Raw genomic sequence first — 72089 nt, 5'->3', positions numbered from 1 at the left:
TACCACTATGATCTCCCAAATACCAATTTCTAGATTCTTCCCTCCCTCCATTATTCCATTCAATCCAACTAACAGACTCACAATACCACTGCTCAAAGTAACTAATATGTCCCTATACTAATCCACCACTAATCCCTTTTGGGCTCCAGAGTAGTGTGCTACTTGTTGTAAAGTGCTTTGACACCTTGTCAGGGGTAGTAAGCACTACATAAATGCAATTACAATTAGTTATGATTGAGAATTTTAGAACTCTGAGTTTATTTAACGTTTGACAGGTGCAGGGCATCTGCAAATGCATCTGGTGACCAGTCTGTGGAACTCATGGTTTGACCGGTCCACTTAGAGTTAGGCACACCAGGTTTTCACCAACAGAGGCTCAGCTATCTCTGCTGGTGGAAACCTGTGGCCAATGTCAGGTCTGCCACAAGTCTTCCGGTCAACGTACATCAAAAGATCTGCTCTGTACTTTCAGATGTGCATATTTCCTGCTCAGGACTACTAGGGAAAGGTGTGAGGTCATAAACAGGAAACAGCAAAGATGACCCACACACAGTACTGAGAGAAAAGTCCTAGCAAGTTACAGCCATTGGTCTTTTTTGTTTTGCAAAACAAATCGCCTGCTTTGGAGAGGGCTGTTCCTGTAAAACAATAACTGTCTATCCTACACTGTCTAAGTGAGACCCCTAGTGCTACTGAGATCTCCTGTGGGTTTCCTCACTGCTCACCATCGTCACCATGACACTTTCACATATAGTGATTCATCTAAATGATGTACTTGCAATGTCCTGACCGTCCAGTCTTAGAAAATAATTATCCATTCTTCGCGAACATTTACCAATATCTTAAATAGTTCCTGAACAAAGGACTTCAAACTATGAAAAGGCACTCAGTTGAGGTAAGTACTATCTGCCCAAAAACCTTAGCTCCTTATGTTGCTCCTGTTTTATAGCTCTTCATGCAGGAGTTTGTTAATGACAAATCCCATGTTATTTGCAAAAGAGACTGGATTTGGGCACCCACCCCCATTACAATTTTGGCTCCCTTTCACCAATTTCCACCAGATTTGGATCCCTAATATCAACTCAAAGGCCATTACCCTAACGTGTAGTTTAAACTTGGCAAGTGGGGCTAAAGTTAATATTTGTGAAAATAGGAATTACCTTCAGTGAACTGTCAAACGTTTGGGCAGAGGTGGCTGAATTGTGCAGTAGAATTGATATAACATCTCATACAACCTGTAAGGCCACAGAATAGTGCAAGTCTCCTGGGGTTCATTGGCGTCCTTTTCAGTGTGTATGTATTGACCTGTGTTGTATTTTTCTGTTTTCCTGTCTGGGAGGTTTTGACTAAGGCGTAAGAGAATCAAAGGTGATATAGTGTGATGTGCATAAGCTTGAGGTGTTGCAAAAAAGTGCAACAACATACATGTGGCCGTGCACCCCAATCCCCACCCCTTTTTAAGTCTGTTTCATAAATATTACATGGAAGAGTCACCTTTTTAGTGTCCTCTGGATTTTATGGGGATTGTCAATTATTCTAATTTTCAGATGACATGGGGAGGTGGAATGTAATTTATGGATGCACAATCCAGATGATGGGACAGCCTCAGTAACTGTGATTATGTTAGGAGAAACATTCGGTTTTATGTGGTCAGGCTTGTCAAACTATGTGTCTAGGTTTCCTAGTATGTAGAGATTAGGGTGCATTAGGTACCCTCAGAATTAAGCCCAGGAATGGTTCAGCAAATGCGGAGCTGAAAAGTGCAGGTCTGTAATTCAGGCGAAATACATTTGTGCAGGTTGTGGATCGAAAATGTTAGAAAAATAGTGATTTCAACACACTTGGCATTCAGTGAAAGTTGGGCTTAAAGTTATCAAGGCTCTTATCATTGAGACAAGTCTGTAATGTTTCTTAATCTTGGCAACTAACAAGATCTGTCTTGGTTGGGTTAAGCCTCAGGCAGGCAGTGGACATCCAGATCTGGATGACGTGCAGACAGTGGATATCTGAAGCAGAGGATACTTTCAAGTAGACTTGTGTAGCATCAGGACATTGGGGAGTGTTCATGCTGTTATCCGTGAGAGGACCACCAAGCAACTCCAGGTAAACGTTGAAGATGAGGGACTCCACAGGTGATGGGGATCTTTTGTGATCTGGAGGAGCCCATGGTTGGTGTTGGTCCAAAAGGTAGGAGGAGAACCCATGAGGGACATTCCAGGGAATCCCATTCAAGGATCCTGTATGAGGATGGGGATGGATGGTCGTGTCGAAGACAGATGAGAGGTCATGCAATATCAGGCAGCAGGGGTCATACTCATCTGCAGTCAAGAGGGCATCGTCTACGATGTGTAAGGTAGCCCCCCCCCCTTGCTGGAGCAGGATCTGAAGCCAGACTGGTAGTCATGCAGGAGATGGTTAGCATTGATGGGACCTCCAAGTTGAACATAAACTGCTTTTCAATGACCACTCTGATAATAGCAGGAGAGTGATGGGCCCATAGTTGGCCAGGACGTCAGGTTCTTGTGTGGGCTTCTTTAGGAGTGGGTGCCTGGGTCCATTCAGCCTCAGTGATGGTTCTTTATTAACTCGTGTCCTTTAGACTCTAAAAGAGGGATAGTTAGGTGACCCTACCACACCGCCTTAAATATAGGTCTCTGCCTTGCAGCTGGTCTGTTGTGCTTTCTTTGGAGGACCTGATATCCAGCAGGGGTTCTTGTTTGTAAAATGCTTGGCACATCCTCATATGACCAGGTTTTGCCAGGAATAGCAGATCTGGGCTGGATTCTGATATAAGATTGTGGCTGTTTAATTGATTCCTGATCTTGGGCCTGGCATTAAGGGGTGTGGAGTAGTGGACGTGAGGGGGCTTCAGGGGTTAAGAGAGTCTACTAGATAGACATGTGGATTCGGCAGGAGGACTGGAAGGAAAGTGAGTTGTGGAGAGACTCTAGAACACCTAGTGATCATTTTACAAGATTGGGGGGTGGAGGGAGGGGACCCAGATAGGGTGGAGTGAGACACAAAGCAGTTGGTTACACATATGCATAGTGGTGAAGAACTGGGCCTGGCTTTGTAATTCATAGTTTAGGAGCTCTGCTGCTACATCTCGGTGTAGAGCACTAGCTCTGTAGGTCCTGGTGCAGGCGCCCTGGCCCAGCCTCTGTATAATGGTGGACAAGAACTAGGCCTGGCACCATATACTGATGCAGGAGCACTGCACCTAGCGCTGTAGCTCCTAGTGTAGCAGCCCTGATCCTGAGTCACTATCTCTTGGTGCAGTAGCAGTTGATAAGTATTCTGGTGTAGAGAGCAGGGCCGGGCTCTGTAGCTCCTGGTGCAGGAGACCTGGGTCTGTATTCTGGTGTAGGGAGCAGGGCCTGGCCCTGTAGCTCACAGTGGAGAAGCTCTGGGCCTGGCTCTGTATTATGATGGAGAACCCAATACATAACTCGGTATGATGGTGTAGAGCCCTGGCTTGACTCTCTCTAACAGTGTAAAGCACCATGCCTGACCAGGTAGAGTGACGTAGAGCACCATGCCTGACTGAGTATGGTGCAGCGCTTCATGCCTGGCTCAGTATATTGGAGTCAATCACAATGTCTGACACTGTATAATGGTGTGGGACTCTGACCTTACTCAGTATAATGGTGAAGAGCTCTATGCCTGACTGTGTTATGGTGAAGATATCTATGCCTGACTGTGAAATGGTGAAGATCTCTATGCCTGACTGTGTAATGGTGAAGAGCTCTAAGCCTGACTGTGTAATGGTGAAGAGCTCTAAGCCTGACTGTGTAATGGTGAAGATCTCTATGCCTGACTGTGTAATGGTGAAGAGCTCTAAGCCTGACTGTGTAATGGTGAAGATCTCTATGTCTGACTGTGTAATGGTGAAGATCTCTATGCCTGACTGTGTAATGGTGAAGATCTCTATGCCTGACTGTGTAATGGTGAAGATCTGTATGCCTCACTGTGTAATGGTGAAGATCTCTATGTCTGACTGTGTTATGGTGAAGAGAACAGCTCTATGCCTGACTCTGTCTAACGGTGAAGAGCTCTATATCTGACTCTGTGTAATAGTGAAGAGCTCTATGCCTGACTCTGTGTAATGGTGAAGAGCTCTCTATCTGACTCTGTGTAATAGTGAAGAGTTATATGCCTGACTGTGTAATGGTGAAGAGCTCTGTGCCTGACTCTGTTTAATGGTGACGAGCTCTATGTCTTACTGTGCAATGGTGAAGAGCTCAATACCTGACTCTCTGTAATGGTGAATACCTCTATGCCTGACTGTGTAATGGTAAAGAGCTCTGTGTTTGACTGTGTAATGGTGTAGAGCTCTATGCCTGGCTCTGTGTAATGCTCTATGCCTGACTGTGTAATGGTATAAAGCTCTATGCCTGACTCTGTATAATGGTGGAGAGTTCCATGCCTGACTCTGTATAATGAGGAGTTCTATGCCTGACTCTGTGTAATGGTGAAGAGCTCTATGCCTGACTCTGTGTAATGGTGGAGAGTTCCATGCCTGACTCTGTATAATGAGGAGTTCTATGCCTGACTCTGTGTAATGGTGAAGAGTCCCATGCCTGACTCTGTATAATGAAGAGCCCTATGCCTGACTCTGTGTAATGGTGAAGATCTCTATGCCTGGCTGTTTAATGGTGAAGATCTCTATGTCTGACTGTGTAATGGTGAAGATCTCTATGCCTGACTCTGTGTAATGGTGGAGAGTCCCATGCCTGACTCTGTATAATGAAGAGCCCTATGCCTGAATCTGTGTAGTGCCGGGCACAGTATTATAGTGCAGATCACTGCCTCTATGGCCCCTGGTACAGGAGCCCTCGCCCCCCAGCTCACCGGGAGAGATGCCAGGCCCGTCTCCTCTCCAGCTGCGCCGGAAGTGTCTGAGGCTCCGGAGACAGGTAAAGTGCTCAGTGACCTGCCAGATGCTATCTCATCCCCCGAGGCACCCCTGTGCACACCTGGCCCCTCCCTGCAGGAACCCAGAGACACTCGGCCTCCATCCTCGGGCCCCGGACCTCCAGGTGAGCGTCTGGGTCACACCCCAGTGCCTGCACAAACAGGGGCAGGACCGGCTCCCTCCGGCTGATCTTATCTGACAGGTGAGCGTCCCTCCCCAGGCCCCAGAGCCCGGCCGTGTGGGGGGGGGGGGGGGGGGGGGGAGGGCAGGTGAGTGAGAGGGTGTGGGTGCACTGCAGGCCCCCAGGCGCGCTGCTGGTCCACAACAAGAAATACCTGCCGCCCCCCACCTCACATCCGGGAACTGAGTGCAGGGGCAGCTCTGAGGGGCTCTGAAGTGCCTAGAAGAGGGATGGAGATGAGAAACCCTAAGAAAGGTGGAGGTGCACAGAAGGCGGCGATTGAGCTCTGATAGCGCTGCGACGCGGGTGCTGAGTTCTGGGAGTGCGTAAAGTTTGGGTGCGTGAGCTCCGGGAGTGTGGACCAAGGGGCTGTGAAAGGATCTGAGGATGCAATGAGTAGGTATGTGAACCCTCAGAGGGCAGAAAGTGTGGTGGGGGCACACGGGGGGTAGTGATGACGTCTCTAAGGCTGCAGAAACTGAGGTATCTGAGATACCGAACTGGAGAGAATGTGGAAGGACCTGGGGGTGTATCAGTTTACGGTTTTTCTTTGGATTTCCCCATGTTGCGGTTTTCATACAGCGCTTTACGTGAGCCCCAGTTACATCCTACAAGGGCACGTCCATGTGTTTAGTAGTCGCGCGGAGATTAAGCGGTTTGCTCAGAATCACAGGCTGTTCAGCCGACGCCGGGACTCGTATTTAGTTCCTCAGTTCCAAAGTTGGCAGAGGTCTGGCCAGAAAGCGACATTCTCGTCCATTCGATGACGTAACGCAGACTAATAGGGCGCCTTCGCGGAATGTGATAAGGGGACGCTGAATGAGCCGTGTCTCACATATATTCATTGGCCTTGGGCTGAAGGAGGGTCACCTGAAGGGGCGGAGGGGGCGCGTGCACGCAGGGAAATGGTGAGGGTTCAGAGAAAGACAGTATGTGACTGAGAATGCAGAGATGGGGGACTCTTTGAGAAGCCCTCCGTCCTGAGAAAGGGAAGGTTTGAGAAACCTTCAGGTGCAGGTAATGGGAATGTCACAGTGCTGTGAGGGCGGGGGCACTAGATCACCCCAGGCTCCCTCCTTCCAGTTCTGCTGGCCATTTTAGCATTTAAGTTGTCCACAGTGAAACCCTGCAGACAAAATAGAATTGCAAAGGCAGGAATAAAGAGAGAAAAATCAACTCTCCCCATGTAGTCCATTCCTAGACCCCACCCACCCCAAAACATGTGTAATGCTCCCTGAGGGCCCTTGCGGGAGGTCCCTGGCTCCTGCGTCAGCGAGCCTCGGTGTTGGCGCCATCCAGCCTTGGGCAAAACATAAGCAGGTGACGGCGATTTGCCAAAATAAGCCAGGCCTCCACCTATCACTGGGCGCCTCCGAGGCCCATAGCGTGATTTACTCCTGCGGGGGTGTCGAAATTGCGAACCCGGCAGGCACGGCATGCCCAACAGGTGATGAGCGGCAGCACCAGTTGCTGGGCCAGCCCTCTTCCCCGATCACAACACCAGAAAGCAACCTGGAAAGCAGCAGCGGAAGAGCACGCCCAACCTCTGTTACCGCGGAGACCAAGGAAACCGTCAACCACAAAATGTCAGAACTGTGCCTGCGGGCTGGGCATGGCCCAGGTAAGCAGGCCTGTCAGCACGCTCAGGCCTCTGTGAAAAGCGAGCATCATGTGAAAAGTATTAAGTCAAGCAGGTGTTCATGTAAAGAGCCCGAGGACAGAACCAGGAGGAAAAAGGCTTGGGGGATGTTCGGGTGGCAGGAGGGTCTAGAAAGAATTTACGCTTGCCAGTCGAATTCATATTACCAGTTACAACCAAGCTTCCAGCCCTCAGCTTTTGTTTCACAACCCATTAAATCTGGTACTTTTGCCCAAATTATTTTTGAGGTGTGGCTTAATAGCACAGCTGTTGCCAGGCCTTATTTGATCAACAGAAAGAGGCAGAATATCTGAGCAGTTTATTATGAAAGTTATGACAAAGGCAGTAATCCTGAATTATTTGTTGTGAAACGCATGTTAAATCCAATAAGCGTTTCTTGTTGAATTTATGTTACACCTTGTCAAGACCTATCGATGAGTATTTTCTAACATACACTTCTATAAATTGATCTGGTAGCCGATGGTTTTTGGTTACCCCTTCTGACAAACTCTGCTTTTTTGTAATTTGAATTTTTTTTGGCCTGGTTTGACAACGCAGCTGTCTGCAGAGTTTATAATATGAACTCTGGAAAAAGAAAGGTAAGAACTGGTGGTAAGACACCGTTTTGTTAGTCTGCCTAAAAAGTAGCCCCTGACAATTTCAGAAAGAAGTTTTCCACTGAACGTCTTGCCAAAAACATGTCAATGTCTTTACATTCCGAACTCTCTGAAAAATACACTGGGAAGGGGATTTTATTTCAACTAATTTCCAAACACCGTAGGCAGAGGCTTTAAATTGTGAACCCTCCTACAAATGCAGTACTAAGGAGGCGTACATGTGACGTCTTTGACAAATGCCAAGGGAAGGAGCTTCACATTTTAAACCCTGACAAATGCAGCAAGAATAGATTTTACATTGTGAACTCGCTGACAAATGCAATAGGAGGTTTATTATAGGGGTCCTTTTTTAGGTCTGGCCACAATAAATTGTTGGTGTCTCAAGAGGAAGTCTTACTGTTCTTATCAATGCTTTTTTTTTTTAACTGTGTAAACTGTTGAGTTTCTCTAGGGAACAATCTATATGGTCGTGTTTATGTTCATGTGAAAGTTGATAGTGTTGTTTACGTTTGACGATGAAAAGCCTTATATTTTCCAGTAAGCCTCTATAGAACATTTACTGTGTATTTACAATTAGAGCCTGCTATGTAGAAATGGTCACATGGTGTCTCACAGAAGCAGACTGCATTTACAGGCTTCCTTGCCCCTGATGATATTTTGTTACGGTTTGTTAATTGCACCTGGTTAATCACCAAAGTTTTGTAGCATAGGGCCAAATTTGCAGCTTCACCAGAAATCTTGTAAATATTTCCATTATAAACATTTCTATTATCGTATTTAATTTTGTGTGCATTAAATAATTTTTCTGAAAAAAAAACCACTTGCCGGACATGGATGTATTGAGGGTTGATGTGTGTTACTGTTTCTTAGTTTCGAACCCACAGCATCGCCTTTAGCTAGCCTTTGACTACTCCACCAACTTACCCTTTGAGAAAGGTGCAAATAAAAAAAATGCATTTGGTTGCCAGTTTGAGGATCTGGGGTCTCGAAGCTCCAGGACACTAGAGGAGTAACAGTCCCATTGACACAATTGTGGCTAGTAACTTCTGACTCCCATGAGACCTCCTGAAATGAATTTCTAAAATACAATAGGAAGGGGGTTGACATTGTGACCTCCCAGCTAAACACCATAGAAATAGAAAAATGCCATAGGAAGGAGTTTTACATTATTAACTCTCTGTCAACACAAATAACACAGAGTTTACATTGCAAACCATCCACCAAATAAAATAGGAACTTTTGCATTTTGAATCAATCATCAACCACTCAGGATTTGTACAGCGCTGCTGATCACCCTTGACGGTATCCAGGCGCTGTGAGCTGTGCTTCTTCGGGGGTTTCAATTGAACAGCCCGATCTTGAGTCCTTTCCTGAATTCCTGAAGAGAGGTTGAGGTCCTGAGACAGATGGGGAGGTTGTTCGAGGCCTTTGTGGCGATGTGGGAGAAGGAGCGTCCTCACTGTTGCTTTTACGGGTGCAGGTGTGTGTGCGAGGGAGGGAGAGGGAGAGTGCAGGAATCCGGACTGTTAGAAGTTCATGTGGTGGTTGATGTAAGATGGTCCTTGAATGTGGAGGGCTTTGTAGGTGTGGATCACCATCTTGAATTGACATCTCTTCTGAATAGGGAGTCAGCAGAGCTTCTTGAGGTGGTGGTGATGTGGGTCTGTCTGGGGAGGTCGATGATGACTCTGGCTGCTGCATTCTGATGGTGAACAGTCTCTTCAGGCCGTGCGTACGTAAAGCTCGTTTCTGTAGTCCAGCCGGCTGGTTATAAGTGCATGTGGGTTTGACGGGGAGTCATCCGAAGACCTTAAGGAGCATGCGAAGTGTTAGGAAGCAGGTTGGGGAAACTACGTTGATTTGTTTGTCCATGGTGAGCTTGTTGTCCAAGATAATGTCCAGGTTGAGGTGAGGTTTGTAGCATTGGACAGTGTCCCAGTTTGAGAGGCCACCATGAGTTGTTTCAATGGGAGGTGTTGTTCCTTAAAATCAGTACTTCTGTTTTGTCGGTGTTAAGTTTTAGACAGTTGTACTTCATCCAGTTGGTGACGCTCCTCATGCACCTGCGAAAGTTGGCCCTTGAGGTGAAAGGATCTTTTGATAGAAAGAGGATGAGATGGACGTTGTTTGCCTAGGATATGATGTCTAGTCCATGAGCTCTAGTGATGTTGGCCAGGGGGGCATGAAGGTGTTGAACAGTGTGGGGCTGAAGGCTCTGTTCATGTGAATGTATACTTTGGGTCTGCCTAAAATGCTTGATGCCTCTCTCCAGACCGAGACCACATGGTCCCATGTATGCTCATGCTAAAGTCAGTAGTCTTGCTATATTTAATTTTAAATGTGGTAACAACAGCGTTAACGCCTCTCATTTTACGTAGTGAAGAACTTGACAAAGTCTGTAGGTTGTTGTATATGTTTCAATGGCCCATATAGGGGCATTACTGTCTTTTAGGGATGGAGCTTTAGCGTGTGTTAGTGTAGCAGGTGTTTCAGTCCGTGCTTTTTCTTCGATGACATTTTTTTTTCCCCATAGATAAACCCTTCTGCCATATCCATAGCGTGTTTGAGTTTGACCCAGTAACGTTCCTATCCTGGATAGGGGTTTAATCCTGTCACTGACAGGAGTAAATCTCCAACCACACATACGGTGGCAATGTGCTGAGTAAAACTTTGTGAATTACCACAGTCTAGAAAGTTTGTGGTTGTTAAGGCTATTGGATAGGCATTCCCACAAAAAAAACCAACAATTTCACTGTGGAGTGAATTGGCTCATTGCCGAGGGCACAGGCTGACCGCAGTGTAATTTACTGCAGGCTGGCAGCCTGTAACCTACCGCAGTCTCACTCACTGGAGACGGCACAGGCTGGCAGCCTGTAACCTACCACAGTCTCACTCACTGGAGACGGCACAGGCTGGCAGCCTGTAACATACTGCAGTCTCACTCACTGGAGATGGCACAGGCTGGCAGCCTGTAACCTACTGCAGTCTCACTCACTAGAAACAGCACAGGTTGGCACCCTGTAACCTACCGCAGTCTCACTCACTGGAGACGGCACAGGTTGGCACCCTGTAACCCACCGCAGTCTCACTCACTGGAGACGGCACAGGCTGGCAGCCTGTAACATACCGCAGTCTCACTCACTGGAGATGGCACAGGTTGGCAGGCTGTAACATACTGCAGCCTCACGGGTCGTGGCACGGCCACAGGTTGGCAGTTATATAACTTAAAGAAGGTTCTCTCACGGGAGGTGCCCAGGCTGGAAACCCTTTGCCTACAGGCTCAGTTGAGATGGCTCACCCTCCCTCCCCGCGGGCTGTGTTTGGCCGGATGTGGCTGGCTGGTGCACTGAATCCCCGGCTTTGGGGCATTCTTCGCACAGCTGTCAATGCCAGGCTCCCCTGCCCTGGTAGCCCTCGCACCTGGGGCGGCAGGGCCTTCCCCCGAGGGTAATATTGCGCAGTTCGAGGTGCGGCTCAAAGCCGCCCTTGCTGTGCGGTAGTTTCAAGGCCTGGCTTTGTTTGGTAGGTTTGGACCCGGCCTAGTCTGGTAGTGCCAACTAACTGGTAGATATATGCATTTCTAGCAACGGATGGTTACACTGCCCATGAGCTCTACCGCGGTTATGCTGGAGCCGGCCTGATGTAGTCCCAGGGCAGTCCTAGGATGGTCGTGGTAGATGGGTAGACCCACCATGTTACTAGGAACTCGGGCCTGAGGTGGTTGTTGATGTGCCCTTGAGCCATGGTTGTAAAACCTGTAAGTATGTAAATACTATGGGGATTATTTACAAGCCCCGTGCGCTGTTGGTGCGTCACTTTTTTTCACGCACCGGCGGGTCAGAGCACAGACCCATATCATGAAGCCACGCAACAACACAGTTGTTGCGTTGCCATACACTGCGTCAGGGGGCCGTTCCATGAGTGATGCGGTGGGTGTTTCCACACAACATCCATGGATTTTGACACATTTCCAGCTTTACAAGGACGTGTAAACCTGGGAATGCGTCAAAACCTTACGCCTCTACAGGGGAGTACTGTGCAGCTGTGCACTGGAAAACGCCTCTATGGATTATTTCTGTGCAAAACAATCCTGCATGCAACACAGGCACCAATGCACCATGGCAGCCTATTGTGCGCCAGCGCAGGGAAAGGTAACGAATGCACTGTATTTGGTAAATACGGTGCAGTTCTGTCCTTTCCCTGCGGGCCGGGCAGTGCAGCAGGTTGTGCAGAGCAGCAAGGTCACTTGCTGTGCTCTCCTGGGCCACTCTGTTGTAAATATGCCCCTACGTCTGTAGGCCCGGCGTGGTGGTAATGCGCCTCTCCATATGTGGTAGCAGGTCCAGCCTGCTGAGTAAGCCCACTGCTGAGGCTTTACGAAGAGCCAGCGACCGGTTGGTAGACCAGGGCCAGTGTGGTAGGAGTCGGCCTTCTTAGTTGCCCCCTGCCCTTGTTTTTTATGTGTGTTAGAAAGACCCCCAAAGCCCTCCAGTCCCACAGGGACAACCTTGTTTTCAGATCTGGTGGTCAGAGAATGCAGCTGCCCTGCTTTGGACCTCAGTGGATTAGTGAATGGAGGAATCTTAGAACGGCCTTCCTTCCACCCAGCCAAGCTTCCCAGGTCCATGCCGGGTGTGCCGCCCCAGTCTGGGTTTTTAGTTTGAATTCTGGGGCTTGTAGTCTTGTTTATTCCATTTTAATACAGGACTACAGGTCCCACAATAAAAATAAAAAAATCTGGACTGAGGCAGCACATCATGCATGAACCTGGGAAACTTGGCAGCTGTGCACATCTGGATTGAACATAATGTGCCGCCCTAAGGCTGTGCTTTACGGGTACAGGCCTCACCGGTGGGATTGCAGGAGAACTCTGCAACAGTAGTGATGCCAGGTTCCCCGATGAATCCATGCTATGAAGGGCACCATATCCCACATCACTGTCCCTTCTATAAACCACTGTGGCCTAGACCATCAATGCATCTGTGCCAATACTTGCTCACCGGGGCTACTACTCCCAGAAGGCATTGGGCTGTTAAGTAAAAGCCTCATGTGGTAGAAAAGGACTATTGTTTAGTAGTTGAAAGAGTATTCTGTAATACTAGTGGTGTGTTTGAGGCCTCCTTGTATAGTAACAGTAAGCATAGCCACCAAGTGCATTGTGTCTTATCCAACACCCCAACCAAGTCCCCACCTTAAAAGAACCACATTTAGAACCTACTAACATTTAAGCTGATTACTATAATGTAGAACATCAAACTGCAAGTCCCAGAATGCAACATGCGCTAGAATAAAAAGTCACGACGTGATTGTAAGGTTGCCACATGACTCAATGTCATGAAAGTTTCTTCTGCAAAGCACTACAATCTAGAGCTGCTTTAGTCCAATTGTTTCGTTCAGCGAACTATGACACTCACTCCCAGAATACACTGAGTTATGAATTGAAAGTCTGGGACTGAAACATGGCATTCAAGCAGTGCTTACTTTGAGCAGGTGTCTTCTGGTGCTCGGCACCAGCACTTCATTATTAACAGTGGTGGTTGTGAGAGTCTGCCACATGGCGGCACTGTCTGCCAACTTTGGGTAGGAGCGCAACAAGGGTTGTTTATTAATTTAATATAAATTAACAATCACTAATATGTGCCATCCAAGCCATTCTTACAGCTTTGTGTTCCTTATATAGTCTGAATTGTCGTAAGAGTGTGATATTTAGGAGTTGTGTTGGTACCTTAAGTGGCAGCGTTGGCAGGGGCAGTGGATGGTGCAAGCCACAGTGTCCTCCTGCCAAGGGCCCTGGCACGTATTGTATTACAAATTAAGCACTGCACTCATGGTGACATGGAGTCCTCTGGTAATCTTGGCCGAAGGCGCCACTCGTGACATTAGCCCTGTGGGCATCTATTTGTGGTTTTAGTAGGCCTGTGGGGGCGCAGTTTTACAAGCACTTTAAATGGAACTATATGAGTCCAGGTACTCAGCTACCTAGAGCACCTGTTTCCTCCAGAAAAGTGCCGGAACTCTCCCTTCCAAATGAAAGAAGCGCGGGCCTCGGTGCCGAGGGTACCCGCCGACTGAGATCACAGGTGCTAGGAGGCACGGGGTCCTGTGACAGTGGTAAGGCCAGGCTGGTTTGGTAGCAGTAGGCCCACCGGTGGTAGTAGCTGGCCCGCTGCAGCGGTGGTATGGGGCACCCTTCCCTTTACCACTACCAGGGCCCGGACTGGATTTATCCCTCCACAGTGCCAGGGTTGGAGGGCGCGTGGGCGGCTGTGGGGAGACCGCACCCTGTGCTTGCGTGTGGAGCAAACACGGGCCAGGTGCTCCGGGGATGGTTCTGTGCAGGCCTGCCCGGCACCCACGAGGGGCCCCACCCCTTTTCCACCCGGGGGCCGGGGGGGGGGGGGGGGGGGGTAGGTGGGTCCCGGCCAGGGTGGCAAGGAGGACGGGCAGCATTTCCGCCACGCCCGACCATGGACCTCAATTCACCAAAATGTTAGGGGGTGGCAGAAGTGCCATCACATGCCCTTTGACCCCCACATTCACTCACACACACTCACAAATTCAGACTTACACTCTCACATAAGCACACTCACCTGCAAGCACGCACTCAGCATTTATTTAAAAGCACTTTAAATCACCGCAGCTGCCATGGCAGGGCATATTTCAGCTGACTGTACTCCATTTTTTTTACACTAATAGTGAATAATATACTTTTACGGCTGCGACCCCTGGTGGCCCCTAAATGTGGAGGGGTATCCTCATGAAGACAGGAGGCGTCCTGTTCAGCGTCGCATCCTTAGACCTCCTTGCACCATGCCAAGTTACATTCTGTGACTTGTAATTTCGATTTTAGGAGTACCTACGGCTTAAAAGACCAGCATGCAAAGCGCCGTTGACTAGAACTCCTGAACTGGCTGGCAGGACCACACATGCCATGGTGCCACTTGGTACCCAGCACTGGTAAGCAGGGCACCAGCTTTTCAGTCCTGAGTTTTCCTTTCACAAGTTGTTGCCCCGTTGATGCAACTGAACTGAACACAATTATTGTGCTCAAAATGCACCTGGGATTGTCAGGTCGCTCCACGGGGCAGTAAGTTTTCTGTACTGGCCTATCGTATTAAAGGTCATTGTGGACAGCAGAGCTATCCCTCGGGATATGCAGATCCTACATTCACATGCCTTTGGTAGATAAGGTACTCGGGATTCGCACAGGACAGCTCAGCCTGCGGACAGCAGAGCTATCCCTCAAGCTGCACAATATTGTGCAGAATCAAGCCTTGGACCCCAGAGCTATTTCTCAGGCTACATGGACAGTGCAGGCTCTGGCCTCAGGCAGCACTTATTCTCAGGCCACTGATGGCGAATGATACAGATTATACAGACTTGAGCCACACACAGCAGAGCTATCCCTCAAACTACACAATATTGTGCTGTATTAGACCTTAGACCCCAGAGCTATTTCTCAGGCTACATGGACAGTGCAGCATCTGGCCTCGGGCAGTTGACCTATGCCTGACACAGCAAGTACTCTTAGGTCACAGATGGCAGACTCAGGTCTCACACAGCAGAGCTACCCCTCGGTCTCAGAATGCAGACAGCATATCCGTCACATGTTACACATATCCTACTGTATCAGTTTACACGTATGTTACAGGCTCAAGCCTCTACCCCATACATTTCACTTAAATTATTCAAATCCCGCAGTACCAGGTTACATAGACATTATAGCCCCAGTCGAAGCAAGCAGAACATTTATAATAAAAATGAATGGAAATTAAAACTGTACAATACAATTATAAAGTTTAGATTTAAAAATACATGACTAAAATTCCTATGACAAATTAAGTTAAAAAGTAAAATAAAAATATGAAATTAGAATAAAACAGTAAGAATAGGAATAAGATAGTAACATAAAATCACAAAAATATATAAAAACAAAAAATTCTAATGAAAACATAAACTAGAATTTAATAAAACTATGAAAAATATGGAAATATATACCAAGTTAACAAAAAGGGAACATTGTTTATAATTCACCAGCTAAATAATAAATACATAAATATATGAAGTACATATCAAACAAACTGCACTAAAATTACAACATAATTAAAACAAAACTTATATTTCAAGCTCTAAATACAAAATATCGAAAAATCCTACAATTAGGAGGAATAAAATGTACTAATCACAATCCAACCTAAGCAACAGTAGGGAAGTGTTGTGCTTTTGAGATTTAAACTTCGTATTTTCACTCTTACGTAAGCAACAGAAGGGAAATTGCTGGATTTTAGAGGGGTAACATTTACACTCTCCTCCAGCTTTAACAACAGTAGTGATAGTTAGGGTGGAGGAGTGTTACCCCCCTGCCAGCAGCAGCAGCTGCAAAACTTTGTTTATTATCGTTTTCTTTTACAGGAGTGGGGCCAGGGGGGTGGAGAACAGTGAGGGGGGGGGGGGGGTGCTCAGCACTCCCCCCTCAGAGAGCATGCGTGTTTGGCCGGCCGTCTCGGACTGGCCAAAAACACATGCGCAGTAGGCCCTCTCCAGCCGGCAACCCAGTTGCCGTGCTGGAGACAGTCTGCAGTCTGCCTGGGGGCGCCCTGGCTGGGAGCCTATGCCTGCAGAGACGGAAGAGAGGGATGGGTTAAGGTAAGTGTTTTTTTTTTTTTTATTAAAAACTTTAATTTTAATTCTCCCCCGCCCACTCCTCTGCATGCCGCCCGCCATTTCTGTTTACTGCGAGCCGCTCCTGGTGACAGTGCGGGACTTTGGAGGGACCACATCTACTATTCCTACTCCAGCATAATCAACAATGGGGAAGTGTTGGAGGGGCAAGCTTTACTATACCCACAACGATCTAAGGAACAGTAAAGGACATTGAAATTCTGGGGGGTGGATAGATTTACTGTTCCGACTATAACTTAAGCAATCCTGGGGGCCATGTTTGACTTTGGAGGGAGTTAGATTTACTATTCCCACTTAAAGCAGTAGTAGGGAAAGTGTTGTTCTTTGGAGGGCTCGAATTTATGCTTCCAACTCCAGCCACCAACATAAGCAAGAGCCGGGAATACAGCAGACTTTGGGGGGAGGGGGTAAGATTTACTATTAAAGTGTTGGCACTTGAAGGGTCATATTTACTATTTCCCAGTGCTTAATTTGTAAATAAAAACGAGCCAATGCCCAAAGCCCTTCTCTTATACATACGGCTGCTGCAATTGAATATGCTAGCACGGAATACTGAGGTAGCATAATCCTGAAGCCATCTCGGGCCTCTTCAATCCATTTACAGCCACTCCCTGCCCCTTCATCTCACTCTTGCAGCTTTCTACTTTCTTCTATTGTGATGCTTTTTTGTTTTTCCTCTTCCTCCGTCATTCCCATATGTGTCTTTTGTTCAAAGTAAATGCTTGAGGCAGAAAAATAAATACTGCTCCTCAAAAATAAGTGCCAGTGCACTGCACTGGAAATATCAAGCACAAATTAAGCACTGCTATTGCCACTCCAACCTAAGCAACAGTACGGAAAGCATTGGCCTTTGAGGCGGTCTGGTTTGATATTCCCACTCCAAAATGAAAAAACAGAAGGGAATGTGTTTTTTTTGGGGGTGAATGAGTCAGAATTCTGTTCCACTCTAGCATAAGCAGTTATAGGGAAAGCAATGGTTTTAGAGGGAAACATATTTACTATTTCCACTCCAACCTATGGAATAGTAGGGAACGCATTTGACAGTCACATTTAATATTCCCAGTCCAATCAAAGCAACAGTAGGAAAAGCGATGGACTTTGGGGAGATCAGATTTACTATTCCCTTTCCCAACAAAGTAACAATAAGGAAATCATGCTCTTTGGGAGAAAGGGGGTATTTACAATCCCATTCTAACCTATGGAATAGTGGGGAGTGAATTGGAGTTTGCAGAGTCAGAATTAAAATTCCCAGAATTAATATTCCGACTACGTCCTAAGCAACAGTAAGGAAAGCGCTGGAGTTTCACTGGGTCAACTACTTTTTTCCCACTCCATCCTAAGCATCAGATAGACTTTGGGGGAGGCAGATTTCATATTTTCTCTCCAGCCTAAGCAACAGCAGGGATAGTGCTGGGACAAAATGTATCAGAAAAACATAAATTAAAAAGCAGAAAGGGGTAGAGCTCTTCTGGCCGGGGTGTGTGGGAGTGGTAGGGTCCTTGTCCTCGCTGTGGGCTCCATCCTGGGCCTCCCCTAAAAGGCTGTTCAGAAGAAGAAACTTACAGGTGCAGGGAGGGGTCAGAATAATGTCGGAGCTCTGCCCCCGCCCCCCAACTCTTGTCCTATACAGTCTTTTGTTTGCTTCGACCCCCAGGGGATAAACACCCTCCCACAACCGACCACACACTTCCTCTTCCTGCTGAAGTGCACCAGGTCCCCAGCTTGAAGATCCAACAGCTTCTCTTTAAATTGTGGGGTGTCGGATACCCCCAAGACTTTACACCACCATGAACAATAGGGCACCTGCTAAGGGCACTGCCATGAATATGACATTACACTGCTTTCTACTGCATATTGTGCCCTGCATGAAAAACATTTAAACAGACCAATGATAGAGCGCAATCCACAAAACAGGAGTGTTTATTGGCCAGTTTAGTAAGGGACGCTCCTGTCACCAATGCCAGTTATCAACCTGAAGAGTCGGCCCTGGCATTCCTGTTTGTGAATTGTTAATTGTCACAGGCAGCCGTCCACACAGTGACGTCATTTGGGGGTTGCCACTGAAATCCCTGGCTTGCCCCTTGAAACCCCTGGGGCCGGAAGTGGCAAAATCAGTGCCTAGAACCAGGGACGGCCCCTCCACGTGGGCGGAGCAGCGTCGCCCTGCCAACAAAATGCCCCCAATAACAGAAAAATAAAATGGTAATAAGCTTTGTTTATTACCATTTTATTTTTCAACGTCCCATCCTGAACCGAGTGTCAGGACGGGACGTGGAAATTGCTGCCGAGTGGCAGCAGGGAGCAGTGCAGTTTAAAGTGCGCATGTCCCTTTAGCTGGCCATCTTGCGACGGCTAGCCACACATACACACTTCAAACATCTCTAACCCAGCGGTCTTAAGACAGTTGGGTTAGGGAAGGCACAGGACTATCGCTCTGGAAAGTTCTGAGAGAGCCCGCTCCCACCAATGCTGACGCTGGTTTCATGCTGGTTGCCAGCATGAAACCAGGGTCGGGATTGGCTTGTGCAGTTTCCTGGTTCCTGGGACATTGGAGCTGTGAGAGACAATGCAACACGAGGACAGAAGATTTTGTACACGTAGGTGCCTTTTTTTTTTTAACTTTATGTTTTATTGTATGCCCCCCTCCTGCACCCCCATTGTAAATACAAGCCTCTCCGCCACTGCTTTGGACACAGGGACAGCTCGTCTTTTATGAGCGTTGGGTGTGGCTCCATTCTATGTTTTCTCACAACTTTATTATAATAATAAGAAATAATGAGCATTATTCACAATTGGTGTAAGAAAAACATGGAGTACAATTAGCTGGAGTATGACCTTCCCCAGCAGCAAAAGTTAAGTAAAATAAATGCTTTTAAATGTATGTTGTGTGCCCGCTTGTGGGTGAATGTGCGTTTACATGAAAGTGTGAGAGTGAATGTGTGGGAGAGTGAAACTGAAGGTCAAAGGGCATGTGATGTCACTTCCGCCACCCCTGGCATTTTGGTGAACTGACATTCCTCAGCAGGAGTATTAACACACAAGGTTGTCTTACTACAGGTCGTATCAGATATATTCTATTTCTATCCCACAAACTTAGGGCCATATTTATACTTTTCGACGCACAACTGCGCCAACGCAGTTGTGCGTCAAAAAATCTAACGCCGGCTAACGCCATTCTGAAGCGCCATGCGGGCGCCGTATTTATTCAATGACGTTAGCCGGCGGCGCTGCCTGGTGTGCGTAAAAAAAAATGACGTACACCAGGCAGCGCTGGCGTAGGGGAATATGGAGCTTGGGCGCCAAAAAATGGGGCAAGTCAGGCTGAGGCAAAATTATCGCCTCAACCCGATTTGCGCCATTTTGTTCGACTCCCAACCCCCATTGAAATGACTCCTGTCTTAGCAAAGACAGGAGTCATGCCCCCTTGCCCAATGGCCATGCCCAGGGGACTTCTGTCCCCTGGGCATGGTCACTGGGCATAGTGGCATGTAGGGGGGCACAAATCAGGCCCCCCTATGCCACAAAAAAAAAAAAATTAATACTTACCTGAACTTACCTTATGTTCCCTGGGATGGGTCCCTCCATCCTTAGGCGTCCTCCTGGGGTGGGCAAGGGTGACAGGGGGTGTACCTGGGGGCATGGGAGGGCACCTCTGGGCTCCTTCCGAGCCCACAGGTCCCTTAACGTCTGCCCTGACCAGGCGCTAAAAAACGACGCAAAAGCGGCTGGATGTCATTTTTTTTGACCCGCCCACTCCCGGGCGACATTTTTGCCCGGGAGTGTAAATACGGCGCACATGCCTCGGAGTCACTTTTTTATACGGGAACGCCTACCATGCATATCATTAACGCAAAGCAGGTGTCCACGCTAAAAAATGAGGCAAACTCCATGGACTTTGGCGCTAGACGTGTCTAACGCCAAAGTGTAAATATGGATTTGTTTTGCGTCGGAATTGCGTCAAAAAAAATTACGCAATTCCGGCGCAAACAGAGTATAAATATGCCCCTTAATGTCTGTTAGAATCAGACACCGACAGCCCACAGAGTGCTGGGAAAACAGGGTCATACAGAAAAAATGCCACTGACAAAGCAGCATGCGCATTTCATAGAGGCTCAGGGATCTTTTTACATTAAAATGGAGATCAGGCTTTATTTTCATAGAGTTTTAGGGCAAGGTCCTCGTGGGCAATTGCCCAAGGCCCGTCCTCCCGAGGGGCCCCTTGGGAAACAGAATTTTCTCTTTATTGTACTGTAGGAAGTTGGCTCTGTATGTGCTATTTCAAAGTAAGGAATAGCATGCACAGAGTCCAAGGGTTCCCCTTAGAGGTAAAATAGTGGTAAAAAGAGATAATACTAATGCTCTATTTTGTGGTAGTGTGGTCGAGCAGTAGGCTTATCCAAGGAGTAGTGTTAAGCATTTGTTGTACATACACATAGACAATAAATGAGGTACACACACTCAGAGACAAATCCAGCCAATAGGTTTTTATATAGAAAAATATCTTTTCTTAGTTTATTTTAAGAACCACAGGTTCAAATTCTACATGTAATATCTCATTCGAAAGGTATTGCAGGTAAGTACTTTAGGAACTTCAAATCATCAAAATTGCATGTATACTTTTCAAGTTATTCACAAATAGCTGTTTTAAAAGTGGACACAGTGCAATTTTCACAGTTCCTAGGGGAGGTAAGTATTTGTTAGGTTAACCAGGTAAGTAAGACACTTACAGGGCTTAGTTCTTGGTCCAAGGTAGCCCACCGTTGGGGGTTCAGAGCAACCCCAAAGTCACCACACCAGCAGCTCAGGGCCGGTCAGGTGCAGAGTTCAAAGTGGTGCCCAAAACGCATAGGCTAGAATGGAGAGAAGGGGGTGCCCCGGTTCCGGTCTGCTTGCAGGTAAGTACCCGCGTCTTCGGAGGTCAGACCAGGGGGGTTTTGTAGGGCACCGGGGGGGACACAAGTCCACACAGAAATTTCACCCTCAGCGGCGCGGGGGCGGCCGGGTGCAGTGTAGAAACAAGCGTCGGGTTTGTAATGGAAGTCAATGGGAGATCTAGGGATCTCTTCAGCGCTGCAGGCAGGCAAGGGGGGGGTTCCTCGGGGAAACCTCCACTTGGGCAAGGGAGAGGGACTCCTGGGGGTCACTTCTCCAGTGAAAGTCCGGTCCTTCAGGTCCTGGGGGCTGCGGGTGCAGGGTCTCTCCCGGGCGTCGGGACTTTAGGTTCAAAGAGTCGCGGTCAGGGGAAGCCTCGGGATTCCCTCTGCAGGCGGCGCTGTGGGGGCTCAGGGGGGACAGGTTTTTGTACTCACAGTCTTAGAGTAGTCCTGGGGTCCCTCCTGAGGTGTTGGATCGCCACCAGCCGAGTCGGGGTCGCCGGGTGCAGTGTTGCAAGTCTCACGCTTCTTGCGGGGAGCTTGCAGGGTTCTTTAAAGCTGCTGGAAACAAAGTTGCAGCTTTTCTTGGAGCAGGTCCGCTGTCCTCGGGAGTTTCTTGTCTTTTCGAAGCAGGGGCAGTCCTCAGAGGATGTCGAGGTCGCTGGTCCCTTTGGAAGGCGTCGCTGGAGCAGGATCTTTGGAAGGCAGGAGACAGGCCGGTGAGTTTCTGGAGCCAAGGCAGTTGTCGTCTTCTGGTCTTCCTCTGCAGGGGTTTTCAGCTAGGCAGTCCTTCTTCTTGTAGTTGCAGGAATCTAATTTTCTAGGGTTCAGGGTAGCCCTTAAATACTAAATTTAAGGGTGTGTTTAGGTCTGGGGGGTTAGTAGCCAATGGCTACTAGCCCTGAGGGTGGGTACACCCTCTTTGTGCCTCCTCCCAAGGGGAGGGGGTCACAATCCTAACCCTATTGGGGGAATCCTCCATCTGCAAGATGGAGGATTTCTAAAAGTTAGAGTCACTTCAGCTCAGGACACCTTAGGGGCTGTCCTGACTGGCCAGTGACTCCTCCTTGTTTTTCTCATTATTTTCTCCGGCCTTGCCGCCAAAAGTGGGGCCTGGCCGGAGGGGGCGGGCAACTCCACTAGCTGGAGTGTCCTGCTGGGTTGGCACAAAGGAGGTGAGCCTTTGAGGCTCACCGCCAGGTGTTACAGCCCCTGCCTGGGGGAGGTGTTAGCATCTCCACCCAGTGCAGGCTTTGTTACTGGCCTCAGAGTGACAAAGGCACTCTCCCCATGGGGCCAGCAACATGTCTCTGGTGTGGCAGGCTGCTAAAACTAGTCAGCCTACACAGATAGTCGGTTAAGTTTCAGGGGGCACCTCTAAGGTGCCCTCTGGGGTGTATTTGACAATAAAATGTACACTGGCATCAGTGTGCATTTATTGTGCTGAGAAGTTTGATACCAAACTTCCCAGTTTTCAGTGTAGCCATTATGGTGCTGTGGAGTTCGTGTTTGACAGACTCCCATACCATATACTCTTATGGCTACCCTGCACTTACAATGTCTAAGGTTTTGTTTAGACCCTGTAGGGGTACCATGCTCATGCACTGGTACCCTCACCTATGGTATAGTGCACCCTGCCTTAGGGCTGTAAGGCCTGCTAGAGGGGTGTCTTACCTATACTGCATAGGCAGTGAGAGGCTGGCATGGCACCCTGAGGGGAGTGCCATGTCGACTTACTCGTTTTGTCCTCACTAGCACACACAAGCTGGCAAGCAGTGTGTCTGTGCTGAGTGAGAGGTCTCCAGGGTGGCATAAGACATGCTGCAGCCCTTAGAGACCTTCCTTGGCATCAGGGCCCTTGGTACTAGAAGTACCAGTTACAAGGGACTTACCTGGGTGCCAGGGTTGTGCCAATTGTGGAGACAATGGTACATTTTAGGTGAAAGAACACTGGTGCTGGGGCCTGGTTAGCAGGGTCCCAGCACACTTCTCAGTCAAGTCAGCATCAGTATCAGGCAAAAAGTGGGGGGTAACTGCAACAGGGAGCCATTTCTTTACATGTACCTTTTTTCAATTAGGTTGAGCGCACAAGCTTTTTGACCTGTTGTAAGTATTGTGGGTTATTAACCACGCCCACCTCATGCCCATCACTTTCACTCATTTGTGGGCTTGTATTTAAAAAATCCTTTATCATCAGTGGTAAATGCTTTATGTTTGACCCTCCTTGGGGAGGTTTTACCACCACCTGGCAGACTGCCCATTACATGGATTATTGCACGACTGCCTATACATTTGACTGCGAGGGAACTTCTTTTTCTTTTTGTGTCTCTCCTTTGCGCTCATGGCGGCCGTGGCGCTTTGAATCGGCTTGCTTATGCCAACTAATGTTTTGCTTTTCATTTTCAATTGTTGTGGCAAGAAAAGTCCAGTTACGAATTTACAACATTAATAGCTCTAACTCGAGCAAACACGAGACCCATTTCATTGCAAATGCTTGTTTTATTTCTTTACCTAACCCTCTCTTCCCCTCTGCCCTCAGTTATCTCGAACTCAGTGTAATCTTAGAGATTTTGGGGTTCAAGCGCAAGACAGATTTACACTGTTTTTGTAGACCTTGTTCAGGTTAACATAATTTAGTATTGTTTAGCATCCTGTTGGCTTGAAATAGGTAATGAAATTCGTTTTTTTTTGCACACAGGGGCCCCCAAAATAAGATTTGCCTGGGCCCCCGAAATCTTTAAGATGACACTGGTTAGTTTTGCATTGGAGTGCATTGCACAGAATTTATATTTTAGGAAAGGCATAGTAGAACCTTTTGTTATGTTATGGAAACATGTAAACAAAAAAGCAACACTTTGCATCCAAGTATCTATGGGCCTGATTACGACCTTGGCGGAGGGAATTGATTACTCCATCACAAACCTAATGGATATCCCACCCGCCGTATTACAAGTTCCATTATATCCTATGGAACTTGTAATACGACAGACGGGATATCCGTCATGTTTGTGATCGTCAGGTCGTTATCAGGCCCTAAGTCTTGCAAAGGCTCTCTGAGACAAAATGAGCCAGGGCCGTCTTTGGCACCTGGTACAATAGTGTTTTATACCACACCCTATGAACTCCTTCTGCAATAATGCCCCTCATCTTTCCTTAACCTCTCTCTGACATACATTTCATTTTTTTTATAGCGCTACTCATAGTTCACTCAAACTCAGTTATGTGATCTACATGGTACACATTCCTTGCAGCAGGCACATTAACCCTCTGCGCTACTTTATGATGAGTCAAAGCTGCCACTAGAGAAAATTATGACCTCTTACCAGCAGTAACATTAATCACCAGACTTATCTTGACATTTTTATTGTTGCCTGAAAACTGCTGGAGGGACAAGGAAGTTAATTTGCTTTTAAACCCATAAGTTATTTTTAAACACAGCTCCCTGTATCAAAGTCAGCACCAGGTGTGGCAGCACCGCTCTAAAGCCACCTCTGGATTGAGTAATGGATTGAAGATGGCGGCCTAGAGGAAGGTCTCTTGCAGAGGCTCTGGCAGCCTGGGGGAGCAACTCTGCGAATATCCCTACCTCGGCAAATCATCAGGCAATGCCATAACGAAACTTGAGGGGGATACATGCAGGGGGGACCCCTGGCGTCCAGATTCAGTCAGGAGCTCTTTGGCAAGTGGCCTGCTGCCCGTGCACAGTGCCGGAGGGGGCCTCTGGAGCCCGGTCCCACTGCACCGCAGGGGTGCGGGGGGCTATTGTTATGCCACTGGCTTCAAGGTGAGTGCTGAGCTTCCCAGAGTCCAGACCCTGCTTCCCGCATCAATCCTCGACCTTCTTACCAATATATATTGTTACCCTCCAGTCCCTCAACACAGTCAACAGCAGACTCCAGAACGGCCCAGCCCTGCAACGCGACTGTCCCAGCCGCCATGGATGTTCAGACTCAGCAGAGTCCTGCGAAGTACCAGGAGTGAGCCCAGCTACTGGAATGTAGGAGGTGGAAATCAAGTAGAGCTGAGGCCTCCATCTTGAATCCCTAGCCGCCAATGAGAAACCCAGCTTCCGCCTGACAAGAGTACAGCGCTGTGACACTCAGGGAGCTGGTGTAGCGCTTCATGCCCCATCTATCGCAACCCTCTGGTCAGGATTCATTTTGTGCCACCGACTCCATGACTTACTGGTGTACTTCTGCAACCGTTCTAGAGAGCGGCCATTGCGGCCTTCTGCAACTACTCCTCCCCTCAAATCACTTCGTTATTCTGAGTCAACTTCTTTAAAGTCACTTATTCTCCAAGTCTATTAAAATATGGCATGAAATATCTCAAACATAAGATTCTAACGGAATGTTCGGAAATTCTTCTTCCAAACCAGTCACTTGCAAAATATCTTCTACTGATTACTTCCAACAAGGACCAATGGCATAACTTTTTACTCAAAATCATAAATATCTCTTCAACAAACCCAGCTCCTCAACTGCTGCAGTGGATGATGAAGATTTTAGTCAACTCATCAAAGCTATGGAAGCTTAATGAAACCAACAAGCCCACCCATGACCTGGTTCAGGACATCCACACCATCCAGAGCCACAGACCTCCCCAATCACAACCTCCAAACAGGAATAAGGGGCTCACCAACCTCATTCAGGTTCCCAAAGCAAACCTCCAGGTAGCCGGCGATGACTTGAAGGGAGCCACTCATTAACAACAGTGGAGCTTGGAAACGTTGCGGGGCAACCACGTCACTTCTAACGGTGAGTGAGGTATACAGGAGGAAAGTGCAACCTTGAACTTAAACAGAATGACCTTGGTACAGTCTTAAAGTGACACAGACCTTGTGAGACCATGTGACAGGGATGGCTTCACATGCAATAGATGCAGAGCGTTGACTGAGTGGAGATCTCTGCCTCATCATTGAAGGTGAGGATGGGGAGAAGGTGTGCTGCTCTATACAATAACAACACGCTAATCACTGGTAGCACCATAGCATCTTTGACAAGCATCATGGTGGCATGAGGCCGAGCCTTGCTTACCTCTTTAGCCTCTCACCCAGTCACTCACTTGTTCACTTCCCTGGCATTATTCATGCAACATCACAACAAGGGACCCTACTGAGATATGCTCTTTACACTATCAAATGGAATTACCCCACGCTGAGAACCTACAAAAGGTACAGAGATGGGCAGAGGTCTGTCCATGAAAGATGCATGGAGTACACTCTCAGGTTCTGAGAGTACCTAGCTGTGAGGTGAGGACCAGCAAATTCAGTACGTGGCTGGGAGTGCCCCCGACACACAAGAACAGTGCTCTGCAACCAAATTACACCAAATACTCACTGCCATAAACTCTTCCAGAAAAGTCTTATACTCTAAAGTTGAACAGGTCTCTTTCAACCTCAGAATACTGTAGGACGACCACTGAGGACTGGCAGGTAAAGTCAAGCCCCATGAAGAGGCATTAGATTAGAAGACATGCACCCATCTGCCGACACCCTGAAGCAACAGATGCTCACCCTTACGAATAGAGTGGACCCCTTTGATCAGAGAACTGAGAAGGCCAGAACAGGCGAAACAACATCTCAGTGGTGGATCTCCCGGAAGGAGTAGAAGGAAACACCATGATTGATTACTTGGAAAAATGCTTTCTACAGAGGTAGCATCAGATGGTTTGCCCCCATTCTTTGCACTGAAACAAACACAGAGTGTACGGCCCAGACACTCCATCCTGATGGGCAGCCTCAATCTGTGGTGGCACGGTTCATTGGTTTCAGAGATAATGACTTCATCCTTCAACGGCCACAGACCCTAGGGCAACTCCAAATAGACGGCGGTCGGGTGGCAGTAACACTGGATTATACACAAGAAGTACAACGGAAAAGAGCATAAGTTCTGGATGTTTAGCAGGAGATGCCTGCCCTGGACCCAAGTACGTGTTAATATTCCTAGCAAGACTCAAGGTGATTGCCGACGACTGTTACATGTTTTTTTGATGACCCTCCTAGTGCATGGGATTGGCATGAAAACCATAAGGCAGGCACAGTAAATACAAATTGACAAAGGACGCTGCTATAAAAGCAGCAGCTATAGAGGAGTCCTGACACATCTTAACCATGGAGACCTTCTAGACGACAAGCTGAACTGGAGAGAGCAACTGCAGTAGAAACCGCCAACACCTTCTGGGTGGGACCATGGAGGCCTCCCGGGGCAGCTCAGACTTGGAGACACTGCATGGAGAAGAGGCCAGGGACACCACATTTCACACCAAAGACAGAGGATGATTTATAACTATCTCAACTAGCTGCGGTTGAGGTAGGACGGGGTTTTGGGATAGTGATAGGTTAACAAGTGTACCCGCAGTTATCTTTGAGACTTTAAGAGAACTCCAATGGTCTTTCAGGGCTAAAATATTAGATCTACGACCACAGGTGGTGGAAGAACACAAGTGGGCACTCTAACCACCGCCTTCATATCCTTTCATGGTTGGACCTACAATGGGCGCTCTATTTGGACTTAGTTCTGAAGTTCGGTTCCTCAAACAGCTGGCCGATGGAGTCTGCTCTCGGTTGAGGGAGTTCAGAATGGTTTTAGCTTTGGCTTACAGCATGAAGGACCTTATAGTTTTTCTGGGAGAGTAGGCGATGGAAAGGGAAGGCCCCCAGTGTGCAGGTTAGGATGTTGCCACTGTTGTAGGGGCAAAGGGCTATCCGTGTTGACAGCAACTCTTCCTAAATGACATGGCACAACATAAATAGGTACTCATTCCTCACATGGAACGTGAGAGGCATGGGCACAACGATTAAAAGATTTAGTATCCTAGCAAATCTCAAGAGAGTGGGCGTAGACGTAGCATTTCTCCAGGAAACACCCTTAGTGACCCATGAAATAGTGGAGGTTGTGTTTGCTACAGGTTGTTCATCATATGCCAGGGACTCCATCAGATGGATACGTGTCAGATACCTGGAGTTGATTTCCTCAGGAGCAGAAGATTGGTCCTCTATCCCAACCCAGACTACTCGCAACAAAACTAATCTCCGTATTGAGCACCCTGGAAGGAGAAAGGGGAATGGGATTTAGAGAGACTGTCTCAGAGATGGTGCTTCGTCAAGGCGCTGGTTGCCATCTCACTGTTGGGTTAGCTGGTGAACAGCACCAGAAAGATTACTGTAACAATTAATAAGGACACACTATTATATACCAATTAACTTAACTTAACTAATCGTTTCAACCCAGCAATACTATAATCACTCACCCTGAGCTCTCTGGGAAATTTGCCTCTCTCTCTGTTTGTTACTGTTGTTATTGAAATGGAAATAAGTTTCTTAAAAAATAAACTCTCTCAGATCAATAGAAGAATTGTCCACTTCTTAACTGAGAAATTTTTTGAGTCTTTTTTCCTCTGTATACTTTTCTTTTGCTCAAAAATGTTGCTCTCTATATATATATATATATGTATATAGTTATTTATTTTCTTGAATTCAGGCGAAGAGGAATTACCTTTTAGTTAACTGTCTCTTATAACTTCCTCGTTAGGTAAATAAGCGTAAATATTGTCTGTATAGCTTTTCTTGTGTTTAGTTGGTTACATCAAGCATACTATATTATTTGAGTTGTTACTATATTTATATTCTCTAAATGCTCTTATAATTGTCGTATATTTTCTTTCCACAGAATTTTCATAAATCTTCAATGAAGTTCGTTTTCAGATTTTCCTTTCTGCTTCCGGGGTTTTAGTTTGCTGTGACGCTTGTGTTTTCTTTCTCTATCAAGATAGCTGTAAGGATGAATTTTCCTTACAGAATGTTTCTTCACAGACGCGCTCTCTCTCCGAACACCTGACTCCTGTCAAAGTGCAGTTGAAGTGCGAAGCTCTCAGGGTTCGCGCTCGTTTCCTAGCAACTGGACTAATGCAACACTAGAGCAGCAACTTCACTGTCAGCCTAAACGGCAGACATCTTGGATTCCTCTTCTCAACCTCCTTTCTGTAAAAGGTGCAACACGACTTGGCAGATCATCCTCCAGCCTCGACGATGCTGTCTCCACTGAGGATACGTCTTCATCTGCATTCTGATTACTTTTCTGGCACCTTTTGTAGTTATGGCATGACAGGTTTATAGGGTCTTGCCAATACGTTGGGGAGTTCTGTTTGAACCTGAACATGTACACATAAAGAGGGTAGGCTTGTAATATTGGTGGGGAAGCTGGATGGCACTAGGGTGACACTGGGCAGCAACTATGCATCAAACACAGGCCAGATCCCATTTTTAACTTCCCTTGCGCCCATCTTCTTTGAGGCAACACAGGCGCAGTGGAGTTTAGTGGGAAATTACGACTGTGTGGCAGATGTGGTTATGGACCATTCTAAACACCCCACCATGTACCCCCATAGCGGACCCACCTATGATCAGACTTTCACAGAAAATTAAAGCGTAGGCTGAGAATTGGGGACTGGGTGACATGTGGAAGCTCAGAATTGGTGACCGTACAGAGTACTTTCTTTTACCCGGTCTCCCACTGGGAAGCTTGTTGTGGGTAGTCATGCACTTTACTCATGTTAGCACTGATTGGGAGGCGTTCAATATTGTGGTGCATGTGCACTGTTTGAATCAAGCTATAGAGGTCAAAAACTCACTAGAGAAGGTAATTACCTCCTTGGAGAGGAGTATCTGCCGACTAGAGGGACATACCTGTGCTAGACTCGATTCTGGTTTAACCATCTGAATGCTAAGTATCCTGATCCCTACAATTAGAGCATGAGGGGTGCACGGCCAGCTTAACATACGTCAGGAATTCTTACAGCATTATGAGACCCCATGTAGCCAAGGCACCCACGCAACAGAGTGGGACCTTGAGGCTTTTCTGAACAGAGATTTTCTGTGCATACCAGAAGAAGCTGTAGAAGTGCTGGGGTGGCATGTGCCTAAAGCAGTAACAAAGGCAGCACTCAAAGATTTAGCACAGAATAAAACTTTGTGTACAGATGGTTTACCGGCTGAGTTCTACCAGACTTACACATCACTCCTTGTACCACATTTGGTGGTGCTCTATGAGGAAGCCCTGGAGGTAGGTACACTACCAGCTACCACCAGGAAAGAGCTGAAAGTATCAGTGCTCAAGCAGGAAAGAGATCCCTGGAGGTGTCCTATTACAGACCCCTTTCCACACTTAATCTGGATAGTAAAGTTGTAAGTATGGCACTGGTGTTACGCCCCTGTCCCTGCATGCATACTCTGATACCCCTTCATCATAATGGGCTTATCCCCGAGAAAAGCACGGCCTCAAATATCAGAAGCCTCTTCCAGAACTTTTGGAAAGCAAATCAGGAACAGCAACCCCACGGCAGCAAGTTTATGAATCGACTTGCAGAAAGCATTAGATACAATGCAATGGCATCATTTACGTGCCTCGATGAAACACGTGGCTCTGGGGGAGGGGAGGGACAAATGGGTCGCACTGTTATTTGCAGGTGCCATTGCATGGGTGCGGATGGGCAATTGCATATCCACATCTATTACAGGTCATATGGGAACTAGCAGTGGTGCCCTCTGTCACCCATGCTCTTTGCATTGACAATTGAGTGAGAATCGAGGGAAGTGAGAGAGTAATCCCTCTGAGGGAGGGAGATCATGCCATATCCCTTTATTATGATGACATGCTCATATACATTTGGCTTGTCCAAGATGGCGGTTCTTGGAGCGTGCAGCTGTGCCAACTTAAGCATGGAATCTGCTGTCTGCACAAACTGGTTGCAGTCATGCACATTTTCTGTTTCCCTGAGCGATATATGCTTTGCCTGTGGTGACCCGCCTGAGAATTCAATGGGAGCTTCTCTTGTTTAAATATTTGGGCATGAAAAGAGCGCTGAGAGCTTTGAAGGGATGTGTTACATTCTGGCGGTCCTTGCAGCTTCCTACGATGGAAATGATTGGCTGTGCAAGACAGTTATGCTTCCTCATACGCTGTAGTACTTTCCAATCCTTGCAACTGGGATCCCCCGGTCCTGGGTCAAGGCAGTAGACGTCTTATTTAGGGAGTTTATCTGGGTTGGTGGTAGACACAGAGCATCGCTACACATCCTGCAACACCACGTGGAAAATGGAGGACTTGAGGCCTCCGATTATGAATTGTATTACCTGGCTACCCAGTTGCAATGGATAGCTAGATGGCTTGATGGGATCGACATTGCAAAAGAAGACCGGATGACGGAAAGGTAGCAGAAGGGAACCGTGATTGCACTGTTGCCAGGAGTTAAAATGCAGGATCGTCGACGTTCTAAGCTTCTTCTGAGAGCAGTCAGACGTTGGAGGAGGGTAATTTAGAGGACATCACAGCAACAACTCTCTTCACCGGCACTTCAGTTGGTTGTTTCTCTACCCGGTGGGGCGGGTACTTTACAACATGAAAGAAGAGTGAGTGGACAGGAGCCAGGATTCACACGTTGGGTGATTGCTTGAGGATAGAAAGTTTAGTGAGTTTCAGTCCTTGACAGTCGAGGACAACCTTCTGGTATCCCAATTCTTGGTATGTGGAGCCCCAGTGCAATTTATAGGGAGTATATGGGAGGATGGCTGCGCTCAACCACTAATGCATAAGGTCTTTTAGATCTTATTTAACTTTGAAAGCAGCATTAAGCTCATATCAGAGTTATATAAGTCCCTCCATTCTATGGATACCATTAAATTGACAGTTTTGAAGGCCTACTGGGAAGAAGGGGCGGGAAAAGCGCTGAGAGAGCAAGACCGGGAACTGATACAGGTAGATTGTCATAAGATCTCTAGGAACCCCGGGTCTAAATATGCACTGGTCACCTACATCCACACCACTTACCTTACGGGCTAAACTTTATCGCAAGGACGGATGATAAAAGGTGTCCCAGATGTCAAACAATAGATGCGGATTTCTTTCACATGACATGGAGATGACCAGCGGGGATAACTTTTGACAAGTGGTAACCACTGAATTAGAAAGGGTTCTAGGCAGCACAGACCTCTTTAAAGTAAATATATCTCTGTTGGGTTTGTAATGTTCACCCACACACGATGAGGGTGGGTTTCAAGTCCCTGGATTTAGCTTAGGTGGTCACCGGGCGAGCCATAGCAATGATGTAAATGGAACAAGGAAGTCAAAACATGGGCCCAGGCAGAGGGGCTGCCTTGCACAATGAAGGGCACAGTGGATTATGTAAACACCCCGTAGCTGACACCTGGGTGGGTTGTTTTTAGACTCTAGTTGCAAACTACACTGAGATAGCCCCTAGTTGGGGGAAATAGTTAGGGACCCTATCATGCACCGAGTAGTAACTGTTGGGATACTCACCTTGGGCCCATTCATCTTACTTTTAGTGTCTGTGATTACTGGATCTGCTCTGAAGACTGAACTGTAAAAGAATGGGCTGTGAGAGCTGCTGTTTCTGTTGCATTGCTTGTTTTGTTTTAGTCTTTGTTCTTTACCAAAGTCCTTCATTTTTCTATCAGTCGTTGCTTCTTGATCAATGGTTGGGACATCTGAATACCCCAAAACCCAGCAGTGATTTCCTATGTATTGTGAATCTCTCTTGCTTTGATAATGTTAATGACTGAATAATGAAACTTCTACTGTATGGGAATTGAGGAAAAACAATAAACATGTTTCCATGTTTCAAAGGCACTAAAAACATTGACATCAACAACTGGGCTAACGTGACTTAGGGTATCCTTCCCATCCCTGATCATGAGTGGGACATTAATTCTTCAACAGAAGGATACAACAAATGCAAAGCTAACAGAACTAATAAATATGCTTCACTGAAAAACAAGAACAAAAAGACCTACGCCTTCTCTCCCTTGGTTCTCTAAGGGTTTATTTACGGAAAGAGGTCATCTGCGGCATCTTGAAAACATCTGGTGACAACCACCCTCACCCTTGAATCTTATTGTCAGGGCTGCCAGAATAAACTACAAATCAAACATCTTCAAAGCTAAATCTAGGAAATTAAATTCATATTTGATGCTGCTAATGCTAAAAGTCATCCAAAGCAACTTTTCAATATCATCAAACAAGCTCCCACTCCTCCACCTTTGCCTTCTCATTTGCAAAGTATCTGAAATATACTGACCAATCACTTCCTGCAAAATCCACTAAACCAGATGATTGCACGCTTAGTTGCAGGACCTGGACCAAGTTGCGCTTTTACACGATCTCTGAATCAGAGTTACTTGAACTATAACTAAGGGCAAACCTTCCAATCACCTCTCAGACACATTGCCAGGCCCATTAAGCGCAGAGGCTGTCAAGATGATTCTTGATCTCACCAGTGAACTCTTCACTGAAAAAGGATGAGTTCCCCAACGGGCTGTAAATCAACCAAATTTCCCTATACTAAAAAAACCCAAAAAAAACTCAATGTTGACACTGGTGATCTGGTTGGTCCAGTTTCTACACTTACCTTCCAAGAAAGCTGTGCTGCATCACGCTATTGTTCCACAACCAGTCTGATAACCTTCTCAGTGGTTTCCAATCTGGCGTTAGGCAGAGTTATCCCTTAGAAAAAGCTCTTCTGCAATTTGTAGGTAAGTCTCTCTGCCTCCTCGACTTAGAGAACTCCTGTGAACCTGGACCTTTCCACACAGTCATCCAACATGCTCTGATGACCACCCTGAAGAGATAGATGGCCACCGATGAGAGTCCGAAAGTGGTTTGACTCCTATTTGTCTAACTGTTCAGAAATAGTGAAGAACGAGACCTCGGCCTCGGGGAAAACCAGTCTAAACCAAGGGACTCTACACGGCTCCGTCTGCTCCCGAACCCTGTATAAGCTATATGTTGAATCTCTTGGTGAGATTTTGAGAAAATCTAGAATTCTTTATCATAATTATGCGGATGATACTGAGATCTGCCTGAAGATATATTCCCCTGAAGACTTGGGGGGTTATTACAACTTTGGAGGAGGTGTTAATCCGTCCCAAAAGTGACGGTAAAGTGACGGATATACCACCAGCCGTATTACGAGCCCATTATATCCTATGGAACTCGTAATACGGCTGGTGGTATATCTGTCACTTTACCGTCACTTTTGGGATGGATTAACACCTCCTCCAAAGTTGTAATAACCCCCTTTGTGTTTTTATTTCCAAGGTTCAAAAATCCAGCCACCACATAAAAATCAATCCAACTCAAACTGAATTTCTATTAATGCCTTCAAAAAACCCAACCTCCCCCTCAAAGATTCTCCCCCCTGAAATGCAACCCGGCCATTGTGAAGTATGTCAAACCACCGTGCTATATCCTTGACAACAACCCAGAACTCCAGAGGCAAATCCCAGGATGGAACAAAAGTGTACACCACTAGCTAAGAGTACTTTAGGGTCTCAGGCAGTTCACTTCTAAACAAGACTTGAAACCTGTGGTCGAGGCACCGGTTATTTCCAGACCTTTTTCACTCTTCTCCGGTCTCCCTAGAGCACATCGAGCTCCTCAAACAGCAGGGCTTTCCACTACTGCCTCTTTTGTGACACAACACAAGAAATTCAACCACATCTCTTCTTCTCTTCTGTTTTCTGCTCCCTGCAATGGCTCTCCGTCGATGCAGGAGTCCAGCTTAAGGCTGCATACTTTAGCCCTAATCTCCTCCACAATTCCACTCCCTCCTATCTGGTTGGAAAACTGAAAGTGTTTGCAACTCAACAAGAATCAAGAAACCCCGAGTCACTCCTGCTCAAACCTCCAACTTTCAGACAAGAACCTCCATGATGTAGTGTTGGGGGCCCTAGGCCCTCATGCTACTGAAACTATAGACGCAGACACAGTATCATGGTAGTACGAACTGGCCACAGGCACGTGTGTCTGGCCCCTTTTATTAGCAGGGCACCTGACTGGTGACGCCTGTGTTGGGTGGGTGTGGGGTGCACATGTAAGACCAGCCCTCAGCAGAGTGGCTGGCAGAAATATTAGAAGTGTCCAGCAGGACACTACACATGAGACCGGCATTCTCTAGTGGTGCAACAAGGCTGTCCTTTGCTCAACCTCTTCTCTGTTAGAATTCAAAAGAAAACTCAAAGTCCTCCTATCTGAGAGACAACATGGTTAAAGTAGGGTTCATTGCACCTCCCAATATTGACTTCACCGGTCTTTCCTGTTACAAAATAGTTGTCCATTCTGTTCTTGTGGTTACTTACTGCTGATTCACTATGATAGTTAACTCACGACTTTTTATCCTGTTAAATCTCGGGTGGCATGAACCGTTTATTCATTGTTTTTTTACTGCCTATATGTTGTCTCCATGTTTGTTAACCCAAACTAACTTCTGCCCTCTTGTAAATCGCTTCTACGCCTTTCGGCCAAGCCCACGGTATATACAAACTCGAATAAAGGGGTGGGCTCTCCCTTCCACTGACAAATTACACCTTATGAGAGGTTTAAAGTGAGCTGTTATAGGGGTGGGCGGCTCTGCCTAGGGGCGCTCGGAACAGGCCCCATCACCATGTAACATGGATCTTGTTCAAGGTTACGGGACAAGGTTTAGTGCATCTTGTAAGGAGATGGAGGGACCATAAATTCTTCATCCCATTCTGCTCCACGGATACTGCTGCTGGAGTGTGTGCGCATGTTCAAGTTCGAGCTTTTCATTCAACAAATCCTGGCCATTTGCAGGAAAACTTAAATGACGTCACAACATAGCTCCTAACAGCAGCAAAGTACCTAATAAAGACGCCCCATTGTTCCTGACATTGAAAAACTGGCTGGTGACATCGTAGCACCATTTCTGATTCACAAGCATCAGTGATATTGCCAAAGGCTTTTTCCGAAAGCCCAAAAATTACATCACAACAGAACTGGTGACAACACGACAAAGCTTAGTGCCTTTACATATGCGCCCCTAACATTCAAATAATGCATAACACATCCCATCGGGCTTTTGACAACAGTTTATCTATACTTCGAGACTTTCTTTCACTCAGAGCCATATTTACGGCCTGGTTTGTGCCACTCCTGCACTTTGCAATGTTCTGTAAGAGCGACGCAAACCTGAAGTGAGATTTACGAAGCCATGAAAGGCCACCTTGAGAGGCTGTGCTTGGCTTCATAAATACCGAGTAACTTAACACAGTGCAAATCGCTGCATTACCTTACCAGAGCCGGATTGGGAACCCAAAGCAGTCCTAGCAATTTTGTCAGACCAGCCCCTGGCTGATGGGGATATGTGCGAAGCACTGATGTATTTGTTATTGTGGGCCAATACTGAAGCACTCCTGCAAAAGTGGCCCCCAGTAACCAAACCGGCAAAACATAGGAGCTGCGTAAATTCTCTCACACAAAACTCATGGATTTTGATGCATTCTCAGAATTACAAGAACTTACAAACCTGGAAATGTGCCAAAAAGATACACCCTCCAAGGAGAGGCCTAACGAGGAGAAATATGCTTTTTTCCCCTCGTTTTTCCCTCTTTCTACGTGTGCTGCATTCTGCAGTACACTGAGAAAGAGGAAAAAGTCTCTCGGAATTGTGCAGGAAGGTGTCCCTTTCTGCAGAAAACCAATCCTGCAAGCAATGCAGGCACCCTTGCACCGTGGTGCACAGGTGCTTGCGTTGGTGCTAGGCTGCCAAAAGGGCACCAGCGCAAGAGGAAAGGACAGGACTGCACCCTATTGGATAAAGACTGCGCATACCTGCCCTTTTATTTTGACGCAGGGCATGGCAGTAAGGTGACTTGCTGCCCTGCGCCTCAAAGCTCATAAACATGCGCCTCAGTTTCTAACCCACTCAAAACTCTCCTCTAAAGCGCTTTCATTCAAATATTAATTGACCAGCCCTTGAATCTGCTTGTAGGCGCTACAGGGCACCCCGAAGAGACCCATGCCCCCTCCGTCTCGCACCTGTGCCAGCACCCTCTCCCCAGCTGTGTCACCCCGAGGTAACCCAACCCTGCCGACACCGGATCTTGGGACCCAGGAGCACCCGGGGCCGCATCCTTCTGTTTGAGGTACCCATGGCAACCGGGCACCGCTTCCTGTGTGTCCTCCCTCCTGGCCCGGAGGCCTGACGGCCCCTTTGTCCGCTTCTTGGCTCCTCTTTCACTCCTGACCCGCCCCAACAATGGCAGATAATCCCCGCATGAGGTCACCGCGGGGTGGGGTGGTTCGGGTCGGTTGAAGGGGGTAGTGAGTGTCGAGGGGTGTGCTTTCTGTATAGCGCCACGACTCCTGGGTTGCAGAAAGGGGCACTGCGGCCTAAATGTTGAGCTGGAAACTCAGGAGTAGAGTGCAAACCGGATTCCACTAAACTTCTAGGAAAGGATTTGAGAGAATTGTATGGAGTATCTGACGTAGAAGGGTTGAGGCCTCGAGCCAAGTATCGCTCATCACGCAAATTAATCCTCACAGTCCGGATTGGTCATGCAACACATTGACAGCAAAATCCGTGTCACGATTTCAAGCAAAATAGGTATCAGAGTTTTACCTGGCCCTAGGCCCGAAGCCCCCATGCAGCCCCTCCCCCAGTGTTGGGGTGCTCCCAGCACTCTGTCTCAGAAGGCGGCAGGAGATTTGCAAATGATGCCTTCCCAACAGGTTCAGGTGCTGCATATGTGGGGTCTTCCAGATGCAGGCACGCCCCACGTACTCTGGTCATAGCAAACCCCTCCAGGAGCTATTGGTGTTTCCAGCTCAGCATCCAGGACTTTCTGATCTTTCCAACAGACCCGGTCAGTAGCTGGTGAAGGACCTTTCATCCAGTGCTTAATTTGTAAATTTAAAATGTGATGGCGCTCAAAGCCCTACTCGCATATATGCGGTCGCTGCAATTAAACGTGGGAGCACGGGACACTGAGGCGGGTAATCTTGAAGCCATCGCAGGCCTCTTCAATCCATTTAAGCCACCCCCTTCCCCTTCAGCTCACTCTTGCAGCTTTCTCCCATTATGACGCTTTTTCGTTTTTCTCTTCCTCCGTCTTTCCTACTTTCTGTTCGCAGCAAATGCTTCAGGCAGAAGAATAAGCCCCGGCCCTCGAAAATAAGTGCCGGTGCTCAACACCGGAAACAACAAGCACAAATTAAGCACTCCTTTCACCACACTGACACACTCCGCGCACCAGCACATTCAGTCGAGGCCCGGTGACCCCAGCGAGTTGCACCCTTCCTGGCCCTTCCTCGACGAGCCCAGTCGTGGAGAGAGAGTTAAGGATGGACATAGCTGTGGGAAAAGCTGCAGTACACCATCCGATGCCTATCATGCCCCGGGTTTGACTCCTGCAGGGTTAGATTGATGCACATGGAGTCTCCCGGATGCTGTATTACTCTGCATGAACTCCGGGTCCTAACCCAGGTTAGCATTGGCTGCTGTGGCGAGGCCGGGCCTGTGTGGTGGGTGGCTGTGGGAGTACATTCGGGCTGTGGTGAGGAGGGACGAGCTCTGGGTGAAGAACTCCTTCCGTTCACCCTGGATCACTGGGACACAGAAGGCGGTGGCAGCAAGTGCCAATCACAAGATCCGCCCGAACACACTAAACACCTAGGAGGAAGTTTGCTAAAATGTGACGCAATGCAGCACCGCAATGAAAGTTGATGCACTGCGTTGCATTAAAGGGAGAGAGAAAAACAGGACAGTGGCAGCTAAAATATGGCGCCATTTTTCCCTCCACCAGCGGCGGTGCACCTTGGGCTGCCATGCGCCAATGCACACATCCGCGAACCATAGCGAAATGGTGTGTTTGTGTTCTGACACGCATTTTTTTTTTTTTTACTGGAAGGAACCAGGGTTTTATTTGCACACACACACAAAAAAAAAACACGTGTGGTTTAAAGCGCTGCTCGGACACCCGCGGCTGGTGTACTAAACTGTCAGAGTGTGGACAGTAAGGGTGTGTAGTCTCAAATCCACCTTGGGCCTCTTTAATTCTCTGCCAGGCACTCCCTGTCCATTACCTCACTCTTACAGGTTTCGGCTTTCTCCCATTGTAACAATTTTGTTGTATTTCTCTTTCTCCATCTTTTTGTTTGTTTTTTCCCTCTGTTCTCAGGAAATGTATGAGGTGGAGAAGTAAGTGCCGGTGCCCCCTACCGCCAGCCACCGGCTCAAATGAAGCACTGGAAGGGACACTTTTAGTCTAAAAACTATGCTTTAACACCTTTTCTACTTTGTATGTGGGCTGTACAGTGCAGGTGGAAACATGAACAAATAGAAAAAAAAAATCTTGTTACACCTGCCTCAAGGAGGCCTAGGATTTGGCACACATCCCTGCCTACGGTTGATGAGGAGTAGGGATCTGAATCACAACTCAAGGGTGGTTGCATGAGAACACCAATGTACAACCATTGGAATCCCCCTTAGACGCAGTTTTACTTTGGCTGACTTACCAACACAAAATGCTTCGCTTCGGAAAGTAAATACGTTTATGCTTTGTGCTGGATTTGTTATAAAAGTAATGCAAACCCGGTGTAAATTGTTATATCTGGGCCCTGATGTCTGTCCATCTTCCCTATGGTAAGGCTCTCCTGTACCTTAGCACGGTCAACTTGTGTCCTGTCTGTGAATGTTCTGAAAAGACATGAACATGACACTAGTTCCAGGCACTTATTTGTTGTATAGTGGAATAATGTTAGATTAAACTCAAAGTTTAAAAATGTGTCCGCCACGTTTTATCTGTAGGAATGTATTGTCTCTGTGTAGAATGCATGCTCATGTTTGGTTACTCAATGAAGGGACACTTCCCTGATTGTCTATCGCAGAGTCTGCTCAATGTCAGTATTTTAGTGGTGAAACGTGGGCAGATTTGCTAATTTATAGTGAAGCCACCTTCCCTTCACAGCCTGGCACTAGCAGGAGAGAGCAGGGCAGCATCACAGCTACACACATGGTGTTGTTGCCTCTCCTGCACTGGGGTGTGTTAGGCGGCCTTGCACCACAGCGCAAGGGTGTCTGCTCGATGCCAAGCACAGGCGCTCTACTGGAAGGGGGCCCTTCATTACAAAAACTATGCCCAATAATAACAAACTTTTCCCTGTTTGAAAGTGTGCTGTACTGCACACAGCCAATGTGTAAAATATTAGGAGAACCAAATACATTTCTCCTTGTTGGCCCCTTCCTCAGGGAGTAGTAGTTTTTTGGGACAAAGGCATGTATGTGTTTTTTTTTTTATAGTAAGCTAGAGCTTTACGTTAAAAACCTTGGCTTATGAATGTCAATGCCAATATACCACCCGTTCAATCCCCTCCTGAAATAGAGCAAAATATGGTCATGCTCTATTTGCATTACTTTGCCACGCACAATTTTTTATGTGGGAATTAAAACATCAATTGTTTTTGCGTCACATTTTTGGCACTTTGCAGTGGCGTGAAGTGTTAGCAAATCTGCCTTTACAGATCGTAAACACTTGCAGGTCCCATTCGTGGGAGTTAAAACAGCAAGGATAGGGGTAGCAGTCACCCTGGGGTTCCCTGGCAGATAACTGGATTTAGGAGTCCCACCTGGCTGGCCAGTACCCCGAGCTATGGTCTTGGTGAGTCCAGGAAGGAAGCTCATACATATGTAACTCAGAAGGTAAAGCAGGCCATCTTCTCTACGGCCATTCGCATGAACAAACCCAATGTCATTGGCCAACCATGTACGGTAAATTGTCCGCCACTCTTTGCCTACCTGGAAAGATGCCAAACGTAATTACCAAATCTTTTGTCGAAGCATTGCAGCCTCAAGGAAACCGGTTCCTTCTGAAATCACTGGTCCCTGTAACCTGATTAGTAGCCATAGTGAGGTGGACTGCAATGTGTTCAGGTGCCAGAGCCAAAATCGTTTTTTTTTTTTTTTTTTTTTTTTTTTTTACATGGCCTGGAAATCCTATAATTATGCCGCTAGGCGACAAAGACGGCCCACAAGTTTAGCATCCTGTGATGATGTCACTTGGACCTCTATGGCATACCTAACAAAGACATGTCAATCTTACATCTGGGCACAGAGGATCTTGTTTTGCAAAACCCAGGGAGAATGTCATGATGAGGGCGGCCATCTTGAGAACTTACCGCTGAAAACAGAATAGCGGATAAAAATGATATTCAGGTGTTGATGTCAGCAGTTGGGATATCAGGTCATATTCATAACCAATCACAAATGGATAAAGCCGCGGGGAGAATGAAGAGGATATCTGAGACATATATTGGATATTAGAGAATTGAAGAATATCCACCTTCTCAATGCCGGACACATAGTTTCACGTCAACGTGGACTTTCCATCATGGCGCTACAGAACAGATGAACACTAGGGATCATCCTACATCATACACATCATCGCAGAGATGACTGCCTGCTCTCCTGTCCTGCTTTTTTATGCATTCAAATCCTTATAATACAAGTATTCCACAAGCCGAGCATGGGCTGAAATGCATAAAAAGTACGGGAACTGTGATCCTGAGGCAAAGGGGAGGAGCCGAGACACTTGGTTAAAAAAAAGAACGACATATTTTGCAAGTATTTTGGTGACCTTTTTGTGGAGAAAAGAATGTGCTACCAAGACAAATTCATTTCCAACTCAATTTAATAAAAAATCAAGGTTCGTCGTAAGGGAGCAAAGCTAACTCGACAGTCTCCAGCAACTGCCCACAGCAACTTCCGTCCACAACATTCTCCTTGCCCGACCATCCCAGCCCCACATTCTACTCCCGTTGTAGCTATCCAACATTCCGACCACCACACTTTTGTCTTCAGTTAAATTCAAATCAAATATATCTCGCAGCTTAAATAAATAAACACAAGTTTAAATGTTACCATCTGCAAAATCCAACAGCAAAATTAAGGTGGGGAAAGGTTACATGGCAGCTCTAACCATTTCTATGATGCCTGCTTAAACCTCAGACAAGGACGTATCCGAAAAAGTGGTGGATGGATTGTTTGAAATAATCTCCGCCACTGGTAACTACTTTGGGCCTCATCCCAGGCCATTGATGTTTGGCACACAATGCTACCCCAGTAAGGACCCAGCCATATGCAAATTAGTCTTGACGCTGCTGCAATGGGGACAGTCCAGCCCGGACTGCAAAGCCAGGTCCTCTCGGAAACTGGAACACAAGGAACCCAAGCACGGTTTCAAGCAACTCAAGGCACAAGAGAGAGTGGTACATGCTCCATTCTGCCTGCCTACGTTCTCCACATCCCTTCACCCTCCTCACCCCTTCCTCATAACAGCCCTATACACACTTCCACCCCCTCCTTGCAGAAGGTGGTAAATCCGTGTGTTAAATCCCACGGAAAAGGGAATTCCACATAGAATATTGCCTGGTAAATCCAAGTCAATGAAATGATTCCACACTTTCTGGGTTTAATGTGTAATTGCTCAGTACTTGGTGGTTGCTACCTTATTTGTAAATATTGGGGCAGAGTTTGCTGCCTGTCACTACTGTGCAACTTGTAATCAGGGCCATGCTGGGCTGGCTAAAGTGCCTGGGGCAGAACAACAGGGATGAAAGGCCCTGTTATCAGATCTCGCCACATCTACAAATACACAGCAGGGGTGGTTCACCACATTTTAACTTAAAAAAAAAAAAAGAAAGACGGAAAAGGCAAGTTTTCATAAGAGTGTAATGGAGAGAGCAGTATTGCTATTGTAATGTCATTTGTATAGCACGTTCCTAACCTTTGAGAGGGCCGGATCGCATGTCTGGAAAAAACATTGCTATATGTCATTTACTGAATTCTTTGAACCCATTGATAACATCAGACTCCGTTTATAGAGACACTGAGAGAAAAATGCATTCTGCCATCAGGTTTTACCGATGGTTCTAATTAATGTCACAGCCCCCCAAAGCCTGTCCCCTTTCAAGAGTGATGTGGGCCACATTATACTGGGACGTTCATGTGGCTTCCTCCTTCCACACAGGCTGCTTAGGAGTTCCCTGGATGCAACTCCTTGGGCTTGTGACCGCCTTAATCCAGGAGCCTGCAGCACCCAAGGGTAGGTCCCTTCATCTCTGTGCACTTTCTTAGCCATGTAGTCTATGTGGTTCAAATGCTACGCACAGGCCCCGCCATAGATAGCTGCTATTGGCTGGTGCGGTGATGTCTATACTTAAACAACACTCATGTATAACCCAGGCACTTGTTAATGAGTGAGATATCCATACACCAAAGCACTTCAAACAATGACCAGACTGCACTTACACACTGTCATCAATTAGAATTGAATGCTTAAGAAGCCTAGCCGTCATTTCCAAAACAGAATTAAAAGCATTGGTTGCTATCCCAACACAAGCTATCAAGAGCCTTTATTTCAAGTGGAGTGAGCGGTTTGTAGAACATTTCCCATCAGCCGCACATTCTGTGTGTTCCGGAGATTGAAGGAATCCATGTATGAATGGCATGTTAGAACACCATTTGTTGCAAACTAATTTCAAGGTAGCTACCTTTTTTGCCAGCCCAGTTGTTTTTTTTATGCCTGGTGGCTTCCAGCATGGATGTAGCCAGTCATCTCGTATGAGCACTCAATATGGGGCGCTAACATCAAATAGTTTTTTTTTTTTTTACAATAGCGCAGATTCCTGACAAAGTAATGAATAGGTAAAAAATATTGGCAACAAATTTGAACTCACGTTTGCAATCTCAGGAGGAATGGAAAATGCCTTAGGACGACTCAGCAGTCACAAATCCTGACATCAGGCGTGTTATCCCAGTGAGCTCAATACTGTGCGGCATCAAAAAGTATATGTGGCAATGTTCCCATGAGCAGCCAGACAAATGTACCTATGGTCACACGTCAGACAGGAGCATCTTTCTAAAGATGGAACTAACATTACCTCATGAACTCGCGGGCACTTCACAGGACGAAGCTTTGAAGAACCGTCTGAAATAGTGTATTTGAATGAACTGTGCGTAAACTGGTAACAAAGTGCTTTGGATTGAAATGTGTAGAAGCTGCTTTCTAGTTGTCAAATCACTCATGTCACTTTTTACAGAGACCTATAAAGATTGTTAAACCCACTAAAACCTGCTTATTTTAATTGTATAGGGTTCGGCCAGTATGTTTAAATTGCACAATTAATTACTCGGTCTTCATTTATCGGCTCTAATATTAGCAACACGCCACTCTTTGGAGTGTCAAACCCCTGCGCCAAAGTTTACTTCCAGTTGCTCCCCTGGTTGTTGTAGATACATATTGTCTAAAAGGATCACGTAGCGTACACCATTCTATTCTCCCTTTCTGAAATTTACCCAAAAGTTCCTTAAGTGTCTACCAAAGTCCAGGAGACTGTCACTTTCTCTTGGACAGCAATTCTAATGAGACTTCAGGGTTGACCAATATGAATACATCTGAGGGCTTCACATAAGGCCTTGCAAGGCCTCGGGCTAAAACTTAATGGGGGCCCTCGATAAGTCTTCCATTTTTGTCAAGTGCTGTAAGCACACTAGGGAGAGAAAAAAAAAAACATGGTGTCTGCTGCCATCTAATGGTGGGCTATGTAAGCTCATTATTTTTGAAGACATTAAGTTGTTGCAAGAGAACAGGGCCCTTCAGAATTATATAGCACATCTCAGTTACAACAGGTTAGTTTCATTTGATCCATAGCACACACTTAGAACTCATGCCGAGTTTAGTGTTGTCACCAGACATGTTCTCTTCCTCCATGTTTTTCATATAACGACATTTCTGACCTTGTACCAGGTAAAACAACAACCAGTGCTTAATTTGAGCTGGTGGTTTCTGGTGCTAGGCACTGGTACTTTTGACAGTTCCACATGGTGGAGCTGTTTATGTATTTATAAAGAGGAGCAGACCAGTTGTTTATTAATTAAACATATATTTAAAACAAGTAATACCTGCCACCGAAGCCTTCTTATAGCTTTGTGGGGTCTGGAATAGTCTTGTCACACTTGTAAGGGTGTGATGGTTAGTACATGTGTAGGTACTGTGATTGGCAGCACTGGCAATGAGTTAGCAAGTGGCAGTGGCCTCCTGGCGTGTGTGTGTGTGTGTGTGTGTGTGTGTGTGTGTGTGTGTGTGTGTGTGTGTGTATATATATATATATATATATATACACACATACACACCCATCTCTCTCTCTCTATATATATATATATATATATATATACACATACACACACCCATCTATATATATATACACACGCACACACATATATATACACATCTATATATATCTATATCTATATATATCTATATATATCTATATATATCTATATATATATATATATATATATATATATATATATATATATATATATATATATATATATACATACATACACACGTATATATATATTTTTTAAATCAAAGTAAGCACTGCTAGCGAACAAAACCTTGTTCGGGAAGATCTTGTTATTTCAGGTTACTCTATTCCCTACAATTTAACTACTATATTTTATCAAATAGTCCTATAGACCAGATTCAAAGTTTGGGGTTCAATTGCAATCCCTGAAGAAGCAGGAGTTGGCAGAGGGAAAGGAATCGACAATTTTGCTGTTAAGACTGCACCCGTGCAGTTTTCTCCTGACAGATTTCATTAGGTCAATCCTGACCTTTATTGTGGGAAAAATTGATGAATGTGAAAATGAGTCCAGTAAACACTGGTTCCACGTATAATTCTTTGTTTTTCACCCCTATGAGCTGGGAGAAGGAGATATTTACCACACCATGTAAATATTTTGCCCCCTCTATTTGTGTATTTACCAGGTAGGGGCCATACATCGCCATATACTCTGCACCTATAATCAGGTCCTTACTGAATTAATCACTCACTGCTAATACGTGTGATCAGAGTGAGCAGTCGTAAACTGGGCTGCCCCAAACTCAGAGTTTCATCCTTCTGAAGCAAGTAACACAAGTACCATTAAATTGGGTTTTATTATCTGATACTTAGAATGGTTACAACAAGTAAAACTAATGGTAGTAAATGTTAAATTAAATATGTATCGTGGGGCTGTATGTTAATGTGTTTTAAGTTGGCATTATTATTTTTCCAAAATATTTTTTATTTGTTTTTCCATGCATTCTTAAACCAAGCTGCCTTTCCAAGTCCAATGTGTGACGCCCCATTTGTTTTAATTTGCATTAATTGATCCCGTTAAATTTCACAATCCAGTTTTAGTTGAGTAGACAAGTTATAGGGTTTACCTATAGATTTACTTTTAATTTGACTCAAAGTAAAGGCTGTTTATTTATTGGAGGTGGTTGGCTAATGGCTGTTAAATCTCATTTAATGCTCAATGATAACTGATTCTACCTTTTTTTTTTATTATATGCTGGACCACTGGAATTATTTGATTCTGTGACGATGTTCGTATAATTTTGTATTTGCCGCAGTTGCACCGTAATACATAATTTGCTGCATAATTTACAGATTTTAAAAAAAAAAAGTTGTTTCTAGCTCAAACAGATCAAAAGTTAGAAAAAAAGATAGCGACTTGGATTTCTGTGCCCAGAAATGCTTTTTGCAAATTTTGACTGGTCCACTTTAAGTTTCTTATTGATGTGTTTGGGTGTTAAATTGTTATTAATAAGGAAAAACCCTATTCCATGACACTACTACTAGGAGTAAGAAATAATGCAGTAATTCTATCAGTAAATGTGCCCTCAATATGCTGTATAATTTGGATTTTGTGCCACATAATTTGTTCAACCTTGCCGCATAATTTGGTCCTCCTTTGCCACATAATTCCAGTGGCCTGGACTACAGTGAATGCGGTTTCGCCCACAGATTTGAGGTTCAAGGAACTTCTGCTAAGTGTTCATGTTAGTAAGCACTTTTTGAGCACAATAAAAGCGTTCAGAGCACTCAGTGTGGAAATCAGCCAGGCTGGCACTGGCAATGAGTTCAGTTAGTTGAACAGTACAATTGACAACACTAGAGTTTACTGAGAAGCAGGCTTCACTCCTGGACCCACCATTCCTTTATCAGGCTCTTTAACACTGACCAGAGATCATGCATTTTTTGAGTAGATGTTGGAGAGGTGACAAGGTCAGGCAGGAAAGCCCCAGCAGTCCTGGAATAGGCGCTATACCAGCCTGGCCTGTTATTGAGTGTACTAGCCCAGTCCTTACCATGGGGGCCTGGTGGGTAATCTCTCCCTAGTGCAAACAGTATCCTCATCAGAGCCGGCCTAGGTAGCCAAAAGTAGCCCTCGTAAAAAATACTCAAGCCACCCTCTCTCCCTTTTTATGTTCACTAGGCCTGTCCGTCCATCCAATCATTCATCCATATATCTCTCTCTCTCTCTCTCTCTCTCTCTATCTATATCGGTTGAGAGGACAAATCAGGGACATCTTAAAGATTTTGGGGACCCGGGCCAAATATTTTAGGGACCCCAGTTCAGAACATCTTTCAATTTCAGATGCAATTTCAGCTCTTGTATGCCCTCTTTGGCCAGGTCACTGACAATGCACAGACAGACCGGTCCAAATTCTAAATGCGTTTACAAATAATATTTAGGGACAGTAATGCCTGTTTTCCATACTGTAATGTAGCAGCAACTCACTAAAATCACTACAAATAATTTCGGCAATCCACTGCCATTTCTCATATGCAAGGTCCTGGTTTGATCTAAAATGAACTTTTTTTTATGGATGTTGCATTGTGTTGAAAAACACAACATTTCTCTTCGTAATGTCTGTAAAAGGCTCACACACATCACCCATATTAAACATAAATGAAAGAAAAATGTTATTTAGAACAGTGTGTTTGAGAATTATTCACGGTCATCACGGCAGGCCTGTGTGGACAAGAGAGCTGGCTATCAAGGGGGCCCCTGAAAGGCTGGGGCCCCGGGTCAGAGCAAACTTTGCCTGTGGCCTTAGAAAGCGTCAGTTGTGGTGACTGTTCCTGTTATCGATGCTGAAGTGTATGGTTGACTGGTACTGGAGAGGCTCTGAAAATGATCCTTTAACACTGTATCGAGATGGTGTAGGCTGTCATTATCAAATCCAGAATATCCATGGGACAGAATATTGTTACAATATTAGGTATAAAACATAAAAAGGTACGTTTCTATACATGTTCTATACCTAGCTCTATATATATATATATATATATATATATATCTCAAACCAAGGCCCTTTCAGGGTTAGAGTGACGCATAAATTATGCAAAAAAACAAAGGAGAACTCTGGGAAGTTCCCAATTGTAGGTGGAGAGCTGCTCTAGTAAGGAGCACCCTGCAACATTAGAGCTCTTCAGACAAAGCTATACCCCCCTGAAGAGCTCTAATGAGAGCGAAACACGTGTCAGGGGTTGCTTTACTTATTCCAGGTTGGCTTGGACGGTATTTGACCAGTCCAAAGCTGTAATACTGTGCCTGGAGTGGTAAATGGCTTTTGTCATTTTACAGCTCAGCGAGGATGACACTGTCAATCCTATGCTTAAAGATTTTGCTGTATAAATGTCAAAAGACTTTGTCACTATGTAGCTCGGCGAGGATAGCACTGTGCTGATCCTATGCTTAAAAACTTTGCTAGATAAGCAGACTTTTGAGGTGAGCAAATCTAGAGTGTCGCTGGTGTTGCAGGGTGCTCCTTACTAGAGCAGCTCTCCACCTAAAATTGGGAACTTCCCAGAGTTCTCCTTTGTTTTTTGCATATATATATAGAGAGAGAGAGAGATATCTCTCGCTCTATATATATATATATATATGTAGATCTATATATCTTCAAGGTACCTCGATGTGGAGTTAAAAAGAGTAAATTACCTCCATCTGTACACTTACGTTTTGATATTGTGTCCCTTCATATTGTTTTAAGTAACAATATTCTGTCCTGTCGATGTTCGGGACTCGATATTCCGAGCACAGTCTATAAAGATTGATAATATCAACCTTAAATGATACTGTATCTAGTCTATTGCCTATACTTACCTCAGAGTAAGATATTATTGCTATCACACCACATTGTCTAGCTGAGGCTAATAACTATCCCATTTACCTGGTTAAAGGGTTAGGTCGAGGGAGAGGATGTGAGGTTATTGGTACATACAGTAAAGCTTGCAATATAATGTCAGTCTACCTTGTAATTTCAATGCTTCTGCTGAAGCAAACTTGATGGCCCGAACAGAAGGATCAGAGGTTGACATTATCGTTAGTCGATATTTATTGTATGATGATGGGAGAGTTTTCTCTGATTAGTGGTTGGGTACATGGTTGGACTATGAGAATATGCTGCTTAAGCATGATTGGTGGCCAAGCGGAGGGAGCTGAGATTGAACATTACTGTCAGTTGCTAACTTTGATTGAATGGGATGGTAGGAGAGTCTCCACTGATCAGTGCTTGGGTACTGAATTTGGTGCCGACTGTCAGAAGTTGCTGCCAAAGTTTTAGTGGCCAGAGTAGAGGGGTTGAGGTGAAACAGCACTGTTGGCTGATAAGTAGCACATGATGGCATAGTATTAGTTACTAATGTTTATTGCTGAGTACTGGGTTGGCTGTCTACTGAGATGATGCTGCTGAGGGATGTTTGGTGAACAGAGGACATTATTCCTGGTTAGTAAGTATTGCATAAAGGTGATGAACGTCTCGTCACTGATCAGTGCCAGGTTATGAGGTTGGTTGTTGACTAGGGAATGATGCTGCTGCAGTGCGTTTGATGGGCAGAGGACATTGTTGGTTGGTAAGCATCGCATACTGGTTTAGTTACAGCTGTTAATTGCTTGGGTACGGGGTTCACTATCCGATGCAGTGTGTTTGGTGGCCCGAGGACATTAATGCTGGTTGGTAATTATCGAATAAGGTGATGATGGGTGAGTTGTTGCTGTTCGGTGCTTCAGTTTGGGGTTGGCTCTTGATCATGAGAAGATACTGGTGAGACACGTTTGGTGGCTCCACTAGAAGGGACAGAGGTTGGTTATTTTTGTTGGTTGGTATCTATGACATGAATGTGATGGTCGAGTCGCCATTGAGCACAACTGAGTTTAAGATTGCCTGTTGACTACCAGGGGCTTTGGAGTTTGTAAGCGGCTCTTTAGGCGAGCGTAGCGGCCTGTATCCAGGGGACCGTGGCTCTACATTGGTGTAGAGCAGGTTGGGGTAAGCGTGGTGGCATGAATCCAGGGACACTGGCTCTACATTGGCGTAAAGCAGGTTCTGGAGTCTCTAAGGGGCTCTTGAGGAGAGCATAGAGGCCTGTATCCAGGGGACAATGGCTCTACATTGGTGTAGAGCAGGTGTGGAGTTTGTAAGAGACTCTTGAGGTAAGCGTAGTGGCCTGGATCCAGGGGACCGTGGCTGTACTTGTGTAGAGCAGGTTGGGGGTAAGCGTGGTGGCCTGAATCCAGGGGACCGTGGCTCTACATTGGTGCAGAGCAGGTTTTGAGGCACCTTAGGCTGGAGTCTGTGCCTGAAGTAGCCCATTAACTCCCCCAACCTTTGCCAAAATGTCCCTTCCCTGAAACCTCCCCCAGGAAATTAGCCGGTTTGCATCTGCAGAGAAAGTTTTGAGGCTTCTCCGAGATGGCGCGAGCAGGGATGAAGGACCCCCTGTGTGCAGACCCCTCCACGCGAGGATAATTCCCGGCTCTTCAAGCCTCTCTGCCCCCGGTCTCTATAATCCGCCCCTCCCCCGGCAGCTGCGCTGGGATCCGCGCCTTTCTTCGGGCGCTATTGTCTGTCACTCAAGGCACGGCTGAGTGCCAGGGCCCTGGGCCTCCCCTCTGGTAAACATGTCACGGGGGAGGGCGGGGGCATGGGGGGGCTGGAGTGTGTGAAAGGTTACCATCCACGCAGGAGCAGGTAGGGTAAAGGCATCGTGCCTCCTAGGCAGCCCTTGACCCCGCCCGGAGGATTCTGGGATCTCTCATCAAGTTAGGCGGCTTTTGTAAAGTGGAGCTTATGTCGTTTTTCACCCTTCTGCAGCTGTGTGCGTCTAAGAGACCACAGTGCTGCTAGTTGGTGGGGCACATTTGCTTGGGACCTCAAGGGGGTCAGAGTTTGCCACTACAACCCACAACACTGGCCTTTTGGGAGTGTTCTGCTGGTGAAGTGCTCAGCTGTAATATATTTGTTCAATATTAAGTACCATACAACACCTCGTAGGGCAGTGGTAAGTTAACATCTATCGGAGCAGTGGTACGTCAACACCTCGTAGGGCAGTGGTGACCTCTCCCCATCTGTGTAAGGAAACACCTCAAAGGTAAGTATGGGCGGTAAACTCCACTCCTTCCAGCAGAGTTTTGCCACCTCCATGCTCTGTGAAAACTGCACCAACTGCTGCATGGTGGAGATTTGTCTCACTTGTGACTCACTAACGTTAAATTGAGGAGTTCCAAATCGAGCACCAGACCGCCTACCGGCAAGATTTCTCGACAGGCAGTCACCGTAGGACACTACCACTCGCGTTGAGAAAGCTGATGCTCGAGTAGAAAATCTACCTTAGGGGCAGAAAGCAGTCGTGCCCCTTGGTGCGGATCGTACAGCGCGAGAAGCTCCCGGCACTAAACATTAGCACGAGCAGTGCAACTTACAGAATTCTGTCGCTCGCGGAACTCTGCAGAATCTCACGGTTTTGGTGAAAGCGGCAGTTCCACCCACCCTAATCTTAGTGCAGTGGTAATTGAACACCTCATGTTGGTGCGGGCCTCTACCAACCTGGGTAATTAAACACCTTGTATAGCCTCTGAAAAATTAAAGCTCAAGCACCTGGATAAATTAAGCTATTGCAGCAGTTTCCTGTAGGGGGTGCACGTTTTTCTGTGGAGGAACGCATCTTCTGTCCAATCAAAGCATACTCCTGAAAGAGTTGTTACGTGGCTCACATTACATCCAGGATCAGTTGCATTGTCAAGTCAGACCTAAGAAACATTCAACGGGTTTAGAACAACTCACCAAAAAGCATGCATCGAGTGCAAATTTACTTTTCAAGTTTGGTCATTTCTTCCTCTTTGCTGCAGCAGAAAGCCTAAAGTTTTATGGAAGTTTTTTTTTATTTATTTTTTTAATAATGTCCCCGAACCCCACTGACCAGCAAAATATTTGCAATGTCCAAACTTGGCTGAGTGACCAAGGAAAGTGCCTTATGTCATGGAGATTCACCAAAAAAAACTCAAGAATTACCAAACCAAAAAAATAGACTTCTAACCCAATCTACCAGAGATCCAAGGGAAGGCGCCATGAAGCCTTAGTTTTTCCAGGAGGGAAGCATTATGCAGGGTAGGACTGACCGGTCAGTCTGTGGGCCAGGTTTTTGGCAGTTTGTGAGCCTGTTTTATGGTCTGCTGGGTCAGTATTTACCCAGATATTAAAAACAAACATTGCCTGCAACAAGTTCAAATGCAGCCGACTTCCATACTTTGCAAAAGATTATGCAGCGTGTCCTTACAAGTTTGAAGCTGTTCAAATGGGCAAACAAGATTTTTTTTTTTTTTTTAAGTTATCGGATTCACACTTCCATAGGAACCACCTTGGTGCCTGGGCCTATTTTCTGACCTAGTCCAAACCTGGCACGAAGGAGGACTCGGCCAGTTCTTCTAGAACAAATCCCACCCTCCTGGACCTCCCGGAAGCGGAACTACGTGCAATTTTACGTTGCTAGGCTGCACAGCTCTTTCTCCTCCGCACAGAGCGAAAAGGCTTTTATGCAGGTCTTTTTGGATGGGGGCTCACTGTACCTCCAAAGGGGTCTTTAAACCAAGGGCATCACTTTCAGGACAGAGGGGCGGGGAGAACCACAGTTAAACCAGTGGGGTAACTTTAGCCCACGTGGTGTGGGGGCTTGAATTGTGGCCATGAGCTTCGGGGGGCCCCAGGGGCATAGCCTCAAAGGGGTGTTACACCCCTCAAACTCATTTTCTCATGGATAGATAGATCTAAGTTCTTTCAGTCGAGTACGGTCATGTGCCTGTCGGATTTCACCAAGGGTTTTTACATACAGACAAAACACGCTCTAGTCTGTTGAATGTCTTAAAAAATGTTAGTTATTAAAATATTGTGTGCAGCAATACGCCCCTTAAGCCCCCCTCATGGCCTGCTTGATTGTTGGGAAATCTGAAGTGCACCGCCCCCACCCCATTTTTACTAACGAAGCTATGCCACCGCCTGCTCCCCCCCCAGCCAGTGGTTGCTGGGGGAGGCACCAGCACTTATTTTTGAGGGCCGGCACTTATTTTTATGCCTTGGGCATTTACTGTGAGCAAAAGACATGATGAAAGACTGATGGAGACACAAACGGAGAACGCTGCAAGAGTGAGCTGAAGGGGCAGGGAGAGACTGTAAATGGATTAAAGAGGCCAGAGATATCTAAAAGATTACGCTGCCTCAGCATTCTGTGCTCGCACAGTTAAATGCCACAGCCGCGAGTTTCCAAGGAGAGCTTTGGCACCGGCACGTTTTTATTTACAAATTAACCACTGGCCTATAATACACTGTGTGGGGACCCTTGGCCTGAGAACTGTTGACTGGGTCGGAGAAGAGGGGCCCCCTCCATGTACCTTTGCAGGCGTGGGGCCACCTCAAGATTTATTACACCACCGAGTCTACTGGGGCCACTGGGAAGAAAACTGGCACTTGCCCCAAAGTGCCTGGACCATGCCAATGAGCCTGGCTCACCAGGGCTCTTTCTAATAGAGAAACTGCACAGCTGCAAGATCAGGACTTCCAAAGCATACGGGGCGGCTTTGTTCTCAGGGGCGCCCCAACACTAGGGTCTAACCTCTACATGTGAAGGGAATAGACTGAGGCGGACTGACTGCCAGATCTCAGGACAGCCCTTTGCCTTTCTAAGGCCTAGACAATTATAAATCAGGGAACTAATTTGTGATAGTGATGCATGATGTCAGAGCGGTATCTGAGGGGGTGCAGTACTGCGACACCTCCTATGACATAGTCCAAGTCATTGCCATTGGTTCTTTGTTCAGAATGTGAGATGGGTGATACTGGTCTCGTCAACCACTCACGGAAACATCTGGCTCTCCTTGTGCAGCACCATCCAACACAGGCCATCACCCGCCCTTCACCATCTAGTGATTGACACCACCCACCAACCACCTTCCGACAGGGCACCACCCGCCCTTCACCATCTAGTGATTGACACCGCCTCCCCAGCACCGCCCGGTGCTGGGCACCACCTGCCCAGCACCACCCGTGATTCACCGTCCAGTGCAGGGCACCACCTGCCCTTCACCATCCACTGCAGGGCACCACCTGCCCTTCACAATTTTGGTTGCGCCATTATGCTCCACGGGAGTGTCATAATAATGTAATTGACAATGCGTATTGTGTGATTTAACATCTCTAATGTAAAGTAGATTATCTAAATTGTATTATTGAATGTGCATTCACTGTAGAAATAGTAGTTCATTTACATGCGTTTTAAAGTTTGATTTTAACATGGTGAATTGTGGCATCGATGCACATTGATATTTGCATTTGGTTAAAGCCTGATGTAATTGCTTATAATCATGTTTATTTAGAACCTTTGTTTCGGTTTACAACAACAAGATGAACTTATGTATTTTGAATGTGCAGTAATTCCTTTGTTAGCTTAGCCTAAGAGAAGGCCTTGATTATTTGGGGTTTCTGTTTAACCTTCAATGTGGAGTTTTCCTTGCATTGGTGTGTTATTGTGCGGGTGAGTCTGCGACTACATCTAATGAAAGGTATTGTGTATTGGAGATCACGTGGCCTATGGGAGGATACTTTGCCAAGGACTGAGTGCCAACTAGCCGAGAAGAGACTCCTGCTTCCGTACCAGGCCTGTGTGATGGTCAAGGCCGTCCTGATGTTCAATCGTGGGATAATGGCCTTGAAGGGCGATGCCAATATCAAAGGTACATAGACAATGACAAACTCCTGGTCAGGATGTCATGGATTTCTAGAGGTTCTGTCTGTTGCAATTGGAAATCACCCAGTCAGACTAAGGTCTGCAGCTCTCCTAATCTCATGGGAATCTACTGTCGTCTGTGTGGCTTCATGCTATACAACACCTCTTGTAGAACTTCTGAAGTTTCTGCTATCCCAATACTTTCATGTTTCCCAGAACCAACTAGGATTTCCCAACTTTAGTTTAGGATGCTTAGATGAACTTATTTTTGTGGATGAATAAGACGACAGCGATCTACATACAGACCATATGATCCTCTCTTATATTGCATCGACAGGTTCTTGTACGTCATGCTTTTATGTTTCAGATAACTTACTTCACTTTTGGGGAATCTGTACTAATAGCATGTTTTTGAGATTCATATACGTTAGTTCGGCTCTTAATTTGTAATCAACTTTTGAACTCAATTCTAGTCTAGCCCGCTTGTACAACCACATTCCCAGTCTCCTCAAGCAGGCCAAGTTAGACTTTTATACGGCAAGAAACGCTGGGGCTCACTCGCCCCCACTTAAAGTTCGCACATGGCACCCTACGAACATGAAAGTCAGAGTCACAGACTGCTGCCTCGCCGGTTAAGTGGCAATTGTGCCTTACCCACACGACCGATCCTTCAGTCCCAAATACAACAGCACCACAACCCTGGCTGCCTCCACCGATCCAGTGAACACCACACAACAACCTCAGAGCACACTCCTGGAGGGACTCTACCTGTCTCATCAACCGTATGCCAGCCACCCATGTTCCCACCTACAGCTCCAGTGTCAACTACCCTGCTAGATGCCAGCACCCCAGCAAAGCTATCTACCCCAAGACCCCCAAACAAAAACCTTCCAAAATCTCCACTGACTCAAAGCACCCCTACACAACTGCATTCCACTCATGCTGTCCACTCGTGCACCTGACATCTCCACCCATGCAAAACCACCCCTGGCAGCATGCCGAATGTATCCCACCACCCTTCTACCCACACTACTGGACAGCACCCCAATGATGCCCACTTATCCCTGCCAGTAACCCCACAGGCACCAACCACCCCTGCTCCCACACCCGCAAGACTCCGATAACTCCGAAGCTTGGAAGGAGAGAGGAGTTCGTGGTTGGTGCTGTGCCACTGGAGACAGCTGGCACATGCCAGGTGCGACTTGTTTACCCAGACGGGTTTATGTATCCTTTCCTGCTCCGGCATCGGTCGCCAAGACATGCTCATTAGGACTGGAGTAAATGTGCAGCTCCCAGGATTCACCGCGCCCCAGGCCCCCAGGAAGACCGCCAGGCGTAGCATCCCAGGAACATTTACATATGTTCAGTGCATGAATGCGGAACTTCAACCAGACCAAATGTTCAATAGTGACGTCATGCCGAAGGGCATTTATCCTCGCCTTTGAACATCTCCATGAAAAACTTCCTTCTAGAACATGGGGGTACCCACTGTACCCTCAAACGTGTGCAAGTGTGTGCAGGGTTGGAGTGTAGATGCCTAGAGCATTGGTGTAGTCAGTATTTCATGGGCCGAAGCAAGGAAGGAAACGGCCGCTGCTTGGGCTGTGAAATACTGCAATCACGGTATAGTGGAAGCCACAGGCCTCTGGGTCCCGGCGCCACTGCACCTGCTGCACTCAGGGAAGCTAGGCCCCTGGCCTAGAGTTGCATGAATCAGACTCCTGTCTGATCCAGTCAAGAACAGAGCGGGACCCCCCAAACCTCAAGTGTGAAGAAACTGAAGTACTAGAGAGGTTCTGCATTTCCTCAAACTGCTTACAGACAGGGAAACTACAAGTCCCAGAAAGCACAGCTCGAAAGCTAGAACCGAGTGGGTCTCGCGAGAAGGGCCACTTGTCAGCTACTCGTGTAGAAGACATTTGTTCTTTAAGTTCAGGAATGGACGCACTTGTGAGTTTCTGCTGTTGGTTTACCTTGCGCCATGCTCCTGTTTGGATGTGCAGGGGTTGCTTCCCGATGCAAACTCCAATGCAATAAAGTGTTGTAAAGGGCTTCGAGGTAGAACAAACTCAGTGAGCATTGACCAGGCACTGTAGGATTCAAATGCTGTCTGAAAACCGCTCTTTAGAACCAGTGGCAGAACTAGGTAGGTTACATGCAACACCAGCTGCAGCTCACTTCTGGGTGGGCTGGCAGAAAATGAAACCTACCAAGGAAAGTGCACTAGGAGGCAGGCTGGCTGGTCCACTAGCCTGGCATAATAGGCAGGCTGGCCGGTCCTTCAGCCTGGCATAGGAGGCAGGCTGGCCGGTCCTTCAGCCTGGCATAGGAGGCAGGCTGGCCGGTCCTTCAGCCTGGCATAGGAGGCAGGCTGGCTGGTCCACTAGCCTGGCATAATAGGCAGGCTGGGTGGTTCTTCAGCCTGGCATAGGCGGCAGAGCGGCTCACTAGAAGGTTCACCAGCCTTGCCCGAGAGGCTGGCTGAATAGTGAGTCCATCAGCCTTGCATACGACGCAGGTGGGCCAGTAGGTCCATTGGCCTTGACTAAGAGCCTAGCTGGCTAGTAGGTCCACCAGCCTTGCAGATTGACGAATTTTGGCTTCTCTGAGCAGTTTCTGTACGTCATCCAAAACACGAGTTTGGGCACAGAAACCTCACTGCACCACAACCATTTCCATTGTGAATAATTAGGGTACCATTGTGGTGTTTCACTGGGAAGTGGTAATATCGAATGAAAGGTGTAATAATTAATAGTGGCTGTGTTGGTTTATGGGAGGGCTCCTCATGGCCATTTTAATGAAATCGTGTACTGCTGGCTAGCAAGTGGACTTTCAAGTGCAGACACTGGAGTGTGACTAACTCAGAAAGGACACTTTTGCCAATTTGCTGCATTGTAATGAAAAGCTATATCCTGTCCCCCCCTCCCCCCACCACCACTTTGGTATCAGACTCCTTGACACCCCTCGAAAGAGCAATACAAGCACTAAAACCCAGACCAGTTGGTACAATGAGCAACTCAGATGGATGAAACGCCACTGCAAACTACTGCAGAGAAAAATAGAGAATGAGCCAAGAAAATGCCGACAGGAGCATAATCATATCCACACTGGGATGCCACTGCTAAATGATCTGGATGACCAAACATGCCGCTGGTAGTCTGCAAGGATCCCCACACCCAACGAGAGCAAAGAAATCTTAGCCTTTGAAGGATTTCACCTCATCTACCTTGCAGGACCTCAGTCTCAATTCTTCAGCAGAACAAAATCACCACAATATACAGCAACTTCAACCTGCAATCCGGCCTAACACCTACTGATCTTTTTCATAGAACCAGTGCTAACCACATGGCCCATCACCACTAGAGAAGAAACCACCACCATTTAGTCAATCAGCTCAGCGGCCCCATCAGACCCCTGCTCCCCCAAGCCTACTCCAGATGACTAACCTATGTTACCAGTAAGAAGCAAGTGCAGCCTACCTCCCCCCAGCACCTTTACAGTAGTACACACATAGCACACGCTAAAGTGGATCATCAAGAGAAGTGCTCTTCTTGTCAGGGCCTGTTTAAATGAAGGTTGACAAATTATATCACAGCTTTATTTACAATGGACCCAAAAGATCCACCTCATGCTGTGTCATGCTGGAAGAGTGGAGAAAGTGAACGGGCACTGGTCTTGCACTCAGGTCTGTTGACAAAAGACCTGAGGTCTCATGCGAGTCTAGTGTTCAGAGTGTTCCAAGGCAAGACCAGAGAGAGTGTTCCAAGGCAAGACCAGAGAGAGTGTTCCAAGGCAAGACCAGAGAGAGTGTTCCAAGGCAAGACCAGAGAGAGTGTTCCAAGGCAAGACCAGAGAGAGTGTTCCAAGGCAAGACCAGAGAGAGTGTTCCAAGGCAAGACCAGAGAGAGTGTTCCAAGGCAAGACCAGAGAGAGTGTTCCAAGGCAAGACCAGAGAGAGTGTTCCAAGGCAAGACCAGAGAGAGTGTTCCAAGGCAAGACCAGAGAGAGTGTTCCAAGGCAAGACCAGAGAGAGTGTTCCAAGGCAAGACCAGAGAGAGTGTTCCAAGGCAAGACCAGAGAGAGTGTTCCAAGGCAAGACCAGAGAGAGTGTTCCAAGGCAAGATCTGAGTGTTACCACATTCTCCCACAAACCCCATAAACAAACTAGGAGCAGCACGAACATAAGTGGTAAACAGAGGAGACGAGACAAAACAGGTAGGTATTGGAAGGTTTTATTGTATGTACAACATTAACAAGGTAAGACAAGGGTCACTAATGTACAAATATAAACAGTGTTGTGGCCCTGCCATACAACCAGCTGAACAACCTTGAACCCTCCCTCTAGACACTGCTCAGGCCAGGTCCCCCACACCATCCAGAGTAAAGGCCAGTCATTGCTTCTGCCCAAAGAGATTAAGGGCGGGGAGTACTGGTTGAGGGTAAGGTCATGGGGTGGGTACCGATCCATCCAGGGTCCCAGTGTAGCCACAGGTGCCCACAAAGCAGCAACATCTCAAAACGCACGCTGCAGCTGGAAAACACTGCAAGGACCTATGTGGTCCTCTGCTGGACGGGTGGGAAAGGCAGAAGCTCCTGGTCCAATGGTGGGGAAGAGCTCTTGTTTTTCACCGTACTCTTGCACGAGACCACCACAAGGCCAAATATAGATCACCTCAGAAGTTCCACCTCTGGTAGAGAACAGATTAGACAGAAAAAGGTGGAACAGTGATCCTAGGAGAGGAGGGTGGGTGGTGGTCCACACCTGCAACAAGGTGGGTACACTGGCAAGCCAGCAGAGATCTGCATACGATTGAACGCCCCCACGTCAAGAGCAGCAAAACCTGTGGTTCAGCCCAAAGGGGCTTCATTTGACAATGGAATGTGCAACTTCAGGAAAAGACTAACTTAGAAAATGAATACCCCGCCCCTTGTCAAGAAGGCTCTGTCCCACTGCTCCTAGGCCCTCAGACGAACGTGAGGTACTGATCATGGCCACACCTAGTCAGGGAGGGGACGAGGCAGAGTGCGTCAGAGCTAACCGCGGAGGCATTCTACGACCTTTAAAATCCTGCCCAGCTTCTCAGAAGACATTTAGAAGCAGAGGGTGAAATATCAAAACATCTCTTCTCAGAACTGTACAATCAAACGGAGAGCAAAGGAGCATCCAAAGTTCACAGCGTGAGCTCCAACAAGCTGGGGCTCATCTCCTGACAAGTGACAACGCCCAATGGCCACTCAGAACAGGTCTCAGGTGGGCGGCCTGGCCATTCCTGGGCATAGGGAGTGATCCGGGTGTGGGAGGGTGCTGTTGGCAGAACAGTACCTGGGAATCCCAGTTAAGTCACCCGGATACATACACATATATACACATACATACACACATACATACACACATACAAGGAAGCCTTTGAAGCCAAAAAGCCCCACGGCTTCCCTGCCAGGGCACCTTAAGCACACCCGTTAACTAGAGGACTTTTGGGCAACACTAACCCAACCAATCAGCACCCTCCCTTCTTCACAAGCCCCTTCTTCCTTGGTGTCTGAAGGAGCAGTGAACGCCTCACCTGGGCACCTACACCACCCCACCAAAGCCAGAGGTCCCATTGTGCCAGGGATTTTACATTTAGACTGAAATAGGCAGCGAGCCACCCCCACCCAAGCAAACATTCTACAAGATGATCAGAAGGGGATGAAGCTAGATCACTGCCAAGGCCCTCCCCCAGTCAGTGGAAGCTAAGACCCTTTGCTTCGGCCATATGCTCTACACCATCCTAGACTCCTCTGCCAACTACTGCTGGACACGAGCCTGGACCCTTCAGCCTTCTTTTGCTGGACACCACCCTCCATTGCATTTCCCAGGCTGGTCTGGCACAACACAAAATGCTGACTTGGCACATGGCAACAGCCCCCATACACTCAAAAGCTATATTATAGGCACAGGTCCATGGTAGACCCAGGCACAGCAGTCCCCAGAAATTATTCATGTGCAAATTGAAATGGAGGATTTCGCAGAACTTCCCTAGTGGAGACATTCCTGCCTCAAATCAAGCTCTATGGTCCACCACATCCAAGAAGAGCCTGGAGCCCTCAAGAGCAATATGGGGCCGGATGGCCAACACTCGTGCATGCTTGGGTTTATGTGGGCATGCAGCGCAAACAGAACTAGATAAATACCAGGAGTGACATTAAAAACAAAGTCCATGCTCGGGTGGGAGCAAGCAAGAACAGCCACACTAACACTGAAGGCACTTCTTAGGGTCCTAAGTGTTGGCAAGGAAGGGTCATTATGTAATCTGTGACAAAGTCCGTTGTCCCTTTCCAGTGGCATGTCCCCTCCAACTGGTGCATTTATACGAGTGCGTGGACTCAAGTCACACTCTTGACCCTCGGGTAAAGTCTTGTCTCCGCATGATGTGGGTACACCTAGAGGTGCGTCAATGGGGAGGTCCCATTCAGCATCAAGTTCTGGTAGTGGGCCTGTGACGCGTGGTAGGCCCGTTGGCCCGCGGATTCAGACATGTCACTGCTGGTCAGACCGTACATGCTAATCATGTCCCGGAAGTCGCCGGTCTGCAGTCCACTGCGGTGGTGGGTCGCCACGGGCCCTGGTGAGTGCGACCCCGGCTCCTGCTTAATATTCATCCCAGGGGACGTCTGCTGCGTGGGGGCTCCATACTGCAGGCTGTGGAGGAAAAAAAATGGATGTGTTTGATCACCAGTCAGTTCAAACTTAACAGGCCCCCTGATATATGCCATAACAATACATGGTGTTAATCCCTGCCCCCCACTAAACCAGGAGCGCTAGGGGCAGAGCTCTTCAGTGGGGTGTTTCAGGTATTCACTCCCCTTAATAAATGTACTATGCTATAGTTGGGTACAAGTGTTTTCTGTCTGGTGTGTGATTTCATGAGACTTTATACAGACTTAAAACACACACTCTTTGGAAAGAGAATGAAAAAATGATGTTTATTTCACACAATACTGTGTTTTTTCACTTAGTACCCCTATCAACCAGCATTGCTCACTTTCTACAGCCTTGTATGACCCTTGCATGCGCCCTCTTGTCGTATAATGTTTTCTAACATTAAGGGACATATTTACAAAGATTTTGTGCTGTTTTTGCATCACAAAAGTGACGCAAAAATTTGTCTCCAATTTACTTTCCAAAACAAAACTCGTTTTCCGCAGAAAATGTACTTGTGCCGCAACTTAAAATTAATTAGCGCCATGGGTTAATTTCATTTGGTGATGCATTGGCATTCCCACACCACCAGCCACGATTTGAGATAACCTATTAAAAAAACCACAGCTGTTTGTCAAAGAACACCCATTTGAAATACACTATCTAGGAGAAATGCTTTAGTTCCTTTCTTTTCTGACTTTACACAGGTGCTGCGCTGTGCAGAACACACAAAGTGAGAAACTCTTCCAAGTCTAAGGACTGTATTTTGTACTGAAAGGATACCCTACCAGTAAAAAAAAAACCTACGCTAGGCTCACGCACACCTTATCACGGCTAGCTGATTGGCCCCCTCTCCATAGCACCGGCGCACAATGTGCTATTTCCATTAATATGGCGCTCTCCTCACTCAGCCTTGCATCTTAGGCTGCTGCATGAGAATTTGTTAAATAGACCCCTATGTGCCAGCATGACTTGGTAAATATGAATCTCACCCCCTACCTCAATCTTAACAAGCAGGTCCCTCGGAGGAACTTGGTGTACCATCGACTGCCCGTGGACGAAAGATCCAGAAAACAGACAGTTTTATGCAAAATCCACCCCAGATTATAGCCATTAAGCAAACTCTTGATCTAGAGACCTCAAGGGCAGATATTTAAACCCAATTTCATATGAAGATTAGCCTTAGTAGGGCACCCCCAGGGATGCCTTGGAAGTTCTAAACCGTTTTGCCCCCCGTAAACATGGGCTGCGAGCGCAGCATGCACCGAATGGGGAACTAGAGGGGAAAAGGCCGGGTACCCCACCTCACACCCTCCCAAACCGGAAGTCAAAAGCAGGTGCCTCATGGGACGCCAACATTTAGAAGCGAACTAATGGGTTTCAGATTACAAAATTAAAAAAAAAAATGGTAATCTCGAGAATTAAAAGCAATGAGAAACTGTAGTAAAGGGCAGCAGGTGTAGTGACTCCGGGACACCCCAAGTACAGGCGACCTTCTACACAACCCACAGAAGGGGAGCATTTTCTCCTATTTTCACGACCTATGACACCCGTGCTTGCCCTAGGAGGGGGGCATTCGGCCATGCCAAGCCGGCCCCGAAAAGTTAACTTCTTAAATCACGAGCCCACACTTCGAAGGAATTCCTTCTGGGTGGGAAAGGGCCCGGCTCCTGGCGGTACACCTCCCCGCCCCACAGAGCGGTGATTCACGCTACATTCCCAGGTGACCGGTTTTTCTGGCTCTGGGTGTAACCCTCCAACAGACACCTGCCGGGGCCTGCCGAGGGGGTGGCTGTCTGGAAGGGAGGGGCGAAGGGCGCCAAAAACAAATATGGCCCTAGAAGCTACAAGTAGCAGACCTGCCCGACTCGGTCAAGATTCCGGAAACTGCCCGAGTGAGTTATTTCCCGACATGCCCTTGGCCGCCACGGGGAGCTACACGCCAGGCCAGTGGCGAGATGACTCGGCGAGTTAAGCACTCACTGCTGACTACTGTGTCCCATCCTTCCGAGGTCGATAAAACTCCATTGTACGGGTGCACATACTCAAGTGGGTGTATGCCAGGTCAGGGTATCAGTGCATGGCAGAAAGGCCTCCGCAGGCATTCAATGCCTTTTTGTATGATTTAAAGACAGGTAGAGATTCTCATGACATTTATTCCATCACACCGTCGCCTGACGCAAGGCAAAGAATTACTAGCAAAACGAAAACAGAAGCCACAATTTGTATTAGTTAGCCAACTTATGTCACTTAGCCATTAACACTTAGTGTTAATTAACCTTTTTCTCGTAGCCAATCATTAACGATTTTTTTTTGTTTAGGAACGGGCCCACAGCATCCCCAGGTCGCCACACTGCAGCACACGGTACCACACAGCTGAAAGCACCACAAAAGCTGTGTCCCTCACCATGGAGCACTGCACCCTCCCGCCAGCACCCACACGGCCACCCCAGTCCACCACGAGCAGCACCCGCGTGGCACCGGTGGCACAGCAGACGTGAAGTATCAGTGAAGGATGGTGGAGGAAAGACCAGACCTTCCTGAGCATATTCCGGGGACAAGGGATGGCGCAGTGGGCACCCCAAAGGTGCACACCCGCAGACTGGCATGAAGACCAGGAACCTATAAGTCTCTACCGTGACTGATGGCAAGAGGTAACCCAAACCCCTGTGCCCACAACACGTGGGTGTCTATGGTGACCTAGAGCAGCCCCAGTGACCCCTTAAAGTCTCCATGGTGCCTCGTGGCAAGACCAGCCCTCACAACCAGCTATGACAGTCTATGGACTGGTGACTAGTGGCACGAACTGCTCCCGGCCCCATAACCTAAGAAAGGGTGTGGGAGTCGTCATAAAACCAGTCTCTACCCCACCCTAACAACCCACAGAGGGCTGGGCTGCTCAACGGGGTTGTCTGACAGGTCAGTATGTGAGCTGGTATGTTTGGTTGTTTCTGTGCATGTGTTATGGTCTGGTGGGGCGTGTTTTTTGCTGTTGATTTCACTGATATTAAAACAAACATTGCCTGCAGCAAGCCTCAAATTGATGCAGCCTTCCATGCCTCTAACAGCGTGTCCTATCAAGTCCAAAACTGCACGAATCTGCAAAGGACGGGCCTGTTGTCTGCAAAGTGCAACGCTACTTACGGAAGTCTATGGTGACTGATGGCAAGAGCAGACCCTCACCAGTTATGGGGGTCTCCAGTGACCGATGGCAAGACCAGACCCTCACCAGTTATGGGGGTTTCTAGTGACTACTGGCACGAACAGACCCTCGCCAGTTACGGGGGTGGCCAGCCGAACAGGGGTCCGGTGACTGATGGCAAACACCAGGCCCAAAGCCAACCCTTATGGAGGGTTCTTGCAGTACCGAGACCTGCCTCACACAGGGCTCTACGGTGGCTGATGGCAAAAGCACAACCACTCTATACAAGTTTCAGTGGTCACTGGTGAGGATCAGTACAACACCCCTCCCCCTTATGAGTTGGCACAAAACCCCCCATGAAAACAGGACATGCCCCCTCGCATCCACCTTGAAGAAAGTCTATGGTGACTTGTGGCAAGAACAGACCGCTGCCCCACACCTTCTGGGAGGTTCTACAGCAGGGATATTCAAAATGGGAAGCTGGCCCCAACAGGGGATCCTCAAATGACCCCAGGGGGGTTGCCAGGCTGTGGCCAAGAGAAGCATTATGTGGCTATCAGAGCTTTACGTGAAGCTAAAAAACCTGCAGCAGTAAAACGCTGTAATGTAACACAACTAACATGTTTTGTCATTTATATCCTAGCAGGAACTATGTGTCAAAAGGGAAGGGACTCCAAATACTCTTCAAATATCCCCCACACACTTCTACTAATCACTGTACATATTTCTACAAGTTCGTGAGGCCTGCCTGACCAGAACTGTGAGATGCGTAATTTTATTTGATTCCCTTTTTAAATTAGTAACAGAACTTAACAGCAATGTTCAAGTGTTTAATATTGCCCATGACGGACAGCAAGACACCCCACCCCCACATCTCGATGGACGTCCCTAAACCCGTGGGCACCAGTTCCCAGGGAGGCTGGAAGGGTGGGCTGGTTTATAGCACTGCAGAGTTCCTTGAATATCCATGTGTTTTCAGGCAAGATAACTAGTGATTAATGTACCTGCTGGAGAGATCAAGGGTGGCAGTTTTGACTCATGTAAGATAGTACACAGGGTCAATGCGCTCCCTGCAAAGAAGGTGTACTATTCTGAACACGGGACAGTATGTTACGCGCATAGCTCAGTGGGTTACTGCGTTTGTTACTGTGCAATTCGTAAATTAAAAGAAGCACTCTTAACAAATGCCACCAGTATGGATGACAAGTGACTTACACCTTGTAGTCACCAGTGTCCTGTGTAACATTTTCTGTACACTGATTTACACATGTATGATTCATTGGCTCTATGTATGTGATGTAAAGTGCCTCGGCACCCTACCGCAGAAAGAGGCGCTATGAAGGAAATAAAATGCATTTGAGAAAGGGGCTGTGGAGACATGGGAGGCCCCGTTAGAGGGTGATGGGGGAAGAGCCCTAGTAAAGATTGATGTATACTGGTGCACTGTAAGGTCATCATGTGCTATGCTTTGAAACCAATACAAATTAATATATAATGAACAGTAATTGTAAGCACCGTTTTTGCCATTTTTATCCCCAAAAAGATGTATTGGGAGGAGGACTGCCCCAAGCCCCACTGTAGTGGTCAGACTCGCTCGCTGGGCAACCTATGGGGGCTGGCTGGCAAAGGTTGCTGGGGCTGCTTTGGGTTCCCAGTAGGCACGGATAGGCTCAGAGCCTGGGGGCGTTGCATGCTGTGTTAGATAAACAAAAATGACACTATTTCCACTGCATGTGACGCACGTAAAAAGCGCAGAGAGAACCACCTAGAAGGCCCAGTTCCTGCCGAGCTCAGGCAACATCTTTCCCTGGTTTGCTGTTTGTTCCTGCCCATGGCGAGCTCGGTAGAATATGCTCGAGCCAGGGTGATTTCAGCTTCTGGGAAGGTTGAAGGGATGGACTATTCAGCGTAGTGACGCTCCTGGTGACGTAACTGCACCACAAGAGCTCATGGGACAGGGTCAGACTTAGACAGCCCTTTGCATTCTGGGATGTGTAGTATGTTTCCCATTACATGCGTGGGCATTTAAATCCCGACATGCTAGGCGCTTGTAACTGGAACCCTTGACTGGCCCAGGTTGCCACAACCAGACACTTGGCAGCACTGGGCTTCAAAGGTCATCCCAGTCTTGCAAAGTCTCACCACGACCCTGCTGTATGTAGGATGAGGGCATTCTAGTCCAGCAGACCAGAGGGTGGTCCTCTCCCAGTGCCAGCAGCCGGCACCACTGAAGCGCATTTAACGAGACGCAGAAGTAAAGTGAGATAGGTTCTGCTCCCGGGTGGGGTCCCGACGGTTTAGGGGCAGGCGGGACCGAGGGCAGATTTGAATCCCAGACAAAGTCTAAGTTGCCTGCGCGCCACCAGCAGGACTTTCGTGCCCACCCTGACTCAGCATGGCACCCACCTCAAATGAATGAACTGGGCACTAGGGCCCAATCACGCAAAGCAGAGGTGCAGAGCACCCCCCCCCCCCACCCCACAGTGATACGCAGCCCCACCAATGAGCTGTGAAAACCCACCCGACCCCAGGGCAGATCCTGCAGTGAGGGGAAAGCGTCGTTTCCAGGCACTGCAGGGAGCAGTCATACCCATAGGGGCGTGTTTCAGAAGCAGGCACCTCTTCACACGTGCTCCAGTTATGGATACTGCCACAGAGTGCTTCCCACTTAGCTGGGAGTCACAGGCTCACACCTTTGCATTGTGGGACTTGTAGTTCCGCCTTCCCGTTATCCACAATTACACCGTGTGGACCACGAACAGGTCCTGGGACGGGCGAGCAGCCAGGAGCGCTCGAAGCACCGTTTTCCACCTCTCAGAAAGCGACGCCTCGAGCTGGCAAGATAACTCAGAGGGCGAACGTCCGCTGCTTCGCCTTGTGCTACCTGAAAATGTGCGGCTTTCGGATCCGACAGAATGTACTCGCCCTGCAACGTAACTCTGCTTTTTGTGAAGGCCGGGAAGAGTTGCAAACCTTGATGCAATGAATGATTTCACTAAACTATTTCAGTAGCACAAGTTGAGCTTTGCTAGGACATTCCCCACGAGTAACGCAGTTTTCCATCATTACTCAAGAACTTTAAACTGCAGTCCGATGGCGCGGATTGCAGCGGGATTCGTCGTTGTGTTAGACAGATGGCCCAGTGCGCTTGTCGCCCGGACCCCTGCAACCTGCAAGCCACAGCAAATGCGGATATACGGATCCTGTGTGCGTGTTTAACCTCACGTCAAGCGTTGAAACACCGGCCCGGTGAGCTGGTGCACAGCTCTGTAACCTGTGTAGCTGCTTGTCTGGGGAGCACGTTTAAAAGATCTCTCTCACCCATGGGACAGACTTTTGAAATGTTGACTAGGCCTGATCGGTAAGAGGTGCTTAAGGTCCAGAGAAAATAGTTTTGCGCTCTTTAGACACTTATCTAAAGATCGGTGTCCCCACCCAATCCGGCCTCACCCACCTCCCTTTAGGGCATTGATGGGGGATTAACCTGGATAATGGAGCGCTTAGATGGCCTATTATGCAGTCCATCCCCCGCGGGGCTCTACAATTGAGCTAAAAAGTGCACCCCCCAGCACACCTCAACCTGCACTGTACTAGCTCAGACTCGCTTCATTTAAAAAAGGGGCGTCCCTAGAGGTGTAACAAAGGCCCCCGCGGTGCGGGAGAGGGCGCCTTAGCACAGCACCTGGCCTGAGTGAGCCCGGTGGGGGGCATTTTCTTTCCAAATGGGGCCCCCAGTTTAGTTACGGAGCGCCTCCCCACCATCAGGGGACCTCACCCCATTAGCACACTTCCAACTCAAGGTTTCATCACTTGTCACTAATTTCAGCACAGACCTCCTGGTTTGGACCCCAAGCCACGGAGATCTCAAAGTAAGGGTGTAAGGGGGTGGAGGGGAGCAGGGCTCACTGTGATGGTGGGGGTGGGGGTAAGGGGGGCGTGGTACAGAGCAGCACCTGCTGAGGGGTAGCATGGGGTCTGTTGAGGAGAGCAGGGCTTGTGAGGCGCTGACCCCTTTTCGGGGGTACCTGCTGAGTGGGAACAGAAGGGAGCGCAGGAAACAAGGACCCCCACGTCCCTCCATGCATCATCCGAGGCTCCACCCGCCAGTACCAGAGTGACTAGCAGCGGCAGGCCCCATTCCTAGACAGGGAAGCGCCGGTAGAACTGTAGCGCCCCGAGGCAGGGAGTTCTCAGCGCGAGCAGACGGCAGTGTCGGCACAGCCCTTCGTGGAGCACCAAGGTTACTCGGGCTGCGAAGACATTCTTCACAAGCAGGGTGCCCACAACTGAGACGTTTGGCATGGACAAAGTGGTCCAGGGCCCCAGCCTTTCTTTCAGGGGGCGCCTCTGATTTCACCTTAACTTATGTGTGATGCGTGGGAGTCTATTACAGACATTTTGCAGAGAAATGTTTGTTTACGAGGGATGTGAAGGTCTCAGATTATTTGCAGTAGTATCAGTGAGCTGCTACTGTGGTACAATATTTAAAAAAACGTCACTATCCACAAATATAAGATGTAAACACTTCTAGAATTTGGACCAGTGTGTATGTGCGCTGTCAGTGACCTGGACAAAGGGCACGAAAGAGCTGAAACGATCATAAATTCAAAGCAGTTCGGAACTGGGTCCCCCCAGAACATGATAGGCAAGGGCCCCCAAATTCGCAATTTCCCACTTGGTATTAATCACAAGTTGTGCAGATAGCACGCCCCCAGGAGTCGATGACCCAAGCAAACCTGGAAGTAATCTTCTCTCAAGTCCCAGAGTGCAACAGTGCGAACATTAGAAAGTGGATGCTAAAATGAAAGGGGCCAACACTTGACCCCCGTGCTTTCAGGATTGTATAGAACCAAGTGATAAAGTTAGTTTTATACAGCCTCGAAGCGCTACACTGGACAGAAACTTCCCTTAAGTTAGTGCGTGTCGATCGTACCCAATGCCATGACATTACTTCTAATAAATCAAAATATTCCAAGGAACTGGTCGGCACACTGCCCCCCTGGAACCGCTAGTAAAGGGCCGTGTCCCCTTATAACTTTAACATTAAATAATCTATGTAACATACTATTTGAGTGGTGGGGCAACAGCTAAACATTAAGTCTACGCCCAAGAATGTCTCAGTAAAGTGCTCTATACATGTTCTAGGCACGTGGTGAAGTTAGTCATCGGCGGAAGCCCAACAGTTTACTAAAACGTACTTTCACATACATCGTCCCGTATAACTGAAGTGTATTTTGCAGGGGCGGTTTCAGGCGCGTGCTGGCAGATATTGGCACAAAACGCTACATAGGGTTACCCTAAGACAGTGCTTCGAAGCCGCACATCGCGCTTCCAGTAATGCAGCAGAGTTGCGAGGGTGGTAAGGGATAAGTGGGGGAAATAAAAGGAACCAGTGGAGAGGTCTCCTCCAATAGCGCCCCATCCAAGGTCCGGCTCCGAGGAGCACTCACCTGCTGGCACTGCTCATCAGTGGACCTCATACCGCCACCCCAGCCCCATGCTTGAAGCCGCACTCCGTTGTAGGCACCCCTCAGTGGAAGTCACCACTTCATCCCGGCTCCGAGGCGCGCACACACCCTTAAACGTCTTTACTCCGCTACAAAACAGAGGCTTCAAGGCGCACTCACTGGTAGGCCCAGCTCCTTAGTGTACTCGCCCCCCCCCCCCGGACTCGAGGCGCATTGCCCACTCACTAGAAAGCATCTCTAAACCTAGCACGCCACCCCTTCCACACAACAAAACAGAAGCTTCAAGGCGCACTCACCTGTAGGCGCCGCCTCCGTTCAGGTAGTTCTGCCCCGGTGACAGTCCGGGAGGATACTGCAGGCCGGCCAGGTCGTAGCGGTGGTACTGCTGCTGGTAGGCCAGGGAGTCGCCCTGCATGGGGGCATAGGCGGTGCCCGAGGCCCAGGCGTAGGGCTCCATGCGCGGGCTGCCCCCGGGCCCGTGGCCCAGCATGGCCCCGGCGGGCAGCGCGTACTTGGCCGAGTCCTTCTTCAGGGCCGCTTTGCTCTTGCGCCGGGGCTTGTATTTATAGTCCGGGTAATCCTTCATGTGCGTGGCCCGCAGGCGCTTGGCTTCGTCGATGAAGGGCCTCTTCTCGGCGTCGCTTAGAAGCTTCCACTCGGCCCCCAGGCGCTTGCTGATTTCAGAATTGTGCATCTTTGGGTTCTCCTGGGCCATCTTGCGCCGTTGGCTGCTGGACCACACCATGAACGCGTTCATGGGCCGCTTCACCTTGTCCATGGGGTCAGGGGCCGGGTCGGCGGGCCGCTGCTTCTCGGGGGCCAACCCCTGCTGCATCTGGCCAGCCATGTGGCCCTTCAGCGGCTGCTCCATCATGTACATGCCGGTGGCGGCCGCGGAGCGCAGGTTCCCCCCCGAGTGATGGCACGCGTCAGCCGAGTAGCCAAGGGACCTCCTTTAGCCAGACGGGCCACCTTCTTTAGCCGATTCGGCAACCTGTTTGGAGTCAACTGGGCAACCTGATTCGGTCAACAGGGCCACTTTTAGCCAAACTGGCACACTTCAGGACACTATCCCACCTGGTTCTGTCAACAGCGGCACCTTCTATAGCCAACTTTCCACCTTTACGCACGATAGGCCACACTTTAAAGTCAAAGGCCCCTAGCAGTGGTCACTGGAGTACCTCGCGCAACAGGGTAACTGATTAACACAGTTCCGGCCCAGTGTCACCGGTCCACCCCTCTCCTGTGATCTGACGCAGACGCCCTCTCCTCCTGCAGACTCACTCTGAAGCACCTCTCGCCAGCCAGCTCCCAAGCAGGTGGCGCGCCACGCCGCCAGCCGAGTTTTAAAGTCTTCCTTCAGCCCTTCTCCAATCACAGGGCCTCGAGGGGAGGGTCCGGCCCGCCTCCTGCTGCTGGAGCCCGGCCCTGGAGGCCTGGGTCACCCCTCCCCCTGCGAGCCCTCCTGCACTAGCAGCCCTAGCCGTGGGAGGGGCAGGCCTGGCTGAGGCGCTTATTAATAAAGTTGTATATACACGTCAGAGCGCGCGAATTATGACATGGCAGGTGCGAGTGGCTCGCCTGGGCTAGGTATTTCCTCCATTTGTCTGTCTGCGTTCACTAAAAATGAGGCACTACCATTACCAGAATGCAGTGCGAACGAACACGTTTTCCACCTGCTGTGGAAGAATTGCTCGAGTGGGACAGTGAGACCCCAGCTCTAAAAAGCGTCCTAACAGTTCAGGGAGCGTGTGACATCTCTAGAAACGTGTGGACTCAGCTCCAAAACGGGTGACACCCCAAAATCCTGAGAAAGTGAGACCCCAGCCAAGCAAAACAGAGACCCTACCTAGCACTGGGAGAGTGGAAAGCCACAAATAGAATAGAACTGTAAGCCCAGGGCGAGTGAGACCTCTCACCTGGAGAGGGTGAACGCAGCCCAAACAGGTGACACGCCCATCCCTGAGGGAGTGTGAGACCCTAGTCAAGCAAAACTGAGACCTTAACATTGAGTTAGAAGCGAGCACTAGAACAGAACTGGTCACCTAGGGAGAGTGAAACCCCACACCCGGGGGGCCTTGAGACAGTGACACTCCCACCTCTGACAAAGTAAGACTTTAGGGACGAGAGAATACCCCTTGAGAGCACCGAAAAATTTAAATCCCTGCTCATCCAAGGTGAG

General features: G+C 47.7%; 1 protein-coding gene across 1 annotated transcript; it reads right to left on the bottom strand.

Moving 5' to 3' along the window:
- Nucleotides 1-58831: 58831 nt before the first annotated feature.
- Nucleotides 58832-71228, bottom strand: LOC138266879 (transcription factor Sox-19b-like). The gene is made up of 2 exons (XM_069215597.1): nt 70204-71228; nt 58832-61297 (listed from the first exon to the last, which is right to left on the bottom strand). Exons 1-2 carry the CDS (start codon nt 70785-70787, stop codon nt 61039-61041), a joined length of 843 nt encoding a protein of 280 aa, XP_069071698.1. The 5' UTR covers nt 70788-71228; the 3' UTR covers nt 58832-61038.
- Between the last annotated feature and the right edge of the window lie 861 nt (nt 71229-72089).

This window comes from Pleurodeles waltl, chromosome 12, assembly GCF_031143425.1.
Source record: "Pleurodeles waltl isolate 20211129_DDA chromosome 12, aPleWal1.hap1.20221129, whole genome shotgun sequence".
Lineage (NCBI taxonomy): Eukaryota > Metazoa > Chordata > Amphibia > Caudata > Salamandridae > Pleurodeles > Pleurodeles waltl.
This window is presented reverse-complemented; position numbering and strand designations above follow the sequence as displayed.

Excerpts from the sequence above, each read along its gene's own strand:
- LOC138266879 (XM_069215597.1), bottom strand. The coding sequence starts at position 70,787 with ATGTACATGATGGAGCAGCCGCTGAAGGGCCACATGGCTGGCCAGATG. Across the intron at positions 61,298-70,203 it reads AACGGAGGCGGCGCCTACAG|CCTGCAGTATGGAGCCCCCA; the intron begins GTGAGTGCGCCT and ends TTTCCTCCACAG.